The 60,948-nt window shown below is 32.6% G+C and overlaps 4 protein-coding genes across 4 annotated transcripts; all 4 read left to right on the top strand.

The window, feature by feature from the left end:
* The first annotated feature begins 4,229 nt into the window (after positions 1–4,229).
* On the top strand, positions 4,230–5,389 carry LOC108452534 (flavonol sulfotransferase-like). The gene has a single exon (XM_017750333.2). The coding sequence runs from the start codon at positions 4,344–4,346 to the stop codon at positions 5,322–5,324; it is 981 nt and encodes a 326-aa protein (XP_017605822.1). The 5' UTR covers positions 4,230–4,343; the 3' UTR covers positions 5,325–5,389.
* An 8,140-nt stretch (positions 5,390–13,529) lies between these two features.
* LOC108451074 (flavonol sulfotransferase-like) lies at positions 13,530–16,101 on the top strand. The gene is made up of 4 exons (XM_053027666.1): positions 13,530–13,682; positions 14,006–14,030; positions 15,248–15,565; positions 15,698–16,101. The coding sequence occupies exons 1-4, from the start codon at positions 13,530–13,532 to the stop codon at positions 16,099–16,101; spliced, it is 900 nt and encodes a 299-aa protein (XP_052883626.1).
* Positions 16,102–28,303: 12,202 nt separating this feature from the next.
* Positions 28,304–29,284, top strand: LOC108451073 (flavonol sulfotransferase-like). The gene has a single exon (XM_017748807.1). The coding sequence runs from the start codon at positions 28,304–28,306 to the stop codon at positions 29,282–29,284; it is 981 nt and encodes a 326-aa protein (XP_017604296.1).
* Positions 29,285–44,075: 14,791 nt separating this feature from the next.
* Positions 44,076–45,056, top strand: LOC108451072 (flavonol sulfotransferase-like). The gene has a single exon (XM_017748806.2). It carries the CDS (start codon positions 44,076–44,078, stop codon positions 45,054–45,056), a length of 981 nt encoding a protein of 326 aa, XP_017604295.2.
* The last annotated feature ends 15,892 nt before the right edge of the window (positions 45,057–60,948 follow it).

Here is a 60,948-nt window from a genome sequence, read left to right as displayed (position 1 = left end):
ATCGTTTAACTTAAACAAACGAATATGAATACACATAATTTTAAATAAACGAACATGAACAAACATTTTGAAATTCTTAACGAATATAAACTGAACACAAACAAGCTTAAAAATAAACAAACGAACATGAATAGAGGTTCGTTCATTCAAGCTCGATTCATTTACATCCCTAAGAACATACCTTTGTTCTAAGTAGATTTGATGGTCAATGTCGAAGATCGGAGAATAAAATAGTTTTATGAAAAAAATTGAACTGTAGAAGAGAAAGGGAAATAAGAGCTTTCAATTGGTGCAAGTGGTACAAATATAGAAGGCCATACAATAGTGTTTTTAACAACCCAATGACTTAAATAAAAACTTTCCAATAGTTCAATGCCCATTTTGTAACCTTTTGAAGTTAAGTGACCAAAATGTGAACTTACTAATAGTTTAGTGACCTTGAGTATAATTTACCCAATTTTTTTATACAATTCCATTTTTAGCTTTCATTTAAAATTTAGCGGATATCAATTACTTTAGTATAGTAAGAAAAACCTTAAGTTAATGTATTTTATTCATATAAGTCCTTAAACATTTTAAAATTTAATTAAAAGTAAAAATATTTTAATAAAATGACTTTAAATTTCACGAATCTACAAACCTAAATTCAAACGGCTTTTTTCTCTACGCTCTAACACTGATAGTCAAATCAACTTAAATCTAATATATATTCTTTTGCTCTTCGGTGGGTATGGATCTACTGTACTGATTGTCAAATAGTTATTTGAAGCTCGCTAACTGAACTTTAAAAAACTTAATAATTAAGTGACTTAAATAAATTTTTTGAATAGTTTAATAACTTAAATAAAAATTTTAAATAATTAAATGACAATTTTATAACTTTTAAAATTAAGTGATTAAAACGTAAACTTTTTAAAATAGATTAATAAGATTAGGTGGAGTTTACCAAAATTTAAAAAACATCTAATTTTTAAAAAGTTATTTATTTTCAAAAACTTAACCGAGAGCAGCCGATTTCCTAGTGAGACCTAACCGGTTGATAGGGGCAGACAAGGAAAAAAGTCAATCTGACACGTCTCGTGACTTGGGAGCACGTTAACCATAGTAGTGTTTTTCTTTTAGACCTAATTAGGTCCATTAAAATCTGACACGTTTTATATGTGATTGGACTCTTTTCTACCACCTTCCTTTTTCTTTTTCATATCGAAATCCCGTTTTTACCCCTTAATGTGCTATGCTTTTTTGTTTATTATTATTATTATTATTATTATTTATGTGGAAATAAATAAGGCCCACACTGTGGCTGTGTCTTGTAAGAGATTGGATGAGCTTACTACTTGACTAATAATTTTGTGCCACATTACCGTCATTACAGAAGAATTAACCATTTTATGGTAAACAAATTTTTGACCATTTTACCAATAAATGCTTATTTTTAACTTTATTTACGGAAATAGGTTAATTATGTCATTATTTATCGGAAAAGGCCGAAATATGCAAAACGCATTCACGTAGGAGATTTTTGGGTGAAATTTCAGCAAATCGCATCCTCGAGGGAGCAATTTTGCCATGTCAACACAAAACGCGTTGACGTGGACGCGCTTTGTTGATGTGGCAAAACCTCTCCCTCAGGGATGCAATTTGTTTCGTGTTTTTCTAGAAGGCTATTTGCATGTTTAGTCCCTAGGATTTTTTGGTTTAGGGTTTTGTTAAAATAATTTAGGTTTAGGGTTGTAGGGTTGTAGGGTTAGGGTTTTATTAAAATAATTTAATTTTAGGGTTATCGTGTATTCCTCTCGAACAACAATAGATGTTGAAGTCGCAAATGCTTTATTTGGTGATGAAAATTATGCATATAACTCAAGATAGGTGATCCACTAGCGAGTTGAGTCTGCACCATCGTCTCCAAGCTATAACCACCTTTGATATCAAATGGGTCATAAGTCATGGGATCAACCGAAGCATAAAATCCATACTTAATAGACGAAACTCTCATTAACGTCGTTCCGAAGGTTTTGCGCCTAATTCTTTTACGAAGTTTTGGTTAAAAACCAATCGCGCTGTGTTCTCCGATAATAAAACAATGCCGTTCTCAGTGTCACGGACCTTACCATCATAGTAAATAACCGCACTAATACGTTCACTCATCTTCAATTTCTATTCTGCTTAGCCTCTCTAATTTTTCTTGCTATAACTTATGCAACCTGAGAATGAAATTCGGCTCATTTATAGCCTAAGGCCAAACATGAACTACTGTAGAAAAAGAGCGTCCACGTGGAAGCTTTTTTCATCAATTTTGATGACAGTGCATCCTGCTTCAAGTGTTTTTGACACTATTTTTTCAGAACCGTCTTCTTAAAATTATTTTTTCAGAACTCATGTAAAAAGAGTGTCTCGCCGAGCTTTTTTCAAGAATTTCTTGACAAGCATCCTGCTTGAAGCATTTTTGACATTATCTTTTCAGAACCGTCTTCTCAAAATTAATTTTTCTGAAACTACTGTAAAAAAAAAACAAAATCCTTATTATCAATATAATTTTCCCTAAACCCTAAACATAAACACAGTTATCTTTTTAAAAAATAAACCTTAATTTAATTAATTTTCTTAAAACCCTTAAAACCTAATTTAATTATTTTTTTTAAAAACAAAAACTCTAAACCCAATTTTTTTTTAAATTCTTAAACCCTAAACCCTAAACCTAAATTCTTTTAACAAAATCCTAACCCTACAACCTTAAACCTAAATTATTTTCACAATTCCCTAAACCAAAAAACCCTAGGGACTAAACATGCAAATAGCCCCCTAGAAAAAACACGGAGCAAATCGCGTCCCTAAGGAAATGATTTTGCCACGTTAGCAAAACGAGTCCATGTCAGCGCATTTTGTGCTAACATGGCAAAATCGCTCCCTTAGGGACGCGATTTGCTTAAATTTCACCCAAAAAGCTCCTACGTAGACGCGTTTTGCATATTTCGACCCTTTTCGGCAAATAATGAAATAATTGGCCCATTTTTATAAATAAGGTTGGAAATGGACCTTTATTGGTAAAATTGTCCAAATTTTTCTATGGTTTTTTTATTAAAATAGTATAAAAAATTAATTACAAAAATGAGATAGATTATAGATTAATTATAAAAATGGTGCATTTTCTACAATAAAATATGGATAATATTCTCTTTAACAGTTCCATTTGTCTGCCAAGATTTTGCCTATTATAAAAAGGTGATTGTTATAAACTTATAACAACATGTAATTACAGAGAGATAATTGTTGTAAACCTACCATAGAATTCATGTCATGGACAGGTGCGAAATTAGGGGGCTAGCAAGGGCCCCGGCTTCTCCTAAAATGAAAAATTTTCAATTTAGTCTCTTTAAAATTTTAAATTAGTAAAAGTAAAATTACATTTTGGCCCACTAAAAATATAAAAATTTGATTTAATCCTTTAAAAATTATAAAGATATAGGTTATTAAAATGGTGAAATTGCATTTTACTATCGTAAAATTACAATTTAATTTCACCTCCTAAAAAATTTTCTAGTTTCACCTCGGTCATGAATTTCATTCAAATAAAGAATGAATTATATTTAAAAAAAATGAAAGTGAGAACCAAATCAACAAAATTAAAAGACATAGTAGATGCATTATTGCTTTTATGCATATTTTATTTTACAATATTTCACAGGATTAATTATTAAGTTCATAAATCTAATAAGTCTAAAAACAATATGAGTTTTCAAATTAAATTAATTAATTTATCATGAGTTATTAAAATCAAGATTGTCATATTTTACATGTGTTTGCAATTTTCGCCGATACTAGAGATGCTTGGGTCGGGCTCATATAAGGTATCTAGACTAATTTTTTAAGCTTACTTTTTTGTCCAAGCTCAGCTCAATTTTAGAAAAGTAAACTCAGACCTAACTCGCCTATATTTAATTTTTTAGATTAATTTTTATTTAAAAATATTTTTAAAAACTATAATACTCTAAATACACTACCATAAATATAATAAATCTTTTATTGTATTAAATATAATTTTAGAATTTTATATTTTGGGTTAGATTATTTTAGATTATTATTTAATATGTAAATAATATAATATTATTTTATAACATAATATTTTCTAAATCTTCTTCTCTTTCGGGGGGTGTGTGAGTGACCCAACTAATGACTATTTTATAACATAATTAATATAATATTATTTTATAACATAATACTTTGGGGGGTGTGTGAGTGACCCAACTAATGACTATTTTACAAGAAATCAATCTCTTTCTTCTTCCATATATGTGTGTGATTTTTGTTTCAGCCCAAATCATCTTTCTATTAGCCTGTTCCTCATGGAATCCCATATTGAGAAACAAAATGAAGATGCGCTTCAAAAATCTTTCAAAGAAATGATATCTACTCTCCCTAAAGGGAATTGTTGGGGTTGTTTTGAAGATCTATGTCAATATCAAGGTTTTTGGTTCTTCTCGACTTTTCTACAAGGAGCTTTGTCGGCTCAACAACAATTCCAGGCGCAACCCACTGATATCATCCTTTGTAGCTCTCCAAGAACAGGCACAGCCTGGTTAAAATCCCTCACTTTCGCCACTATTACAAGAACCTTATATGATGATTCCACCACCCCTTTGCTTTCCAAGATGCCTCATGATGTTGTGCCTTTCATGGAGTTCGATCATGCCCAGTTTTCCACTAATCGACATCTTGGAATTCCTCTTTTAGCCACTCATCTTCCTTATTCCTTATTACCCAGATCTATAATTGATTCCGGTTGTAAACTTATTTACATTTGCAGGGACCCCAAAGATACATTTGTTTCATTGTATCATTTCGCTGCTAGGTACTCCAAATCCCAAAATACTCAACCTATTCAACTTGATGAAGCGTTCGAGTTGTTTTATGAAGGTGTAAGTCCGTATGGGCCTTATTGGGATCATGTTTTGGGGTATTGGAAAGCAAGTTTGGAACATCCAGACAAGTTAATGTTCTTGAAATATGAAGAATTGGTTGAAGATACTGTTTTGTATATTAAGAAAATAGCAGAGTATATGGGTTATCCTTTCTCGTCAGAGGAACAACAACAATGGGTGTCTGAAAACATTGTGAAGATGTGCAGTTTCGAGAATTTAAGTGGCTTGGAAGTAAATAAAACCGGGAGACATCGTGAAGGGCAAGGAAATTTGGGGCTAGAAAATAACATTTATTTTCGGAAAGGGAAGCCTGGAGACTGGAAGAATTATTTGACCACTGAAATGGCTCAACGTTTAGACCACCGAACAATGCAAAAATTGAGTGGTTCAGGTTTAAGTCTGTAATTGAAGGTTGATAATCTAGGGTTTGTAATTATCCATTTTAATAATAATATTTTCAATTAAGGTTATCTTACTCGGGATTTGTAATTATCCCTTTTAGTAATATTAATGGGTATTAATCTATTATATTATTCATTGAATCTTTAGTTGATTGAATCTTTAGTTGGAGTTCGTTAGTAGAACTTTATCCGTTAAATGACCATTCCTTAAATCTTTAGTTGGAGGTCGTTGGTAAAATTTTATCAATTAAATAATTTAAATAAATAAATTTTTTTAAATAGTTTAATAATTTAAATACATTTTTTTAAATAATTTAATAATTATTTTTCAATTAGACCTAACCGGAGTTGGGTCTGGTAAGAGATAAAGATTTTCTCATAAAATGATTCTATAAAGACAAATAATGTGTCTTTTTAGGTGTATTGGTGTAATTTTGGTCAATTTTCTTTTAGCCCCTATATTATGTGTAAGTTGCATATTTAATCCCTGTAGTTTAACCTAGTTCATTTTAGTATGTGGTTTTTGAATTTTAAAATTTTAGTTTTAACTCAAATTATACCAGTTAAATTTATTATGTTAATTTCTATTCGCAGTCTCATATTATCTATAAGTTGTTGATTTAATCTTTGTTCTTCAATTACATTATTTTTGGTCTCTACATTTCTTGAATTTTGAAATTTCAGTTTAATAGTTGTTCGTGGCGGATCGTGAGATTAAGCTTTTTGGGGAGGCTACTTAAAAATTCCAAAAAAAAAATTAAGAGTTTAATAAGATTTTTCTTTAAAATGGGGTCTAATTAAATTTTTTTAGAAAAATATACAATGAGTTTAATGAGAAGTTCTAGAAATTTTAGGAGAGTGTAATTGAAATTTTTAAAAATAAAATAAAACGCATAATAAGATTTTTTAAAAAACTTAGGGGACCTAATTAAAATTTCAAAAAAAGTAGTTTAATAAGAATTAAAAAATTGGGTTCTAGTTAAATTTATTAAAAATTATGTGAGACTAATAAGATTTTACAGAAATTTTAAGAGAGTTTAATTAAAATCTTTAAAATAGATTAAAGGTATAGTGAGAATTTTCAAAATTCAAGGGACTTGATTAATTTTTTTAAAAAAAATTAGGGACTAATGAAATATTTCAAAATTTTGAGGGTGGGGCAAAGGCTCCCCACCATTACCATTCGTCACTAGTGGAGGTTACATTTATTAACTAAAATAAAATAACTCTGGCTCTATCTTAGAGCATGATATATTCTTTCCCTCTGCTGGTGTTTTTGTGTTTTGGCTTGACTGTGGGTGTGCTTTATGTCCTTTCATTTACCCATAAGCCGCCGAGAGTTTATTGCATATTTTTATGTATTTTTTGTGTGTTCCAGTTGGGGTGAGCAGTGACTTTCTTGCTTTGCTCTCCTTTTATAATTACTTTTTTAACTTGGAATTAAAGCTCTCCGTATTAGTAGATTTGTTCATGGATCGGGTTATCTAGTCCGGCCTGAAGGACCGCCTAAAATGTTAGAGGGTTTGGATAAAAATATAGCCCTGAAAAATAGGTTTGGACAAAAAATAAAGCTCGTTTAAAAAATAAGCCGAGTCTCGGGTAAAGTATTTTTGGCCCGGGCCCGGCCCAAATTCACTAAATGACAAAAAAATCTACTTTTTTTTTGTTTTTGAATGTTATTTTCTTATTGTTTTCTCTCTATTTTGCTACCATATTACTATTATGTTACTATTATTTTGTTGTTATTGTTTGAATATAGTATAAAACTTATTTTATTATTAATTTGTTATTATTTTAAAGGCATTTGTTAATTTTGTTATCATTTTAGAGGTATTTGCTTGTTAAGTTGCATCTATCTTAGTGCTATTTAAGTCTACATAATTTTTAAAATTTATTTTCAATTTTTGGAAAATATTTTTTTGATTTTTAGTATTTTGATGTATTATATATATTTAAAATTATATAAAATAATATAAAAAATTAATAAGGGCGGGTCGAGCTTGGGCAAAATTTTAAGCCCTTTTTTGGGCCAGGCTCAGCCTGAGCCCAATGAATGACCTAAATTTTTAGTTGAGTCCGACTCGGCCCGGCCCATGAGCACCTCTAGGTATTACTCTAAAAAAAAATTTAAATGAAATTTCTCAAATAATTCAATGACTATTTTTCGATCAGATCTTGTGGATTGGGTCTGGTAAGAGGTAGGATCAGCTTACTAATTGACCAATAATTTTGTGCCATATCACCATCATTACACAAAAATTAACAATTTTATCCTAAACAAATATTTCTCATTAAATGATTCTACAAACACAAATAACGTGTACTTTTAGGTGTATTGGTGTAATTTTGGTCAATTTTCTTTTAGCCTCTATATTATGTGTAAATTGCATATTTAATCCCTATAGTTTTACCTAGTTCATTTTTGTACGTGGTTTTTGAATTTTAAAATTTTAATTTTAGCTCAAATTATACCAGTTAAATACGTTGGACAAAATACGCTAGCGAACAAAATATATAAATATAAATAAACAAATATTTTTATATAAAATAAAATATAAATAGAATAATTTATATTTAAATTGTTAAATACGAAAACAGATAAAAATCGTAACAAAAAGTTAAAATTGAAAAGAAATGTTGAGGCCTGTTTAATATAGTTTCTTTAAGACAAATTCGGCCGCTCCTATGGTACTTGGAGAAACATTGTTCGAATGTCTCTCAGGATAGAACAACACAATGATCGAAACAGTAGCACCTCTGCAGCGATCAAAGAACAAACGTTGCCTTTTTCTATCACTGGAATGTTGGAAAATATGGAGAAGAAAAGAAGAATTAAGAGAAAATAATCTCGGTGTGAGAGAGTGGAAATTAAGCAAAAAATTTTGAAGAAGTCTTAGCCTCCTATAGGCATTCAAAGTGGATGAATTTTTTTGGGCTAGACATTTCGCGTCGCCCACATCATGCGGGTGCACCCCAACCTCAACGGGTTTGGACTTACACCCCCCTTACGCGTGAGGTAAGATTTTGAGCTTAGTCATTCAATCACTATTTAAGAGGGTTCTCATATATATACATATATCACATTTGGTATTTAATCAATGTAGGATTTAAGCTTTTCTTTCCATCAACAAATATTTCCAAGTAGCTTACTTTGAGCATCAATTTTTCATTCTTCACTCAACTATTTTGAGCATATAATATACCGTTGTAAATGTCTCATGGAGTAGAATATGAAATAATAATTTTATGATTCAACTCTCCACCTTTACCTATTGAGAATATGCCTCAAATTTCCTATAAATTACAATTTTTCTAAGAAAATTTGTTACGTTATTTTCTATTAGTAGCCTCATATTATCCATAAGTTGTTGATTTAATCTTCGTTCTTCAATTACATTATTTTTAGCTTCTATACTTCTTAAAATTTGAAATTTTAGTCTAATAGTTGTTGTGGCGAATCGTGAGATTAAGTTTTTTTTTTTTGGAGGCTACTTAAAATTTTCAAAAAAATTTAGAAGTTTAATAAGATTTTTTAAAATGGGGTCTAATTAATTATTTTTAAATATTGTGAGTTTAATGAGAATTTCTAGAAATTTTAAGAGAGTGTGATTGAGTACTTTTAATGCTTCTATTTTGTTGTTCAAATTTCCATGTTAAAATCCAGCTCATTTAAATTTTGACTTGACAACTTGAATAGGATTAAAATCATGGGCCTCATAACTTTTCTTTCTTTTATTTATTTATTTCTTTTTCTTTTACCGTTGAATGCTCTTATTTTTTTATTTTATTTTATTTTATTTTTTCTCTTCTACTCCTTAATTGAAACCCTAACTAATATACTCAATAGCTGTCGATTTCGGTGTTTATGGTGGTCTTTCGTGCCGATTTTGACACTAAAGAAGAGATTTTCTCTTTCTCATTGACTTCTACAGTTCAAATCTCCCGGTAGCCTGCTCCAAATCTTCTAAAATAATAGCCAAAACTTCGAACTACTCTTTCTTCGATCTCTATTTTGCACTGCCGACTCATCACCAGTCAGAGATATGTTGTTCCCCGTAGTTAAACACACCACCTCACTATTCAAATCATTGAATGAAGTCATGGAGCTTTGAACCCAAACAGAGTCATGGGCTTCCACCCCTAACACCCTTTTTTTTTTTTTTCATTTTAGACCACTTTTTTTAAATATATCAATGCCTCCTGACACACCGACGATACCATTAAAAAATATTTTTTTGTTCTCTAGTATACTAGTATTTTATTGGGTATTTTTAAAAAAATACATACCGATGCCACCTAACATAGTGGCGGTACAAAAAAAATTTATTATTTTTTTAAAAACTCATGATTGCTTGATTTTTTTTCAATAAACCGTCCATTTTCGTAAATAATTTTCTCTTGACCCAATTTTGTAACTACTTTTTTATATTATTTTTGTAAATAAACCGTTAATTGGACACTTAATTGTATTATTTTAGGCTTTTTTACCCCAATAATACAAAAAAATAATAATTTAATAACTTAAATGGTATGCCCACCAAATTATTTACCAAAATGGTATGGCTTGAATAGTAACCCCAGGTGGTGCTTGGGAAGGTGGCGACACCACCTAACTTTATCCCTAAAATCACGACGGCATCATTAGGCCATTATAAGGTTATAAAAAATAAATATTTTATTGATGGTGTCACCCTATATGGCGGCATCAATATGAAGAACAACTGGGTAAAATACGGGGAATATACGTGTTATAAAAAATTGTTTTTAATGGGTAGAGGGGGAAGTTGGGCAACACCATTGTTTGTACAAAAAATAGTAACTCGGGACTGAGAAGCATGAAAAATGCGAGTCAAAAGCGAAGGTTTCAGGCCTAAAAAGAATAAAAAGGGGTGACCCCGTGATTCCGTGATTGTCCGGTCATGTTCACCATTGTTTCTATTTGTTTCTCAAGTGAATGTCAGCCATGGATTTAACTTTCGAACTTTTCTGATTATAGTCTTTACAATAACATACATCATCCAAGCAAATTGGCTGTGGGAGCGAACTTCCATTGTTTCAAACATAAAATCGAGCCCAAGTGAGAAGACCCTGTCTGTGCTAACGGAGGCAAGTGGACTGTAAATTTCCAGGTTGTTGAAATTATTAAGGTATGTTTTAGTTTAAAATTCTAATCAATAATAGTTTACCATGATGATTTTAGAAAAATTAATCTTTTGGGGCTCCGATTTTGTATAGATTTAATTACTGGTTTTCCTTTTGTAAAAAATTTTGGATCATTTTACTTACTTTACATTTGCCATCTAGTTTACTGCCTTATGTTTTCTGTTATAAGCTGGCATCCAGTTTGCCATGTTTTCTTATTAAATTATTTTGGTCCTTCACAAATCAAAGACAATATAGCAGCCATACGCTAAGTAAATATAATGTTGAGTAAAATAGAACCAAATTCATAAATTGAAGTGGGATTTGGATTAAATTTTATTTTTTGATTAAAAAATTAGAAATTAATGATTATACGTTAGATTAAATAACAAACTTATCTTTTTGTAAAAATTTACCAAAGGAATCTAAATATAATGTTTTCACGTGTCCTGCCATCACCATTTCCGTTAATTACAGCATCAACTATTGCATAGGATTCTAAGGACCCAAATATAATAAATAATTAAATTACATAATTTTGAGAACACACAAAATGCCAATAATGTTACATAATTAAATTACAAACTTACATAATTTACATAATTTACATAACATACATAACTTAACAACTTACATAACTCACATAACTTATATAATTTACATAACTCACATAACATACATAACTTAACAACTTATATAACTCACATAACTTACATAATTTACATAACTCACATAACATACATAACTTAACAACTTACATAACTTACATAACTTACATAATTTACATAACTCACATAACATACATAACAACTTACATAACTCACATAACTTACATAACTTAACTAATACATGTAGTTTAATCTAATAATTTCCTTAAAAGCATATAGCTTAAAGTTCAAATTTCATAACTTACATAATCTACATAACTTACATAAAACATAAATATATATCATATCAAAACTTACATAATAAACAACTTACCTGTGTAATTTATTGTCAACTTTAGACTTCAACAACTACGAAATGGATAGGACTTGGATGAATCTGTCAAGGGCAAGCAACGGCTATCGAAATGGAGTACAAACTTTTCTAAATTTTGCATTTCAAAATGCAAGCCAAGAGTATATGTTTCTTTGCCCGTGTAAGAAGTGTGGCAATATCAATTGGAATTAAAAAAGATCAATTTGGTTTTACAATGGTGAATTTCTCTCGATTGATTCACACTGGAGAACAATTGATAGACGAGCCGTATATATTTTCTTCTCAAGTGAAACAAGTTTTTTACTTGAAAGATCCAACTGATGAGGGTTGGTACGCTGTACTCCGAAACACCTGTAGAGACTTGTTTGACATGGGCAATGAAAATAGAGATGACATCGTCAAAAGATCAGAAACTTTACCTTTTTCAGAACAAAACTTAAATGAAAATATCCCTAGTACTAGTACACAATTTCAATGGGTTCGTCAGGATGTGGAGGAAGATATTTACGAATTATGATGTAAGATTTTACGATTTTTTATTTATATGTAATATTATAATTTTAATCTTGGTCATGTCATATAATTTAACTATTTTATATGTACTATTATTGTTGTTATTTGTTACTAAAATTTCAACTATTTTATGTGTGTTGTAGGAAAAATGCGTTGAAGAAGATTAAGAGATTTAAGTATTGTCCAGAATAATTCAAATTCGGAAGAAGGAAATAGTGAACAGCAGACAGTTATTGGATCTTCGAATGTGCCGGAGACACTTGATGAGCCTGCAGAATTTCAAAGTAATCTTAAGTTTATTTTACATGAGTGTTGACTTTTATTATTGATTTATTTTTCAATTTTAAATAATAATAATATAGCATTTTTTAGCTGAAAATGGTGGGACGCGCAGAGGTCAAGGACGTACGCTACTTAAAGATTTATACGACTTAAATCCTGTAGAGCGTGTCAAAGTAAGTAGGAACAGTCATGGTCAGCCTGTTGGATCTGAAGCTCGACTTTTAGCAGGCTATTTGGGCATTGTAGCACGAAATACCAATATGTTCATAACATGCTTGATAGCAACAAAAATCAAGCTCTTGATAATATTAAGGTAACAAAACGTGAATGTATTTTATATTACTTTGGTTTAAGTTTCATTTATATTTACTTTCTAAACTTGTGTTTTTTTAGGAGAGATTTGCTTTAGAGGTCTCGGATGACTATATCAAGTAGGCATTGCGTAAAAAATGGAGAGACCATAAAAGCACTTTGAAAAAAGAATATTTTAAGAAAGACATAAGCCTCGAAGATAAATTACGAAATGTCCCGCCGGGAATGCTGAGGTACCAATGGGAAGATGCAATTAGATTCTGGAATTCAAAGAAAGGAGAGGTATTACTACTTCCAAACTCTTAAAAATTTTTCAGTTTATAGTATTTACTATATACGTAATAATAATTTCATTGTGTAGGACCATGAGCGAGTTGGAACAAGCAGCAGGCAAAAACAAAAATTCACGCACACGGCTGGGTCGAGAAGTTTTGCTTGTGTAGTTGAGGCCGAGGTATTATGAATTTATTAATTCTGTCAAATATTAATGACTTTCTACTATTAAATAATATTTTTACTACTATATTGTAGGAAGTCTCATCTGGTCAAAAAGTTGGACGCCTTCAGCTTTTTGACATTACGCATAGGAAGAAAGATGGATCTCCAATGACATCCGAAGCTGGAGAAATTATGGTATATTTACTTAATAAAATTTGATTAAATATAAATATTTATAATGTTTAATTATAATGGTTTAATTCATCATTAGTAGTTTTAAATAATGTTAAGTTATGTTATGTTGCATTCCTTTTTATTATATATTTCGTTTCTAACTCTTTGATTAATTTATTAGAATAAACAAAAGGAGAAGAAGGTGGAGTATGAAGCGATTGCTTTGACCGATAGTTTTGTTAATCTTGAGGACATAGATAACATAATTATTACTGAAGTTTTGGGTCTTGAAAGGTATGGTCGGGTTCGATTTCGAGGATCTGGTGTTACCCTGACCCAATATTTTGGATCCAGCTCCCAGCAATACATGCTTTCTGGGAGTCAAGCTCAAGCTAAAGTTCAGAGGTTAAGAGACCAGATAGCTCAGATGCAAGCGAGCACAGTTGAACAAATTGCTGAGGTTCAAAGAAAATATGAAGAACTCCAACAACAACTTATAGCGGATCAAAGAAGAAGGAAGGCAACAAGACAATGAGGAGGCAGAGGCGGAAGATGGCGGCAGAGCAGAAAGCGAAAATACGATGAGCTCCAACTACGACTTCAAAGATATGATAAAGATGTTCCAACAGTCGCAAAAGCTGCCATCTTAGACATTTGTTTTCTCGTTGTAAGAATATTTTTAACATTGTCACATTTAACATTATTGTAAGAATATTTTGAGTTATACTTCATTTATTAATTTACATCATATATATTTCGTTGAATTTGAAGTATCATTTAAATTTAATGTTTTTGGTTAGATTTTTATGCTACATTTGCTGTTTTTGGTTGGATTTAATGCAGGAAGAGTTAGATATTGGTGAAAAAGGTCACCTGCAAATTTGTAAAAATTAGCGGAATTTGTAGAAAAAGCACCGCTAAAGGTCATCACTTTTAGCGGCGTTTGTGGATAAAGCGCCGCTAAAAGTTTTATGGATAAAGCACCGCTAAAAGTCGTGATCTTTAGCGGCGTTTTCAGAAAAAGCGCCGCTAAAAGTCATGATGTTTAACGGCATTTTTCTGGCCGCAAATTTTAGTGGCGTAGTCTTTAGCGGCTTTTTGCGGCGCTTAAAAACGCTGCTAAAGGCCTAAAAAAATGACGCTAAAAGTTTGTTTTGCTGTAGTGTGTCCCTATTTTTTTATTCCCCTTAACCCACTATATATAACATGGTAAGCTATCGAGTTTATAAAACAGACATTTTAAATCACTTGTTTATTTTTTATTGAAAAAAACTTAGTCTATTTCTGAAAAACTTAAGAGTTAAAAGAAAACCATTTAAATTCGCAAACTTATGTACATAAGTTTACCTTGTTAGAAAAACGATTTGAAAAATGCAATGAAAAATAAATTTAGGGAAAAACCAAAGCTTTAAAAGTTTTCCAAAACAAAAGTTTGGTTGTGATATCTAAAGTAATAAATACTTAATCAAAATTGTACCTCTTCGATTTGTTTAGGATGAGCGCTTCGACCAAGTAATCTTCTCTGCTATCCTCAAGCTCATGTCTGTCGAGTGTGGGCTCGCTTCAAACAAAAAGAAATTCCCAAAAATTACCAGTGTGGTAATTTTGTAATTTCTCTAAACTTTTAGGTAAAGTTGTAAATCAGAAAAATATCTCTAGAAATTTTATGGAATAATCTCCTCGGAGAATTTTCTCTCCAAAACTTTCTCTTGAATTCAAGTGTGTCAAATTGTAACACCCCAAAAAATTTGAGTGTCTGGTTGTTGGATTCTATCGTAATTAAATTTTTATCTCTATGACTATGTGCTCAATTAATATGTTTGAGGTCAATAGTTCAAGTCATGTTTTAGAAGTTTTGCTATTTTAATTTAAACTAATCTCTATTCCTGAGCTATTGACTTAAATTTAATTTTGTGCGAATTTATGTTAAGAATGAGTTTGTTTGTTCAATGATTAAACTTTTGTTTATCCTTTGGTCTGGTGTTTGAGTCTCGGTATAAGTGTTTGGTCTGGTGTTTGAGCTGATATCTACTCTCCCTAAAAGGAATTGTTGGGGTTTTCCTATAGATCTATATCAATATCAAGGTTTTTGGTTCGGCCCGGCTTTTCTACAAGGAGCATTGTCAGCTCAACAACAATTCCAGGCGCAACCCACTGATATCATCCTTTGTAGCTCTCAGAGAACAGGCACAGCCTTGTTAAAATCCCTCACTTTCGCCACTATTACAAGAACCTCATACGATGATTCCACCACCACTTTGCTTTCCATGGGGCATCATTATGTTGTGCCTTTCATGGAGTTTGATCATGCCCAGTTTTCCACTAATCGACATCTTGGAATTCCTCTTTTAGCCACTCATCTTCCTTATTCTTTCTTACCCAAATCTATAATTGATTCTGGTTGTAAACTTATTTACATTTGCAGGGACCCCAAAGATACATTTGTTTCATTGTATCATTTCATTGCAGGGCACTGAAAATCCCAAAAAACTCAACCCATTCAACTTGATGAAGCATTCGAATTGTTTTATGAAGGTGTAAGTCCGTATGGGCCTGACCATATTTTGGGGTACTGGAAAGCAAGTTTGGAACATCCAGACAAGTTAATGTTCTTGAAATATGAAGAATTGGTTGAAGATACTGTTTTGTATCTTAAGAAAACAGCAGAGTTTATGTGTTATCCTTTCTCGTCAGAGGAACAACAACAAGGGGTGCCTGAAAACATTGTAAAGATGTGCAGTTTCGAGAATTTAAGCGGCTTGGGAGTAAATAAAACCGGGAAACATCGTGATGGGCAAGGAAAATTGGGGATGGAAAATAACATTTTCTTCCGGAAAGGGAAGCTTGGAGACTGGAAGAATTATTTGACCACTGAAATGGCTCAACATTTAGACCAACGAACAATGCAAAAGTTGAGCGGTTCAGGTTTAAGTCTGTAATTGAAGGTCGATAATCTATTCATCATCCATTGTTCACTTAAACATCATGAGAGTTCGTAATTATCTCTTTTAATAATATTACTTTCAAATAAAGTTATTTTGGCCGGGATTTGTAATTATCCCGTTTAATAATATTGATGGGAATTAATTCATTGTACTATTCCTTTAATTTTTAGTTGAAGCTCGTTGGTTGAACTTTAACAGTTTTTGAATAATTTAATGATTTAAATGAAAATTTTTGAATAATTTAATGACTATTTTTTGGTCAGATCTAACATGTTGATAATAAATAGGGGCCCACTTGTGGGTTGGGTCTGGTAAGAGATAGGATAAACTTACTAATTGACCAATAATTTTGTGCCATGTCACCATCATTACACAAAAATTAACAATTTTATCCTAAACAAATATTTCTCATAAAATGATTCTACAAACACAAATAATGTGTCTTTTTAGGTGTATTGGTGTAATTTTGGTCAATTTTATTTTAGCCCCTATATTATGTGTAAATTGCATATTTAATCCCTAAAGTTTAACCTAGTTCATTTTTGTATGTGCTTTTTGAATTTTGAAATTTTAATCTTAACTCAAATTATATCAGTTAAATTTATTAGTAGTCTCATATTATCCATAAGTTGTTGATTTAATCTTTGTTCTTCAGTTACATTATTTTTAGTCTCTATACTTCTTGAATTTTGAAATTTCAATTTAGTAGCTGTTAGTGACGGATCGTGGGGTCTTCAAAAATCATGTGAGACTAATGAGATTTTACGGAACTTTTCTGAGAATTTAATTGAAATCTTGAAAAAAAAAAGAGAAGAGAGAGACAATTTTTCAAAAATTTAGGAGACTTAATTAATTCTTTTTTAAAAAGATGGTGATTAATGAAAATTTTCAAAAATTTGAGAGTGGGGCAATGGCCAAGGCTCCCCTCGACCACTATTACTATTCACCGTTGGTGGCCGTTACATCTATTAACTAAAACAAAATAGTTTTCTTTGTTAATATTATTTGAAATTAGCAAAATAATGTGACATTGCACATGGAATTATATGTCTACGATATAAGCTTTGAAAATAACATGATTTAACGACTACCATTTGTGTCAAAATTGAAATTTTAAAATTCAAATATATAAAATTAAAATAATCAAATTAAAGTACATAAATTAAATCCACAACTTACTCATGATACAAAAATTAATAGCCAAAATTTAACTTTTTCGATTGATATCTTGAATTATAATAACACATTAAATATTTGTAAGAAGCTATAGTAATTTAATTTGCAATGATATGATAAAACTTGATTAGCTATATACAAAATTTCATAAATAAATATGCATTATAAAATGTTAAAAATAATGTAAGAAAAACGTTTTATTTACTTAAATATTATAATTTTTTATATTTATTAGAATGTTTTTTCCATAAATTATTTTTCACAATACTGAATATTTCAATACTCGTATAGTCAATTTAAAGTTGTGTCAAATCACCACCGCTAAAGGTACAATCAAAGTGTAACAACCTAATTTTTAGTGGTGTCGAACGGTGATTCGAGATCACTAAATCGACAAATGAGTAGAAAATATTATTAATTTAGAGAGTATAAGTTAAATGTGAAGTTAGGAAAAATTTTGAAATAGTGAAATGTACTAAAATATATATATATATATATATATATATATTAAAATAATTAAAATTGAAAACGAGGTATCGAGACCTCGGGAATTTTAAATCGAGCCATAAATATTTTTATAAATATTTATGGAGTGTTAATAAGTTAGTATTAAAGTTTCGTTAAGAAATTTTAAAGTACTGATAGCTAATTGAACAAAAAGGACTAAATTGTATCAAATGCAAAATTGTGGGAATAATTAAATAGCTTAAATGATAAAAGAAAGAGGGTTTAAAAGGCAAATAGACCCAAGGTCTATTTGGGCTGGACGGCAAGAGCATGAAATCACCAAGAAAATAAGGGGAATTAAGGGAAAAATTGGAAAATTTCAAAATTTACTTAATAAAGCTAGGACTAAAGTGGAATTATCTAGATTTCTCTTTATTTTTCTGCATTCTCATCAGCAAAAACACCATGGAAGAGTTCCCTTAAGCTGGTTTTTCATATTTTTACTGCAAGTAAGTTCAATTCTTGATTATTTCTTGAAATTTTGTGTTTTTGTGACTATTACAACTAGGTCCATTTGTTTAATTCATTAGTTCTTGATTCTATGAAAGAAATTGAAAGTTTCTATGAATATGTGCTGGAAGTATATGATGATTTGACATATAATTAGAGCTTTAAATTGTTTATATGCTGATTTTATTGAAAGAATTGAATAGAAAGTGAATGTTTGGGACCTAAATTGTAAAAGAGTTTGAAGCTAGAATTTTATGTGGAAATTCTGAATTTCAATAGTTATGAAATAACTTATAATGTCTATGAAAAGTATTAATTGAGAAAATTAGTTTAATTGAGGAGTTAATTAAGTAAGGACTGAATTGTATGAACTGTGAAATTTGGGGCAAAATGAAAATTAACATTTTGCACTAAAACAGTTTTGGACAGCAGCAATAGTCTAACTTTGAAAAATCTCTAAAAATTTTAGAATTCTAATTAGAGGATGAATAAAATATGAAATTAAAGCTTATTGAGTCTAGTTTCTTATAGAGAAATGGTGTAAGCAATAGAATTGTAAATCATGAGATATAATAAGTTTTGTTAGACAATGTCAGAATGATTTCGGGTTCCCCTGTTTTGACTTTGGAAAATCATCAAAAATTGGAGAAAAATAATTAAGGGATTAAATTTATATGTTTAAAATCCTTAAAGAGTCTATTTTCAATAGAAATAAGCAGAAACATCATCTGAATCTCGTACAATGAGATAATTAATTCTTAGTGAAGAAGGGTCAGAACTGTTAGACAGCAGAACAGGGGCAATTTTAAAGAATAAACTGTACTTATTGGAAAAACCAAAAATTATGAAAATTTTATGTGATAAGATAAGTAAGTCTAGTTTCAGGGAAAATTAGCGGATCTTAATTTCGAGTTCTGTAGCTTAAGATATAAATCATTTAGTAACTATGATGCAAATGGACAGTTTTGAATATACACAAGTAAATAGTGAAATTATTAATAATGTTACTTGTTGCATGTTATATAAATTAAGGATGTGGAATGGAGAGGAGGAGGAGGAAAATATGTATGAATATTCAGCTAGCATGGCTAATTTGTATGTTTTAGGCTCATGGACTAAATTGAATAAAAGTAAAATTTTATGGACAATTTTGTAAAAAAATGTTAGAAATGACCAATTTGCATGAAATGGATTATTTTATTATTTAAATTATAAAATTGAATGAAACTATTAATTTAGATCAAGATCGAGTGAAAACATGTTTTAGGGATTAAATTAAAAAGTGTTGAAATTATGGAAAATTTTGTTATTTTATAGAATTTATGAATTCGAAGTTTTATCAAATCACCACATATTTAAGAATACAATATTGTAATATACAATTAATAGTACCTTTCAAGAGTTTGAATTTTGATTAGAAAATTTATTTATCAATTGTCTTATTAATAAGTGGATGTCGGCTCCCATGATTATTTTAATAAATGATAACTTAGAAGAGGTCAAAGCCATGGAAGATGGGCATTTGGCTGATTCGAACTCCGCCTTGGTTGGAAGGATTCAACATATTTTATAAAATTAAGGGCAATGGTTGTTAAGGTATTCCTCTAGGAGGGATAATCAAGGTGTTGATTGCCTTGCCAAATTGCCCCTAGGGCACTTAGTAGTTTTATCTTCAGATAGATCGAGTGGCTCCTTTACCCTTAGAAGCTTGATGTAGGGTATTAATGTAATTAATGGGTTTTTATTAAACCAATTTTTTTTAAAAAAATACAAATATACATTGATAAAAATATTACATTTAAAGCCCCATATCCAACACTATGTAGATAGAAAAAGTCATAAAAAGTGGGTAAATATAATAATAATAAATTTTAAAATATTAACTTACTAATAGTTTAGTGACATTGAGTATAATTTACCCAATTTTATGATTTTGTATATGATTTTAATTAAATTATTACTATTGGAGCTCAATATCCGATTGTAATTTTTAACTAAAATATGATTGAATACATTAAAACACCATCATTACACAAGAATTAACAATTTTATGGTAAACAATTTTTCTCATAAAACGGTGGTTTTTTTATTAAAATAGTATAAAAATTAATTACAAAAATAAGATAGATTGTAGATTAATTATAAAAATGGTGCATTTTCTACAATAAAATATAGATAACATTCTTCATAACAGTTCCATTTGTCTATCAAAATTTTATCTATTATAAAAAGGTGATTGTTATGCCAAAACCCTTCCACTTTTCGGGTCGAACCAGATGGCCCGACCCCTGGACATGTCTACATATTTATCCTGGCTAGCAACATTTGTTTTTCTCTCTCCCCAAGATTTTTCCCTTTCCCTGGCATATATTTCTTTCCTTTCCCAAAAGTTTTTCCCTTTCCCCAACTCCCCAACCCATGAACGATTAGTCATTTGGTGTCGCTCATCTCTCTCCCTTTACCCCACCTACCATGATACAACTCCCCATAAATTTATTTTGAATTAAATGATCGTATATGATCTTTTTTTACTGAGTTTTTGCATAACTCGAATATTGGTGCCGCCTCTCTCACACCCTCCACCCTTAAAATATATATATTTTACCCCATATTATTTTATAATGATGTTTTAATGATTAAGTCACAAAAAAAAAATGGTTCCACATTTTCCATGCTCTCCACTCTTAACTCTATTGCAAACAAATCATTTTGGTAAATAATTGTATTGGCATACTATTATGGTATTTAATTATTTATTTTATATTACCTAGGTAAAAAGCCACAATGTTATTTAACTACATGAACAATATAATAGTTTTAACTTTTAACTTTAAAAAGATAAACATTTATCAAAACGACGTAATAACTCAAATTGTGTATTTCATATTTGAGTTAAATTGAAAATTTTGATTTTTTATTCCAGTTGAGCTGAATAACTCAAATAACTCGAATTATTTAAACCAAAATTTAAATTTTTTATCGAATCAAATTTTACTCATCCTTATATTATAATATAAAAAAAAAACTCTTATATTCGCAAGGGCTTCAAATGAAGTTGGGTAGTACTATTTGGAGCATAATACCAATTGTCGAAACCATTTTTTAGAAACGGAGTCGACTTTGGTTTTGAAAACGAAAATCGAAAATTGGGAGTCGCCACCAATCTTTTTTACTTAGGTGTGATCGGATCACCTAGAAATTTGGTCATTTTAATAAAATATTTTGATTTACTAAAACAACGATTTTGGTCTACGAAATTTGAGAAAACGGGTTCAGGATTCGGTTACGTACGAGGAAGGATTAGCACCCTCGTAACGCCCAAAATTGGTACCTAATTGATTAGTTAATGTCTTAATGTCGAAATTTAAAAACTCGAAAAGAATTAAAAATACGATCCTCTCTTTTTAATGTTGATTTTTTTACGAAGAATTTGCTTGCATAAATCGAAACGGATGTTAAAGACCTTCTTGTCCCGAAGTAATAAAATGTCACATCCAGTAAGCTAGGACACAATATTTTAAAACCTCGAGAATAAGCTTGTCTTTTGATTTTCAAAATTCATGCGTTTTAATTTCAGAAGATTATTCGGTCATTTGGGTCAAGCGAAGAAAATCGAAACCCAGCATGTTAGGGCACGATCTCTAGAATCTCCAAACACGGAATATTGCCTTACTTTGAAAATTTCTCTTTTTAAATAATTATCAAACGTAAGTTTAAAATGACATGGGCTTATTTGAAATATAATACAAAGACAACCGATTATAATTAAACATGGTGCGTGAGATAATAATAATGCAATAATATAAAACAACTATACGAGTTAAGTATATGATAAACAAGTGAATGTTATGATAATACTAATGGACTATAATAGTCATAGTAGCATTAACAAACAAATTACTATAACGATACATATATATGGATAAATAAGGATGAAATAAACAAATAATAGAGAGAGCAGTAATGACAAAGTAACAAATAAATAAATATAAGAGCAAGGGTTTAAAAATATTAATAGTAAAAAACCAGATTAAAAAAAAAAACAAAATTTAAGGCGCAATTTGTAACAAAACATATGTGCAAAATAATGACGATGATAATAATTGTAGAGGCCCAATTTAGCCTGGGGGCCCATAAACCAGAAACCAAAATCAAAAAATAAAAATAATAATAGGAGCACTCCATAGCCCAATATGCTACAAGCCCAACTAGCGCAAAACTATTAAAAACCCTAGGGGCCCAATAGGCCCACTACCTAAACTAGTTTCAGCAAAACTGAAATCCTAACCCCTATGTGCGCCGCTCCTCACGTGGTGTCAGCGCGTTCTGCGCCTGAATAGATGCCCCGTCCCATCGCTTTCGCTGTCACCTGCAAACAAGCAAAGAAGAGTACAAAAAGGAAGCAAAGAACAGTAACAAAAAGAAAAAAGAGAACAATAGCAGGGAATATATATTCAGCTATATAGCCAGAGACAAAGAAATGTAATTTTTTACAGAAAAAATATTGGAGCAATCGAATACAAAAAAGAAGAATCAATGTGGTCTTTCATCCTTTTTCATTCCCTTCGCAAGCTTATTTTCGAATATAGCACACATATATACATACATATATTCAAAAGAAAAAAATGATTTTCGTACCTTCTGTGAGTCAGGGAAGTCGAAACCGAAGGGTTCCCTTGGCTCTTTCCAATTTTCTAGAGGTATTTTTGTAGATCTAGGGCGAGGGGAGCAAAAAGGGTTAAAAAAGGGTCAATTTTATACTTTTGGATGCCGTATACGGTGATCGCCAGCGACGGACGGACGGTGGCCCGATCGCCAAAAACGCCCAGTCCAGAGCACCAAAACCCTCCCCCTTTCCTTTTTTTTTTTTAAAAAATAGCTAAAATGAATTTAAAAAAATGTGACTTATATAGGATGGAAAAACGCACCGTTTTGCCCAGCCTCTTTAAAACACTGAAACAACGTCGTTCCATGGCCATGACCCGAGACCTGACCCAAGACAGCCTAGGATCTGCATGTTTTTGGACCAAAGGTCTATTTGCGGCCTTGGTCCTTCCGCTTTTGAGGTTGTTTTAATGTGGTTCTTTCCTTTTTTTCAATTTCACCACATTTTATTTGCTTTATTTCAATTTAACCCTCGAACCTTTTCACAAGTCAACACCTGAAACAGTGTCATTTTGGGACACGGGAATATTTCTCAATTAGTCCCTCCCTTTTGCACTGGCATTTGATTTGGCCTTATTCATTTTTTTATTCTTTTAATTCTTCCCTGGAATTTGCACACTTTTTCGAATTGGTCCACGTTAAAACGGTTCGTTTCGAGGTTTTGTTTATTTGCGTTTTTAATCCCTATTAGTTTACGCGCATTGCATTATAGTCCTTAATGATGTTTTGTAGTTTTATTTGCTTGTAAATTATCCTTCACTTTATTTTCATTTCAATCGGGTCCTTTTTAAGTTATTTATTTATTTATTTATTCATTTTAATTAATTCTTTATAAATTCATTATTTGTTTTAATATATATTGTGGAATCATTATTATGATTTATTCTTGAACATATATTTATATTTATATTTACTTTTAAATCTATTTATATATATAATGTATTTCTTTTAGAAATCTTATTTCACTGCATATATATATATAAATATATATATATATATATATTATTTTTAAATATTCTCATCCATTATTATTTTATATATGTATTATTTATATTAAGTTCTTCACTTTATATATATTAATGGTTGATGAATAAGCCTCGCTTTTGAATTACGTTATGTAATCATTGATCTTATACTATATAAATTGTTATTCATATATATTCTTTTGTAGATTTTTATACGATTGTATTTATATAATTTATGTTAAAATTTTTAATATGTACAAAATTTGTTTTAAAACTTTCATATGAGCATACATTTTAATTTTTATGTGCATAATTTATATTATATTTTGATGGATAAATCTTGGTTTTAAATTGTTTTGTGTAGCGCTAATTTTAAATTTCTTTGTATAATACTTGTTTTGAAGTTCATTCATATGTTAAACTTTATATTTTATATTTTATGTATTATTTATTTTTATTTTTATTTATTTTACGATCTATTGCAAATTTTTGCATGTATTATTTGTTTATATACATATAATTTAATTACTTTTAAATTGTTTGTTTTACCTTGTCGATTTCAAGTTTATTTGTTTTAACATTGCTTATTACCTTTTAAAAGTTTTTCTTAAAATAGATTTTATTTAATCATTATTTAGAAACGTTAAATAGTGTATGTGGTAAGATTATTATCATTAGGCGTGTTTTGATTTTCATGTCTGTATTTCTCAATAATTTGTATAATATGTTATTCATGTATGTTTTCCATATTTGTTACTTTATTTTGCATTTCCATGTATTGTATTATGATTGAGGTTGCCAACTTATTTGCCTGAAATTATTCATTTCATTTTCTTTGCTTCAAACGAATCGAATAAATATATTTCAAGTCTGTTTTCATAATCGCTTTTTTTTTAAAAAAAATTCGCAAAGCGAGGTAATATTTCGTGTTTGGTAATTCGAGAAATCGTGCCCTAACGTGTTGGGTTTTGATTTTCTGTTTGACCGAATAACTAAATATTCTCTCGAGATTTCGTCTATGATTTCTTAAATTAAAAATAAGGCAATATTTTGAATCTAGAAAATTCGAGAAAATCGTACCCTAACTTACTAGGTTTCGATTTTTCTCGTTTAACCTGAATAACCAAATATCATTTTAAAATTTAAATACATGATTTTTGAAATTTAAAAGACAAGCTTATTCTCGATAATTTAAAATGTAGTGTCCTAACGCGCTGGATGTGACATTTTATCACCTCGGCACAAGAAGGTCTTTAGCATCCGCTTTGATTTATCCGAGCATTTTTGTAAAATTAACATTCATAAAAAAGGATCGTATTTTAAAATTTATTTTGAAATCTTTTCAACTTTCGACATTAAGACGTTAATTAATCGATTAGGTACCAATTTTGGGCGTGACGAGAGTGCTAACCCTTCCTCGCACGTAACCGACTCCCGAACTCGTTTTCTCAACCTTCGTAGACCAAAATAATTTATTTTAATAAATCAAAAATGTTTTATTAAAACGACCAAATTTCTAGGTGATTCGATCACACCTAAATAAAAAGGATTGGTGGCGACTCCCATGTTCATTTTTTCATTTTCAAAACCAAAGTCGATCCTCGTTTTTTCAAAAAAATGGTTTCGACAATAATAATAATAAACATATAATAATAGGAATGACAATAATAATATTATAAGTGAAAACCTAAATAGTTTGATTTATAAAAGTATACAAAGAATGGGTAACAAATAAACAAATGATTACATAATAATAATAATAATAATAATAATAATAATAATAATAATAATAATAATAATAATAATAATAAAATCAACCCCTTTTTAACCCTTTTGCTCCCCTCGCCCTAGATCTAGACTTAAAAAAAAAAGCAAAAAACACCTTCAGAAAATCAGAAATAGCAAAGGAACTCTTCGGTTCCGACTTCTCCGACTCACAAAAGGTACCAAAAATTGTATTTCTTTTGAATGTATATGTATATGTATGTGTGCTATATTCAAAAATAAATTTGCAAAGGAAATGAAAAACCGAACGAAAGACCACCTTTTTTTTTTCTTTTGAATCTGTTTTTGTTGTTTTTTTATTAATCCTCAATCTCTGCTTCTACAACCTATTTTTGTTGGCTTTATAGCCGATTTTACAATCTTTCTTGCTACTGTTCATGCTACTCTATTCTGCTATGCTATTGTTTCCTTTTCTTTTGTTTCTTTGCTGCCATCTTTTTACTTTTCTATCCTTTTTTTCGCAGTTTTTTCCTTTTTTTTTTGTTTGCGTGTTGATTTAGCCTTGGCAAGTGTCAGAGGAGCACCAGAGGCGTATGAGGCCGGTGATGGCAGCGGAGGCGCATACGGGGAGGGCTGAAGTGACCTGGTGCGGCGCCTAGGGTTTTCCCCTCCCTTCTTTTGCTGAAAAATATTTAGTGGGCTAGGGTTGATTTGGGTAGTGGGCTGCTGTGGTATTAATTTTTTTTGAGCTATGGACTGTTAAAACTTTAGGCCTATTGTAAAAACTTGGACTGATAAATTTCATTAAAAGCCCGGGTAAAATTGGGCTATTACACCAATAAAGGCCCATTTCCAAAATTATTTATGGAAATAGGTTGCTTCTAAAAATAATTATAGGTATAGATTGAAAATCCAAAAATACACTGACAAGGACACGTTTTTCCTCGTGTCAAGCAAAAGCACGCTGTCGTGGATGCAATTTTTTGAAAATTTATGAGAACAAGTCAATATAAAGACCCAAAGTGGCAACACTGTTTTTTTGTGCCACCAATTAATGTAGAAATAAAACTTACAAAACATATCTTTACGTAGACCCAAAGTCTTATTTCCCTTGTTTTCTTAAGCAATGTGGAATGTAAGATATGTGTTTATATAGATTCATGAATAAGATTGCAACTTGTTCTTACATAATGTGGAATTCCTTCCTCTTTTAACTAACAACTTAATGCTACACTATATTTTATATCTTTTTACAAAACAAATTCTATTTTTTTATTTTGTTAAAATTTTCTCATATTATAAAATCACCTTTTGAGGTTTTTAATCCTGTTGCATTTTAGGATTGTTAGCATATACAAAATGACCATAATAAAAAAGAAAAGGAATACCAATTGCACATATGAAACTTGTACATGCAATAATCTTCTATTCAATTTTAAATGTTTGAAGTTAATATTCATGCAATTCTATTTTTAAAATAATTTTCTATTATTTCAATTTAGAAGTTATACATAAAATATGATAACTATTTTCATATTTTTATATCTAGATTAAATTACATTAGTAGTTACTTAACTATGATTTTTTACTATTGAATTATAAAACTTACAAAATGATCACTCAAATTATTAGTACTACTTTTTGGTCACTCAATTATCTTGGATTTTGAGGTATGTAGCAAAAAAAAAAAAAGAAGAAGAAGAATAAGACAAATTTGAATAATTTAATGACAATTTTGTAACTTTTTATAAACAAATTATTCAAAAATATAATTAAATTACTATTTTATAACTATTTTATAAATAACTATTTTAAATATTTTTTATTATTTTACTATACTCATTAATTTTTAATCCTAAAAGTTTTTAAAAAGAGATATCAATTTTTAAAATTACAAAAAAATATATATATACAATCTAAGTACCAAACAATTAAAATGCAACAAAATTAAAGATCTCAAAAGATAATTTTATAATATAAGAAATGTTAAGAAAATATAAAAATAAAAATTATTTTCTAAAAATATAAAATATAGTGTAGCCTTTAATATTATATTGTTAGTTAAAACAAGATAGAATCTCACATTGCTTAGGAATAAGTCGCAAACCTATTCATGGGTGTATATCAAAATTTGTTTTGTAAGTTTTATTTTTCACATTAATTAGTGACACCAAAAAATTTAAAAAAACAATGTTTTTATTTTCGGTTTTTATAAAAACTTATTCTCGTAATTTTTTTAAAAAACTTAGTCTATCTTGATAATACTTTAAAAAATAATCTTTATTGAGAATTTAATTTGAAACGTATTCATCAGCGTGTTTTTGAATTTTTGATTCATACCTATAATTATTTTTTGGAGTGGTCTATTTCCGTAAATAATTTTGAAAAGTGAGGCATCGGGTGTGCACTTGAATGGATGGGTCGACCAGCTCTGCCCTGTCTTCAAGTCTTTACGAATGCGTGTTAAGTAGGGAGAATCAATGGAGAATGCGACAGAGTGCAAACTGCGCAGTTTCATTTTTGTTGATTGGGGAAACAGAGATAATGATGTTTTTCTTTTTCTTTATATTTTCATTTTAGTATTTCTTTATATATTAAAAAATATCATTCCATCCACTGCCTCCTTATAAAAGAAAAAGAACAGTGGCAGCCTATTTACAAAGCCATCGTTGTAGAATATAGTATTTTCACTCGTTAGCCTGTCCCTTATGGAATCCCATATTGAGAAACAAGATGGAGATGTGCTTCAAAAATCTTTCAAAGAGATGATATCTACTCTCCCTAAAGGGAATAGTTGGGGTTTTCCTGGAGATATATATCAATATCAAGGTTTTTGGTTCTCCCCGCCATTTCTACAAGGAGCATTGTTGGCTCAACAACAGTTCCAGGCTCAACCCACTGATATCATCCTTTGTAGCTCTCCAAGAACAGGCGCAGCCTGGTTAAAATCCCTCACTTTCTCCACTATTACAAGAACCACATACGATGATTCCACCACCCCTTTGCTTTCCAAGATGCCTCATGATGTTGTGCCTTACATGGAGTTCGATCATGTCCAGTTTTCCACTAACCGACATCTTGGAATTCCTCTTTTAGCCACTCATCTTCCTTATTCTTTCTTGCCCAGATCTATAATTGATTCTGGTTGTAAACTTATTTACATTTGCAGGGACCCCAAAGATACATTTGTTTCATTGTATCATATCGTTGCTAGGTACAACAAATCCCAAAATACTCAACCCATTCAACTTGATGAAGTGCTCGAGTTGTTTCAAGAAGGCGTCAGTCAGCTTGGGCCTTATTGGGACCATGTTTTAGGGTACTGGAAAGCAAGTTTGGAACGTCCAGACAAGTTAATGTTCTTGAAATACGAAGATTTGGCTGAAGATACTGTTTTGTATCTTAAGAAAATAGCGGAGTTTATGGGTTATCCTTTCTCATCAGAGGAACAACAACAAAATGTGCCTGAAAACATTGTGAAGATGTGCAGTTTCGACAATTTAAGTGGCTTGGAAGTAAATAAAACCGGGAGACATCGTGAAGGGTACGAAAATTTGAGGATAGAAAATAACATTTTCTTTCGGAAAGGGAAGCCTGGAGACTGGAAGAATTATTTGACCACTGAAATGGCTCAACGTTTAGACCAACGAACAATGCAAAAATGGAGCAGTTCAGGTTTAAGTCTGTAATTGAAGGTCGATAATCTATTTATCATCCATTGTTCACTTAAACCAGATCATAGTTTCGTAATTATATCTTTCAATAATATTATCTTCAAATAAGGTCATCTTGGTCGGGATTTGTAATTATCCCATTTAATAATATTGATGGGTATTGATCTATTGTACTATTCCTTGAACCTTTAGTTGGAGCTCATTGGTAGAATTTTATCAGTTAAATAACTTAAATAAATAAAATTTTTAAATAATTTAATGATTTAAATGAAAATTTTAAATAATTCAATGAATATTTTTCAAAAATTAAAAAAAGGCATAATAGGATTTTTTTAAAAAAATTAGGGAACTAATTAAAATTAAAAAAAAACTAGTTTAGTAAGAATTTTTAAAAAAATTAGGGTCTAGTTAATATTTTTAAAAATTATGATTTTACTAAACTTTTAAGAGAGTTTAATTGAAATGTTTTAAAAATAAAAGACAAGAATTTCTAAAAATTTAGGAGATTTAATTAATTCTTTTAAAAGAGTTAGTGGTTAATGAAAATTTTCAAAAATTCGAGAGTAGGGCAATGTCCCAAGGCTCCCCTCAACCACTATTAACATTCGCTATTGGTGGCAGTTACATCTATTAACTAGGACAAAATAATTTTTTTTGTTAATATTATTTAAAATTAGTAAATTAATGTGACATTGCACATGGAATTATATGTCTACGCAGAAGCTTTGGAAATAACAAGATTTAACTTAACGATTTAACAATTACTATTTTGGTCAAAATTAAAATTTCAAAATTCAAATATATAAAATTAAAATAATCAAATTAGAACACATAAATTAAATCCATAACTTACTTATGATACAAAAATTAATAGCTAAAATTAATTTTTTTCAATTGATATCTTGAATATCTATTTATAATAACACATTAAATATTTTTAAGAAGCTATAGTAATTTAATTTACAATGTTCTATTAAGACTTGATTAGCTATATACAAAATTTCATAAATAAATATGCATTATAAAATGTTAAAAATAATGTAAAAAAAACGTTTTTATCTACATAAATATTGTAAATTTTTATATTTATTATAACGCCTTTTTTTCCAAAAATTATTTTTTACAATACAAATATTTCAATACTCGTATATTCAATTCAAAGTTTTGTCAAATCACCACTGCTTAAAAGTACAGTCAATAATATCTCGAGGTATTGAATTTTTTACTAGAAAATTTATTTCTCCATTGTCTTATTAATAAGTGGAATTGTGAAAGTATGTGAGGTTTTTTACTTAAATAATATAAAAAATAATTATTTACTAATATGGAATAATTTAATCATTATTTACAAAATGAGGCAAAAGCAACGGTTGACAATCGGTGTTACTTGAGCAATCGACAATACCACGCTCACCTGGCAACAATCATTAGGTCATTGGTTAGATTTTTTAAAAGTTAATTTTTTTCGTGCTGCCTGAGCAATTGGCGGTATTGGTATGTATTAGCCAAAAAAATACAAGTAATTTTGTACGAACGAAAAAAATATAACTTTTTAATAGTGTCACTGACGTGTCAGACGTCACCAGTATAAATTAATATTTAATTATATTTTTTAAATTAATTGAAACAAATGAAAAAAAGCTTGAAAATTGAAAATTAGGTAGAACCTGTGACTGTGACTGACCGGTCACCTCGGTGCAAGTCGTTAGGCCGATGTCCCCATGCTTCCCCAACCCCTACATAAACAGTAAAAAAAAAGTTCCCACCCACAGAAAAAGGGGTTAAGATAAAAAATTGAGTGTTTGTTTGGAGGTTTGAGGAAAAAAAAACTAAAGATTATTAAGTTATGTTAATTACTTTTTGTAATATTAATATTATATTTTTTATTTAATTAAATATTGAGTGTTTTGTAATTTTTATTAAGATTATTTTTTTCCAAAACTTATTTTTCAGAAGACAATTATATTTCAATACTCGTATATTGAATTCAAAGTTTTATCAAATCACCACATATTTAAGAGCACAATATTGTAAACTATAATTAATAGTACCTTTCAAGAGTTTGAATTTTGATTAGAAAATTTATTTATCAGTTGTCTTATTAATAAGTAGATGTCAACTCCCATAATTATTTTAATAAATGACAGCTTAGCGGTGGTCAAAGTCATGGAAGATGGGCATTTGGCTAATTCAAACTTCGCCTTGGTTAGAAGGATTCAAAATATTTTACAGAATGAAGGGCAATGGCTGTTAAGGTGTGCCTCTAGGAAAGATAATCAAGTTGTTGATTGCCTTGCCAAATTGTCTTCTGACAAGAAGGAATGTGTGTAGGTCTTCGCTAAGGTCCCTAGGGCTCTTAGTAGTTTTATCTTCAGATAGAGTGAGTGGCTCCTTTACCCCTAGTAGCTTGATGTAGGGTATTAATGTAATTAATGAATTTTTATTAAACCAATATTTTCGAAATAAAAATATAAGTATACATAGACAAAAATATTACATTTAAAGCCCTAGATTCAACACTATGTAGATACAAAAAAGTCATAAAAAGTGGGTAAAAATAAAAAAAATGATTTTTTTAATAAAACCCACTTATGCATTAAAATTAAAGAAGACATGTTACACCCTTCCATACATGTAGCCCATCTATTGGCCACCTAAATGGCTACTGGGATTTTTCGAAATAGTTGGAAATTAAAAAACACTCGAAATAAAAACCACAAAAGGAAACCAACAATCAAAACATGAAAATAAAACCCCCTAGATCCCAAATTTCTTCTCCAAAACCTTCAACCCTCATGAGCACCAGTAGATTGCAAGGAACCCAGGCCAAAACAATATATTCCGATGCTAGTAGCTTGAAAATCCTCTCAATCGACCTTGATTTCATCAGACATCCTCCTCTTATGCTCTGGACTTAGCCATCAATCTCGGTCAATTCTTCTACTCCCCCTCCTGTCCACACAACAACAGTCCTTTCTACCTCCCTAAAAACCTCCTTTATCCAATACATTACCCGATCGTGCTTCCTACCCTCCATTGACATCACATGTGTCGCCTCATTCATTTCTCTAGGTACGAATCTGAACTCTACAATCCTGAATCTACTACTTCTCCCTTTAATTTCTGAAATGATAGCACTGATTCTTGATTTGTCCACCTCTCTCGATTCCAGTGTCCGAATGATGGTCAAAACATCCCCCTCAATGCACATATCTTGAAACCCTAACTCTTCCACAAAGGGGACCGCTTTCAAACATGCTCTTGCCTTCGCCATGGTTAGGTCCACAACATTCTCCTACGGGTAAGTGCACGAGACCATAACCAAACCCTCCTTATTTCGTGTTATAATACCCGAATGTGAGATAAACCATAATATATACATATTTTTACCCCATATTGGCATATTTATGGAGGATTTTTCCTTGGTTTCATTGAATTTGATGCTCCTAATCCTTTAAATTCATGTTTTATACTTAGGTGACCGTAGGAAGGCGAAAAGAGCAAGAAACGGGCCAAAAACGGACTAAATGGGCCTAAATCAGTGTTTCATACTGCCTAGGCACTTCCACACGGGTAAACCACACGCTCGTGTGTCATGGCCGTGTCGACTAGAAACCAACTCAGAATTACACACGGCTTGAGCACCTTCACACGGGCGTGGCACACGGTTGTGTCCCTATTAAACCTAAGACTAATTCTATTCAGAAAAGGCTAATTTTGGGCTATTTTGGGCATTCCAAAGTCTATTTAAACACCCTAGAAGAGGATTAAAGGAGACACGCAGAGTAGAAGGCAGGAAATACCTAAGGACAGCCATCGGAAGCAGGATCTACTTCAAGACTGAAGATCTCCATTCAATTTCCTTAAAACTTCTTTGGGTTTCTTTATGTTTTTTTGTTTTTCCAATTTTGAGATGTTTTCCATTATTATGAACTAAACTCCCTAAATACCTAAGGGAGATGAAACCTAAGACGAATCTTATTACTATTTGAATTATATGATAAATACTTGTTCTTATTCTTAATTGTGAGTTTTAAATCCTTGTTTTAATATTCCAGGATATTAATTCAAGTTTTGATGTGCTTATTCAGTGGAGCAAAAATCCCTATTTAAGAGTAGATCTCTATAATTAAGCGGAGTTGCATGCAATCCTAGAGATAGAATGACATAAATCTGCTGGATTAGAGTCAAATCTAATAAGGGAATTCATAGATCGAGTTAATGCGACAATAGGGGTTTTAATTAGAAAGAGATTTCAATTAATCAAGCTAGAGTCAGTTGTTTTTAGTCTCAAGAGAGATATTAACATAAATCAAGGATTTCTACGGATTAAGTGAAGTGAATAAATCGTCTAATTCAGAAGTAATATGTGAAGTCTAGGTGAATTCTTCCTTGGGTATTGTCTTCTTCATCGGTTTTCCAAAAGTATTTTACAGCTTTAATCTATGTCGTAATTTTAGTTAATTAAATAATTAGTCTTAGTTTCAAACCTCCCTTAATTATTAGGCTAGATAATAAAAAGATAGTAATTACTAGTACTCTTAGTCCTTGTAGATACGATATTTCCAGTCTCACCATAGCTATACTACTATTCAATAAGTGTGCTTGCCTTAGTCAAATTTTTAGTTAGTTTAGCGACCATCAATGTGATAATCTCAACTGTTGGTGAAAAGAATCATCAAAATTAAATTTGATAATCCCCCCTCTAGTGGCTCCCAACTAGTAGACCTTGATATATGCACAGGACAAGAAAGATCATTTAACTACTCTATTTCTAGCATGTATAAACCCGATAACATCTTGGATTCGATCCCTAACCCCATCATGGTAAAGGTAAAGTTTGTTACAGTTATGGCAGATAGCCCAAAAAGAAATAGCAAGAAATCTACATACCATTATACTGCATTTCATTACCTCCCCCTTTAACCATTGTTTCCAATTTTGTTGCATGCTTACTGCCGAAAGCTTCACCCCAATTCCCTCCGTCACTTACTTTGAGAAGGCACGATCACTAATGTAGAGGCCCAAATTTGCCCTGGGCCCAACAAGCCCAAATTAGACAAAAAAAAACAAAAAAAACAAAAAAACCAATCAAAATTACAGCCCAAAAATTAAAACCTATACCAGACCCAAAACCCAATTTACAAACCCTAACAACCCAAGCCCACAACATAAACAAATTTTTCATAAAGCAAACCCTAGCCTCTGACCTAGCTGCGCAGCCACTCCTCCCATGTTAGCCCTCGTCCCATCGCCCGTACCACCAACTCCTCTGCCACCCCTACAAGGAAGAAAACACGCAACAACAGAGAGCAGTGGCTAAACGATAGCAAAATAGTGACCTATAACATGAAAATCGGCTTTAAAAAGCCGAATAATGAATGTAAAAGGGGGGATTTTGGGAATAAAAAATCAGGAGATTGTGAATGTAAAATCAGTGTTTTCAAACACATATTTGAATACAAAAAAAAAGAGCAAGCATTGAAGGAAAACATACATGTTTTCTCTATTTTTTTTTTAAAAACAGTAAATATATATTTATATATAAATATAGCAAAAAAAAAATAAATAAATTTACCTTTATTCGAGTGATCTGAATAATTAAAATAACTCAAATAATTTAATTCAAAATTTAAATTTTTATCAAATTTTTAATTAATTCAATTTTACTCATCCCTATATTATAATATAAAAAAGAAACTCTTATATTAGCAAGGGCTTCAAATGAAGTTGGGCAATACTATCTGGGGCATAGTACCAATAAAGGTCGATTTCAAATTATTTATGGAAATGAGTTGCTTTTAAAAATAATTATAGGTATGGATTGAAAAGCCAAAATGAGCTAACGAGACACGTTTTCCTCATGTCAAGCAAAAGCACACTGACATGGATATATTTTTTAAAAAAATCGACCATAATAAAATGTTATACATAAAATAATTTTCCATTATTTAAATTTAGAAGTTATACATAAAATATAATAATTATTTTTCATATTTTTATATCTAGATTAAATTACATTAGTACTCACTTAACTATGATTTTTTACTATTGAATTATAAAACTTACAAAATGATCACTCAACTATTAGTATTTTTTTGGTCACCCAATTATCTTGAATTTTGAGGTATGTGGCCAAAAAAAAGAAGAAGAAGAAAAATTGAATAATTGAATGACAATTTTGTAACTTTTCATAAACAGATGATTCAAAACACATAATTAAATGACTATTTTATAACATTTTATAATTAAGTGATAAAAACAATTTTCAATATTTTACTATACTCGTTAGTTTTTTAATCCTAAAAAATTTTAAAAGAAAAGATATCAATTTTTAAAATTATAAAAAAAATACTATCTCGAGTACTAAACAATTCTAAAATGCAACAATATTAAACATCTCAAAAGATAATTTTTAATATGAGAAAATATTAACAAAATATAAAAAATAGAAATTATTAACAATTTTTAAAATATATATATATGAAGGTGAGAGAAAATAGCAAAGTGTATGTTTTAATTTTATTTTAATATATAATTACTATATAACTCTATTGATATTTTACTTTTATTTATTTGATATATTAAGTATTTGATTAAATTGATGTCATAAGTTAATTGGGATTTTTTACAAAATAATATAAAAATAATTAATTAGGAAAATAGGTTAGAGAAAAATTATTTACGAAAGTGTATTATTTTGAAGAATCATTGTCAGTATCACTTAACACACCGACGACACCACCCCATTTTCCCAATTCATCAAACAATTATAAGTTTTTTTTTAATTGTTCTGCCATAATGTTAGGCATTATCGGTAGGTATGTTTTGAAAAATACCTAAGAAAATACAAGTACACCAAGGAATAAATTTTTTTTTAATGAGTGTCGCTGATAGCCTAACCTCACCACTTTAATTGTTTTTTAAAAAATTACGTCTTGGTTTGAGTACTTTTAATGCTTTTATTTTGTTATTCAAATTTCCATGTTAAAATCCAGCTTATTTAAATTTTGACAGGCAACTTTAATAGGATTAAATTTGTGGGCATCATAACTTTCTTTTCTTTTATTTTTTTCTTTCTTTTTCTTTTCATGTTGAATGCTTCTATTTTTTATTTTATTTTATTGTTTTTATTTTTCTCCTAAATTGAAAACCCTAGTTGACATACACGATAGCCACCGATTTTGGTGTTTATTGTGGTTGTTTGTGCCAATTTCAACACCAAAGAAGAGATGTTCTCCTTTTCATTGACTTCTACCGTGTAGATCTCCCAGTAGTCGACTTTAAATCTTCTAAAATAATGACCAAAGCTTCAAACTACTCTTTCTTCAATCTCCATTTTGCACTTTTGAATCTTCACTAGTCGGAGATATATTGTTCCCCATAGTTAAAAACACCACCTCACTATTCAGATCATCGAATGAAGTCACAAAGCTTTGAACCCAAACAGAGTCACGGGCTTCCACCACTAACACCTTATTTTTTTGTTTTCGTTTTTCATTTCAGACCACTTGTTTTAAATATATTGATGCCGCTTGACACATCGATGACACCATTAAAAAATATTTTTTCATTCTCTAGTATACTTGCATTTTCTCATGTATTTTTTCAAAAATACATACCGATGCCACTTGACACAATGACAGTACCAAAAAAATTATTTTTTAAAAAGCTCATGATTGTTTGATGTGTTTTTTAAATAAAAAGCCCATTTTCGTAAATAATTTTCCCTTAACCCATTTTCGTAACTACTTTTTTATATTATTTTTGTAAATAAAACGTTAATTGGACACTTAATTGTATTATTTTAGAATTTTTACCCCAATAATACAAAAAAATAATTTAATAACTTAAATGGTATGCCCACCAAATTATTTACCAAAATGGTATGGTTTGAATAGTAACCTCAGGTGGTGCTTGAGAAGGTGGCGACACCACCGAACTTTATCCCTAAAATCATGACACCATCATTTGGCCATTATAAGGTTATAAAAAACAAATATTTTATTGGTGGTGTAACACCCCTTACCCGTATCCGACGCCGGGACAGGGTACAAGGCATTACCGGGATTAAACACGCTTGAACATCTTAAATCGGGCCATAAAGTTTCATTCAAATTTAAAAAGTTTTCATTCATATTCATAGCGTCCCTATCATGGGCCTACAAGACCTTAAACATACTTTAGAAGTGGTTCGGGACTGAACCGAAAACTTTCAAGTACTTAGAAAATTTTTACTTAAATTAACACCCCCGTGTGGGCAGGCCGTGTGGTCGCACACGCCTATGTCCCTAGCCCGCGTGGAATTTGTTCTCATTTAGAACCTACAGGAGTTTTCACATGGCTAGGCACACACCCGTGTCTGATGGTTGCAAAACTAACTATAAATTCGACTAAGGCAAGCGCAACTATCGAACAGTAGTATAATTGTGGTGAGATCGAAAATATCGTATCCACGAGGACTAAAAGTACTAGTATTAACCTTCTTTTTATTATCTAGCCTAAGAATAAGAGTGTTCGTTTTTAAACTAAAACTAATTAATTAAACTAAAAATGCACAGAAGGTAAATTGGGGGAAATACTTTTGGGAAAAACTGATTGATTTAGACAATACCCAAGGAAGAATCTACCTAGACTCCACTTGTTATTTAACTCTGAACTAGACGATTTATTCACTTGACTTGATCCGTAGAAATCCCTAATTTATATTATTATCTCTCTCGAGACTAACAACGTCTAACCCTAGGTTAATTAATTGAAATCTCTTTCTAATTAAAACCCCTAGTATTGCATTAACTCGATCTATGGATTCCCTTATTAGGTTTGACCTTAATCCGGCAGATTTATGTCACCCTATGTCTAGGGGTGCAATCAACTCCACTTAATCATGCTAGATCTACTCTTAGACAGGGACTTTTGCTCCTCTGAATAAGCACATCAATACTTGAATCAATATCCTGGAATATTAAAGCAAGAATTAAGAACACATAATTAAGAACAAGTCAAATATTTATCATATAATTCAGAAAATAATAACAAGATCCATCTTAGGTTTCATCCCCCTTAGGTATTTAGGGGATTTGGTTCATATGTGTAAAAGAAAACATCTCCAAAGAATAATAATAACAAAACATAAAGAAAACCCAAAAATTCCTGAAGGAAATTGAATGGAGATTTTCAGTCTTGAAGGAGAATCCGGCTTCTAAGATGGATCAATCGGCTTTCTTCTAGTAATTCCTTACTTCCCACTTTGTGTGTCCTTTTTAATCCTCTTCTAAGGTGTTTATATAGGCTTTCGAATGCTTCCAAACCCTCAAAAGTGCCCTTTTTCGAATAGAACTAGACTTGGGCTCGACAGGGACACGACCGTGTGCCACGCCCGTGTGGTGTGTTGCTTAGGCCGTGTTAGAGTCTGTTAAATAGACACGGGCGTGTGGTCTACCCATGTACGGAAGTCCAGGCCGTGTTGATTTCCCACGTTGACCCATTTTCTCCGTTTTTGGCCTGTTTCTCGCTCCTTTTACTCTCCTATGCTCACCTAAGTATAAGACATGAAATTAAAGGATTAGGAGCATCAAATTCCACAAATCTAATGATAATTCATCCAAAAGTGTGCTAAGCATGGGATAAAAATATGTATAAATTATGACTTATCAGTGTCTATGGCCCGTATCCCTCACACGGCCATGACGCGCCCATCTCCTCCACCAGTGTAAATCTCTATTTATGACGTCATCACCCAAGATGGGGCACACTAGCTCGTGTGACATACTTAATTTTTCACAAATTGGATGCAGGGGACACACGGCCTGACTACACGCCCATAGGGCAGACCGTGTGTCACACATAGCCTAGACACACGCCTGTGTGTCTACTCGTATGGACAAATATAAGGCTATTTACCAAGCTTTTTGCCACCCTGGAACATAATCAAACATAAAACAATTCCACCAACTTATAACAAGGCATAAACACACATTCAAACTACCACGACAAGACATCTATATGCAAATTCATCCCACATTCATTATGTATACATATCATACCATTTTCCACTTAAACATGCAAGCTTGCACATGATTGATTTCATCATATTGATCAAATATAACTTAACCAATATTGGCCCATTTCCAATGGCCATATACAAAATGAATTTAGTACCATTACTAGCCAACACATTGGCTAACCACTATGTCATTTAACAAAATGACCAAGTTCCTATAGATGGCATACTCAAAATGATCAAACTGTATTATACCAAAAGAATGGCTTGATAGTGTGAATCGAGCTCCGACGTCCTTCGATTTCCGAGCTAGCTTGGCGAAACTACAAGGAAAAGAAAAGAAAGGGGGTAAGCATAAATGCTTAGTAAGCTTGCATGCAATAAATATTAACAGAAAACTAGGAATAACATTCACATAATTGGCAAGCACTCATAGTCATGGCTTACTCATGCTCTTCCTTACTGATAACACATATTTTATCTGGCTCATTTGTCGTGAATTTCTCATTAGTACCTGTATCACTCATCACATAACTTTAATCTTTCTCGTCATTAAATATTAACTGTAATTCTTTTCCTCGTTGGATTACTTAGAATACCGAAGGATACTCATAATGTCAATCACATAATAAGATGCCAATACTATATCCTGGATACGGTCTTACATAGGATCAAATGCCGATGCCATATCCCAGAGATGGTCTTATACGGGATCTTCTCTCGATGTCAATGCCATATCCCAGATATGGTCTTATACGAGATCGTACGTTGATACCGACACCATGTCCCAAACATGGTCTTACACGAGATCGTATATCAATGCCGACGCCATGTCTCAGACATGGTCTTATACGGGATCGCTATTCGATACCGATGTCGATGCCGATTCCATATCCTAGATATGGTCTTACACGGGATCTCAACTCTATGCCGATAACATATCCCAGATATGGTATTATACGGGACCTTCTCAGTCTCATGTCATGACAATGGTATCCTTCGTATTCCTAAACTTAACCGAGAATCCGATTCAACATAATTTCATCGTTTCTTTATCAATATCTCATTAACAAATTTTATGGAAATAACATAGATTTCATGTCAAAACAAAACATTAAATGCATGATAACATAGTATTAACTTATTACACACAAACTTACCTCGGATCCAAAATACAGGTGAATATTCAATTTAGTCCACCATCTTGTTCTTTCCCCGGTTTCGGTCTGGACTTCGTGTTTCTTGATCTATAATGACAAATTTCACTTATTTAATCATCACATTGACCAAAACAATCCATAGTTCATACTTTGGAAAAATTATAATTTTACCCCTAGACTTTCATATATTTGCAAAATGGTCCCTAGGCTCGTATGATGAAATGTACTCGATTTCTTGGTTACTCAAGCCTAGCCAAACCTTATATGCACTCATAACATCCTAGATTTCTCATCAAATCAGATTTTTACCACTACTTTTACAACTTTTACATTTTGGTCCTTTTCATGAATTTCCCAGAAAAGTCACATAGAGAAATATATTTATCATTCATCAAACTTCCATATTCTTCCATTAAACATCAAAATAAATGCATGTCTTGCATGGATATATTTTTGAACATGAACCCTAGCTTAAAATATGGATATAAATAACTAGTTCGGTTGATAACGATTTCATAAATACGAAGAACATTAAAAACAGGGCTAGATTGCACTTACTTGTGAGCTTGGGAATGAACAAAAGCCTAGCTATGGAGACTTAGGGATTTTTGGCACACTTGGAGAAGAAGATGAACACATTTTTGCTTCTTTTTCCCTTTTTATTTCATTAATTAACCAAATGACCAAAATGCCCTTATGGCATTTCTTTGAAATTTTCTCCTTCCTTGGGCATTTTTGTCCATCATGCCATAAAATGGTCTAATTGCTACATAAGGACCTCCAATCATTTTTCTAATGCTATTTCATCCTTAAAACTTCTAAAAACTCATATTTTGCAATTTTTGCAATCGACTCCTAAAGGACAAATTAATCACCCTTTCACAAAATTTCTTTATGAAATTTCCACACAATCATGAAATCACATCATAGACCTTAAATAAATCATAAAACATATATTTTTATATCGGATCTATGGTCTCGCAACCACTATTCTGACTAGGCCCTAATTCGGGCTGTTACAGGTGGTGTCACCCTCTATGGCGATATCAGTATGAAGAATAGCTGGGTAAAATACAGGGAAAGTCAAGTGACACCATTGATTACAAAAAATAGTAAATCGGGACTGAGAAGCATGAAAAATGGGAGTCAAAAGGGAAGATTTCAAGCCTAAGAAAGAAGAAAAATGGGTGACCCCGTGATTCCGTGATTGTTCGATCATGTTCGCCATAGGCAGTCAAACCGGTGTCACCTGACTCAAATTTTTGTATTATGTCCCTATTTTTGTATTCCTCTCAACCCACTATATATATAACATGGTAAGCTATCGGGTTTATAAAACAGACATTTTAAAAAAAAACTTGTTTATTTTTAATTGAAAAAAACTTAGTCTATTTCTGAAAAACATAATAGTTAAAAGAAAACCATTTAAAGTCGCAACCTTATGTACATAAGTTTACCTTGTTGGAAAAGCGGTTTGAAAATTGCAGTTGAAAATAAATTTAGGGAAAAGTTTTAAAAGTTTTCCAAAACAAAATAAATTTGGTTTTTTAACTATCGGCTGTTTGTGTCAAAATTTAGGGGTGGTGTCGTCTATGCATCACCCTCCACCACCCCAAGCATCTCGTTTTTGTAATTAATCAAGGTGGTGTACCATTTTATATATTTTTATATTTCTTTATATTATATATGTAAAAAAAACTTTGCCTATCTCTCTCCCTCCACCTCACCTGCGACATTACAACTGCCCATAAATTTATTTTGTATTAAATGACCGTATAAGTTTTCTTATCAGGTTTTTTATAACATGAATACTGTTGTAGCCTCTCTCACATCCTCCACCTTTAAAGTATATATATTTTACCCCACATTTTCCATACTCTCTATCCCAACACTGTTGCAAACATACCATTTTGGTAAATAAGTGTATTGGCATGCGATTATGGTATTTAATTATTTATTTTATATTATTCAGGTAAAAAAGCCACAATATTATTTAATTACATGAACAACGATTTTGATTTTTAACTTTAGAAATCATAAACATTTATTAAAATGATGTAATAACTCGAATTGTGTATTTCATATTTAAGTTAAACTGAAAATTTTGATTTTTTATTCGGGCTGATCCGAATAATTCAAATAACTCAAATTATTTAATTCAAAATTTAAATTTTTATCAAATTTTTTAATCAATTCGAATTTTACTCATCCCTATATTAGAATATAAAAAATAAACTCTTATATTAGCAAGGGCTTCAAATGAAGTTGGGCAATACTATCTGGGGCATAGCACCAATAAAGATTGATTTATGAAATTATTTATGGAAATGGGTTGCTTTTAAAAATAATTACAGGTATGGATTGAAAATCCAAAAATGAGCTGACGAGGACACGTTTTTCCTCGTGTCAAGCAAAAGCACACTGACATGGATTTTTTTTAAAAAAATCGACCATAATAAAAAAAAAGAATTACAAATTGCACGTATGAAACTTGTACATGCAATAATCTTCTATTCAATTTTAAATGTTTGAAGTTAATATTAATGCAATTCTATTTTTAAAATAATTTTTCATTATTTCAATTTAGAAGTTATACATAAAATATAATAATTATTTTTCATATTTTTATATCTAGATTAAATTACATTTTAGTTACTTAACTATGATTTTTTACTATTGAATTATAAAACTTACAAAATGACCACTCAACTATTAATTTTTTTTTGGTCACCCAATTATCTTGAATTTTAAGGTATGTAGAAAAAAAAAAAAGAAGACAAATTTAAATAATTGTATAAGAATTTTGTAAATAAATGATTCAAAAAATATAATTAAATGACTATTTTATAACATTTTATAATTAAGTGATAATTTTTTAAAAATATTTTACTATACTCATTAATTTTTAATCCTAAAAAATTTAAAAAATATATCAATTCGATGCCCTACTATCTAAGTGGAAAGTGACGCGGCTGTGCACTAGAATGGATGGGTCGAGCAGGTCTGTAAGTCCTTACAAATTGCACACTGTCCAATTTAAATAATTGAGATAATGAAGTTTTTCATTTTCATTTTCATTTTCTTTATATTTTCATTTTAGTATTTCTTTATATATTAAAAGATATCATTCAATCAATTTATCAAAGTAAAAAAAATTACATTATGACACGAAAAATATACCTGGTGTTGGCCTGGCAAACACCAACAAAAAAAAATTGTTTTTACATATGTGGTGTTGGCCATTACATGGCTAACACCCAAATTTTTTTCAAGTACTGGTATTTTTGTATACTAATATAATACGATTTTAAAAGAAAATATTTTGGTACCGGCCATTGGGTTCTTAAAATCTCATTTTATTGTTCATTTCAAGTTATTTTGATAATTATTTTTAAACTTGATTCATTTTTTAAATATTAAAATTTTTAAATTATATTGATAAAATTGCCTTGATTGGGGAAATAATTGACATAATGATTTTTTTCATTTTTTTTCTTTATATTTTCATTTTAGTATTTCTTTATATATTAAAAAAAAATCATTCCATCCCACTGCCTCCTTATAAAAGAAAAAGAAGAGTGGCAGCCAACTTACAAAGCCATCCTTGTATAATATAGTATTTGAACTCATTAGCCTGTCCCTCATGGAATCCCATATTGAGAAACAAAATGAAGATGCGCTTCAAAAATCTTTCAAAGAGATGATATCTACTCTCCCTCAAGGAAATTGTTGGGGTTATTCTGATGATCTATGTCAATATCAAGGTTTTTGGTTCTACCCGACTTTTCTACAAGGAGCTTTGTCGGCTCAACAACAATTCCAGGCTCAACCCACTGATATCATCCTTTGTAGCTCTCCAAGAACAGGTGCAGCCTGGTTAAAATCCCTCACTTTCGCCACTATTACAAGAACTTCATACAATGATTCCACCACCCCTTTACTTTCCAAGATGCCTCATGATGTTGTGCCTTTCATGGAGTTCGATCATGCCCAGTTTTCCACTAATCGACATCTTGGAATTCCTCTTTTAGCCACTCATCTTCCTTATTCCTTATTACCCAGATCTATAATTGATTCTGGTTGTAAACTTATTTACGTTTGCAGGGACCCCAAAGATACATTTGTTTCATTGTATCATTTCATTGCAAGGTACAGCAAATCCCAAAATACTCAACCCATTCAACTTGATGAAGCGTTCGAATTGTTTCATGAAGGTGTAAGTTGGTATGGGCCTTATTGGGACCATGTTCTGGGGTACTGGAAAGCAAGCTTGGAACATCCAGACAAGTTACTATTCTTGAAATATGAAGAACTGAATGAAGATACTGTTTTGTATCTTAAGAAAATAGCAGAATTTATGGGTTATCCTTTCTCGTCAGAGGACCAACAACAAGGGGTGCCTGAAAACATTGTACAGCTGTGCAGTTTCGAGAATTTAAATGGCTTGGAAGTAAATAAAACTGGGAAACATCGTGATGGGCAAGGAAATTTGGAGACGGAAAATAACATTTTCTTCCGGAAAGGGAAGGTTGGAGACTGGAAGAATTATTTGACCACTGAAATGGCTCGACGTTTAGACCAACGAACACTGCAAAAGTTGAGCGGTTCAGGTTTAAGTTTCTAACTGAAGGTCCACAATCTATTTATCAGAGATCAGAGTTGGTAATTATACCTTTTAATAATATTATCTTCCAATAAGGTCATTTTGATTGGGATTTGTAATTATTCCATTTAGTAATATTGATGGGTATTGATTTATTGTACTATTCCTCCAATCTTTAGTTGGAGCTCGTTAGTAGAATCTTATAAGTTAAATGATTATTTCTTAAATCTTTAATTGGAGCTCGTTAGTAGAACTTTATCAATTAAATGAATTAAATAAATAATTTTTTTAAAATAATTTAATAATTTAAATGAAAAATTTTAAATAATTCAATCACTATTTTTCGGTCGAACCAAACTTGTTGATAATAAATAGGGACCCACTTGTGGGTTGTGTCTCGTAAGAGATAAGATGAACTTACTAATTGACCAATAATTTATGCCATGTCATCATCATTACACAAAAATTAACAATTTTATCCTAAACAAATATTTCTCATAAAATGATTCTACAAACACAAAAAATGTGCCTTTTTAGGTGTATTGGTGTAATTTTGGTCAATTTTATTTTAGCCCCCATATTATGTGTAAATTGCATATTTAATCCTTACAGTTTAACTTAGTTCATTTTTGTATGCGTTTTTTGAATTTTGAAATTTTAGTCTTAGCTCAAATTATACCAGTTAAATTTATTAGTAGTCTCATATTATTCATAAGTTGTTGATTTTCTTCAATTACATTATTTTTAGTCTCTATACTTCTTGAATTTTGAAATTTCAGTTTAGTAGCTGTTAGTTGCGGATCATGGGATTAATTTTTTTTTGGGAGGCTACTTAAAATTTTCAAAATAATAGGAGTTTAATAAGGTTTTTAAAATGGGATCTAATTAATTTTTTTTTAAATATTGTGAGTTTAATGAGAAATTCTAGAAATTTTAAGAGAGCGTAGTTTAAATTTAAAAAAAAAGGCATAATGGGATTTTTTAAAAATTTAGTGGAACTAATTAAAATTTTCAAAAATTAGTTTAATATGAATTTTTTAAAAAAATTTAGGGTCTAGTTAGTATTTTTAAAATTATGATTTTACGTAACTTTTAAAAGAGATTAATTGAAATCTTTAAAAAAAATAAATAAAATTTTTCAAAAATTTGAGAGGGGGCAATGGCCCAAGGCTCCCCTTAACCATCATTATCAATTGCCGTTGGAGGCCGTTACATCTATTAACTAAAATAAAATAGTTTTTTGTTAGCTTTGAAAATAACAAGATTTAACTTAACGATTTAACAATTATCATTTGGGTCAAAATTGAAATTTCAAAATTCAAACATATAAAATTAAAAATAATCAAATTAAAATACATAAATTAATTCCACAACTTATTCAAAACACAAAAACTAATAGCTAATTTTTTTTTCGATTGATATCTTGAATATCTATTTATAATAACACATTAAATATTTTTAAGAAGCTATAGTAATTTAATTTACAAGTGATCTGTTAAGACTTGATTAGATATATACAAAATTTCATAAATAAATATGCATTATAAAATTTTAAAAATAATGTAAAAAAACCTTTTTATTTACTTAAATGCTGTAATTTTTATATTTATTATAACGTTTTTTTCTAAAATTATTTTTCACAATACAAATATTTCAATATTCGTATATTCAATTCCAAAATTATGAATTTTTGACTAAAAAATTATTTATCCGTTGTCTAATTAAGAGAAAGGATTGTATGAAATAGTGACGCCACGTCATCTGTACCCATTTCCAATAGGTTTATGCCACATCAGCATTATCATCCTAAATTTCAGCATTCCCATATTGAAAAAAATCAAATCTAAATTAAAATGCTGAAATTTAGGATGATAATGCTGATGTGGCATAAAATTATTGGAAATGGGTATAGATGACATGGCGTCACTGTTTCATACAATCATTTTCTGTCTAATTAATAAGTGGTATTGTGGAAGTATGTGAGGATTTGATAAACATGTTAATTTGCATATTTCTTGTGTTTAATTTGACTTATTTCTGAATTAATCCCTGCTTAATTGGTGTTTTTATGATTTAATCTTGTCAGGGATGCAATAGGTCAAAAACGAGCAAAAAGGGACCAAATTGAAAGATAAATCATTGAGTTGGGGCCAAATCATAAAGATGGGAAGGCCAAGGACTTAACATCAAAGTTTGACTTTGTAAAAATCTAAAAATAGAAGATATTATTTTATTTTATTTAGTTTTATTATTTATTTTTATTTATTTTTATTTATTTTTATTATTTTAGGATTAAGCTATTTTTAGTAAACCCTATCTATATAAATAGGGGCTTTTAGTTCTTAGAAAATCCTCCCTTGTCTTTGTATTCCTACTTCTATTTGAAATAGAAATACTCTCCTTTTTCCTTTTCAAATTGGAGTTTAGCATTCTTTCAATTTTCATTTGGTTTTTGTTTCTTTTCTCAAATTGGGTAAATTGCCTTCCAAGTACTTTTCCTTTCCAATTTCCATCACCTTTCACATAAATCCATCATCATCATTTTCAAGCATGAATAAATTCATGCTCCACTAAATTCTATATTAGCTTTAGGCCGGTGTTCTTTCTGGTCAAGAATTGTGAGATTCGTACTCGTGTCTAAAATCCTTCCAATCGGTATTCACCTTTTTTCCTAAGTATCGGGATAGACCAATCATCCCTTAAAGTTGAATTCGATTTCAAGTCAAAGTGCACGTTGGGTTGGAGTCGTGTTGCTTACAGTTGGAGATTCGAGCCGGCCGTGCTGTATTCGAATTTCTGAGAACAAATCGAGGAAGAGGTGATCGGGTTTAAACGACCCACGCGGTAGAGGCTGTTGATTCGAGTTGGGTTCTTCAGAACGCAAGGCTTCGCAATTGTAACACCCCGAATTTGGGCCTAGAAGTATTGGGCCTTGAGTGTGGGTTTGTAAGGAGGTTTTATATAGGTATTTAATTGTGCAATGAAAGGACACAATTAAATGTTTGCTTTAGTGGTTAATGGCCTTGAGAAGTGTTGGAGAAATCTTGGGTTCAAACTTGGGCTTTAGTAAAAATTTTGGTATTAAGTGAAAAAAAAAAACCTGGATGCTTGGATGAGGGTTTTTAAATTATTGTGTTAAATAAATGACACAAGGAAGCTTGTAGTCTAGTGGTTGTGGCGTCATTCAGTTGTATGGGAGCTGGGTTCAAGCCTTGGCTCTTGCAATTTATTTTGGTTTTTAAAGGGAACTGGACTTTGGCCTTTAGACCTTATAATTAATTGGGGATAAAATATAACACAAAAAGCCTTGTGGCTTAGTGGCAAGTAGCGTGTGGAGCATTCAAGGGAGGCATAGGTTCGAATCCCATGGCAAGCAAAAGAGCATTTATTTTGCTAACAGGGGCGGCAAGAGTTGGTGTTGAATTTAAACTCTAATGTTGGAGGATCCCACATCGAAGCTAATATAAGAGTGGTTGTGAAGTGGCTTTAAATAGAGGAACCATGAGGAGAGTAAATGTACCTTTCTTGGTGATCCCTTTCATTGTATGGCGTGCTCGTTTGGGTTGGGTGTCGGCTAAGGGTGCTCGGAGTGTGGATTAACTCAGTCTCCTATCGTGTGTATTTCTTACTACTCTAGTCAGGGATGGCTACTTGGCCGCGATGGGCGAAAAGGGTCATGTGGGCCTAATGGGCCTCTGAGCCCAATTGGATAAGTTATTTGATTGTGTAGTAAATATTGGGCTAGGCTAGGTGAATCTCATATTTGTGGCTAGATTTAGGCTAAATGGGCCTAGATGACAAAATCGGCTAAGTAGGGCCCATTAGGGGTTTTAGGCCCAATAACTCGGTTTCGTTAAAAGTGGGCTAGAAACGCGATTTACACAAATGAATAGTTAGTAACTGATGATGAACATGGAACAATCCCTAATTTTTGGTAAAATTACGATATTACCCTTATAATATGAAAATGACCATTTTGCCCCTAGGTAAAAATGACCATTATACCCCTAGGGTTTATATATGAACTTAATGCATGGGATTTTGATAAACATGATATGTATGATATGCACATGACATGTATGATATGCACATGATATGTATGATATGCACATGAGATGTTCATAAATGCATTGGGTTGGGTTTTTATATGGATGGAGGAAGTGCAAAAGGGCTTATGCCCCAGTTATTAAAGGGCTTATGCCCCAGTTATTAAAGGGCTTACGCCCCAGTTATCAAAAGGGCTTATGCCCTAGTTATTAAAGGGCTTATGCCCCAGTGATCAAAAGGGCTTACGCCCCAGTTATTAAAGGGCTTTTGCCCTAGTTATTAAAAGAGGCAAGGCCTCCAGTTATTTGATAAAGCACTATCTTTGCCAAAGGAGAGTTATGGCGGGGTGGGTCGAGTTAATCCCACATGGTGTGCTGGTTGGTACGGTGGAGAGTACGGATGGTGGGTTGAGTAGTCTCCCAAATGGGTTTGCATACATTCATTGGTATTTCATGTGATATTGAAATGGGCTTGCATTCTTTCATTGACATTATATGTGATATTGAAATGGGCCTATGGGCCATACCGCTTTCTGATAAAGGCTTCGCCCAAGAATATGAAATATGAAAAGGCTTGCCCAGTGTTATGAATTGTGAAATATGAAAAGGGCTATGGTCCAAGACATGTTTGAGATTGGTTTTGGGCTTAGACCCAACAGTCGCTATTGTTTTGGACTCAAGGGGGCTTGTTGCACATCGAGTTTCCAAACTCACCCCTTTCCTTAACCTTGCAGTGAGCCTTAATATGGGGACTTGGGCGGAGGGATTCAGTGGCCACGGTGATCGCTTTTGGACCTTTAAATAGCGTTGGTTTTCATTTAATTTCCTTTAATTATTATTTATTTTGGGTTGTAATAAGGCCATTTTAACTTTTCTTTTATTTCTTCTCGAGATTATTTTATTCTTAATAACTTTAAAATTGGTTGATAATTATTCAATTGGGCTAGACTTAGGGCGTGTTTTCAAAACAATAATTGTTTTTAAAATATCTCAACGCCACGATTAATTGATTTATCAAAGACGTTCACTTAAACAAATTTAAACTCGATATAACAAAGTGTGGCTATGGTTGTGGGCATGTCTAGGATTGGATCCAATCAAAGAGCTTGGTACTTAAGCAGCCTTCATGGCTCACCTCCTCTATCTCGGATACCTACCTGGTGCCTAGCTTACATACACTTTGTTAACTCAACAAAATATATGGTTTTTAAAACACTAAAACGGAACGTGGGTTTTCAACTCCAATGTGGCATGTCAGATTCGGCCATAACGTCTGGGCCGGGTTTGGGGTGTTACAGCAATCTTGAATCGGGAACACGTGTATCTCGGTTAAATAATCGGTAAGGGTTGGTTTGCAGGTCGTACCGGAACCAGCTACTAGAGGAAGAATTGGTGGTTAGGACATTCTTAACTACTATAACCAGCTTATCGATCGGAGGAGAAGACTAATTTTCGAGGATCGATTCTCGGCACGGAATTGACCGAGTCTAAGGCTAAGACTCATTACATTTGACTGCAAATCCCAATTTAATTTTTGATTTATTTAATCATTTATCTTAGCAGTTTTAATTATTTAATTTCTAATCAATTTCAAAATCCCCCACTTTACTTATTTATTTGCTTCTTTTTCAGCTGGTACGTTTTAAGTCGTGGGCACGACTCTGGCCACGACCCTTGACACGACATCCTATTCATAAGCCAGACTCGAAAGTTGATTATCGCATCTAATCCCTGTGGACTCGACCCTACTATCACTCTACTACTAAAAAAAACTATTTTGTAGGAATTATTTTTGGTGGATTCGACGCCCATCAAAATTTGGCGCCGTTGCCTGGGATTGAAGATATTTTCTAACTTTTGTTTGTCTACCTTATGACCAGATCAGAACCGGGAAATCTAGAGTTTGAGCTAGAAATTGAGAAATTGGCCCGACAACTACGAAGAGAAGCCATACGACGTGGTAAACGGCCAAATCCCGGATTTGAAGCTATATCTTACACCGAAAATTTTTTTGACAAACCAGACGAGATGGCTGAACAGACGATACGTCAACTCGCAGCTGCACCAGATGAACAACAGCCCTTATGTATAACTTATCTAGCAGGAGGGACGTCGTTCGAGTTAAAGTCGGGTTTGATCCACCTACTGCCCACTTTTCGTGGACTACAAAACGAAAATCCGCACACCCACCTTAAGGAGTTCCATATGGTGTGCACAAGCATGAAACCTCAGGGAGTAACAGAAGACTAAATCAAACTTCGTGCTTTTCCATTTTCATTAGCCGACTCTGCTAGAGAGTGGCTATTTTATTTACCTCCGGAATCTGTCAACACATGGTCTGACATGTCTCGTTTGTTTCTTGACAGGTTCTTCCCTACAGCCCCAGCAGCCAAACTAAGGAGGGACATCGTAGGAATTCGTCAGAAAGACACTGAGTCGCTCTACGATTACTAGGAGCGATATAAAAAGTTGTGTGCAAGCTGCCCGCAACATGGACTAACTGAACAGTCACTATTGCAGTATTTTTATGAGGGTTTACTCCTGATGGAAATGAAAATGATAGATGCTGCAAGTGGGGGGCACTTGTTAACGTGACGCATCAGAGAGCGAGAGAGTTGATTTCAACCATGACTGTCAACTCTCAACAATTTCGACCGGTTACAGAACCCACGAGACGGGTTCAAGGATTAAGTTCTTTGTCTCTGGAAGATAAGATTGATAAGCTGACTAATGTTGTTCAAACTTTGCTTTCAGATAAAACAGGCCCAGCACGGTTATGCAAAATTTGCGCTAAGCCAGACCACCCGACAGACTCATGTCTGATTTTACAGTAGGATTCAGCGGAACAAGCGAATGCTGTCGGGAACTTTCCAGAACCGCCCCAAAGATGGTATGACCCCTACTCAAACTCGTATAATGTGGGGTCGAAGTTCACTCAAATCTTAGTTATGGAATGAATCCACGGTTCAATCAACCGTTTCAACAGAGGCCACCGCAGAAGCAACAGATGCCCCCCCCAAAGTCATCCTTGGAAGCCATAGTGGAAAGGTTAACCAATAGTACTGAGAAATTCCAACAAAAACTGACATGCATTTGCAGGAGTTGGATAAGCAAGTGAGCAAACTCGCGCTCACGGTTAGCCATTTGGAGTCCCAAGGCAAGCTGCCATCCTAAACTGAGCCAAATCCACGACATAATGCAAGCGCTATGACGCTAAGGAGTGGGAAGGTTTTGGAGCCCGTACCTGACCCAAGTCGCGGCCACGACACTAGTCACGCCCATGATGCAAGTCAAGACAAGGAGAAACTTGACACAGAGGCTTCAGTAGAGTCGGCACCACAAAAGTCATTCACAGTACCACCTCCGTTTCCCGGATGACTTGTCCAATGTAAGAAGGAGCGAGACGAGAAGGAAATCCTCGACAATTTTTGAAAGGTAGAAATCAACATACCTCTCTTCGACGCGATCAAGCAGATCCCACGATACGCCAAATTCTTGAAAGAATTATGTACAAGTAAAAGGAAACTTTTGGGAAATGAAAATGTAAGCGTCGAAGAGAATGTCTCCACCATTCTGCAACGGAAAATACCACCCAAATATAAGAACCAAGGTATGTTTTTCATATCTTGTAAAATAGGTAGTGTCAATATTAAAAAAGCAATGTGTGACTTAGGCGCATTAATTAATGTTATGCCTTTGTCAATTTATAAACTACTTAACGCGGGTCCTTTAAAGGAAACATGTGTGATAATCCAGCTTGCAGATAGATCTGTGGTACATCCGGAGGAAGTATTAGAGGACGTTCTTGTCAAGGTAAGCGAACTAATATTTCCTGCGGACTTCTATATTATCGACATGGAGGATGACAATTCGGCAAATTCATCCGACATACTCCTCGGGAGACCATTTTTAAGTACGGTTCAAACAAAGATTAATGTACGAAGTGGAATACTCATTATGGAGTTCGATGGAGAGGTGGTGAAATTTAATGTCTATGAGGCCATGAACCATCCCAGCGTGATTTTTAACGTTTCTAACATTGATATAATTGATCATTTAACTGAATTATGCTTAGAATATCATGATGAGGATGAATTACGAACCGTTCTACGCAGAAGTCTGGACTTAGACGTCATTAAGGAACTAGAAGAATGGATAAACTTTGAAGATTCGATTCACGAAATAGTGGCTCATATGGAGGCGCAACAACAATGGAGAAACCCAGGTAAATTTCTTGAATTAACTCCTTCACAGACTAAGCTCGTACCATCTGCTTTGCAGGCTCTGGAGTTGGAACTCAAACCTCTCTCAAGCTACTTGAAGTATGCTTTTCTCGATAAAGGAAATACACTACCGGTGATAATCTCGAGTAAACTCTCGAAGGTAGAAGAAGAAAATTTGGTACGAGTCCTTAGGGAAAATTTGGTACGAGTCCTTAGGGACTATAAAGAAGTAATTGGGTGGACAATAGCCGACATCAAGGGATTGAGTCCATCAACTTGCATGCACAAAATTCAGGTTGTCGATAATGCTGTTCCCAAAAGAGAGGCTCAAAGGCGTCTTAACCCACCTATGATGGAAGTAGTGAGAAAAGAGGTCTAAAAGCTACTTGACGCCGGGATGATCTATCCCATTTTCGACAGCAATTGGGTTAGCCCAGTCCACGTAGTCCCAAAAAAGACCGGAGTGACCGTAATTGAGAATTCAGCAGGTGAGATGGTTCCCACTCGGGTCCAAAACGGGTGGAGAGTCTGGATCGATTACAGGAAGTTGAATTCTTTAACTCGAAAAGATCACTTTCCACTTCCTTTTATTGACCAGATGTTAGAACGATTAGCTAGAAAGTCTCACTATTGTTGTCTTGATGGTTACTCAGGTTTTTTTCAGATTCTAATGGCACCGGAAGATCAGGAGAAGACGACGTTTATGTGCCCATTTGGCACGTTCGCTTATAGACGAATGTCGTTCGAACTCTGTAACGCACTAGCCACTTTTCAAAGGTGCATGGTAAGCATATTTTTGGACTACGTTGAGAAAATAATCGAGGAATTTATGGACGACTTCACTGTATATGGTGAGTCCTTCGAGGTATGTTTGACTAATCTTGCAAAAATTCTGAAAAGATGCTTAGAATTTAATCTTGTTCTAAATTATGAGAAATGCCATTTTATGGTAGACAAGGGATTAGATCTAGGTCATTATTTCTGCTGAGGGAATTTCTGTCGATAAAGCAAAAATCGACATCATTAACTCACTACCATACCCTACAAATGTGAGGGAAATTCGATCTTTCCTTAGTCATACAGGTTTCTACAGACGGTTCATTAGGGATTTTTCGAAGATTGCGTAACCTCTCTGTCACCTATTACAGAAAGACAAGGAGTTCCAGTTTGACCAATCGTGCAGAGAAGCATTTGACATGCTCAAACATAAGCTCATTTCGGCACCAATTGTTCAACCACCAAATTAGAGTTATCCTTTCGAGATAATGTGTGATGCTAGTGACCATTGCGTAGGAGCAGTCCTTGAACAAAGGATCAAGAAGGAACCACACGTCATCTCCTATGCCTCTAAAACTTTGGACATTGCCCAAATCAATTATTGAACCACTGAAAAGAAGTTTCTAGCTATAGTCTTTGCCTTAGAAAAATTTCGTTCATATTTGTTAGGAATTAAGATTATAGTTTTTTCTGATCATGCAGCCCTTAAATATCTAATCGGGAAGAACGAAGCAAAATCGAGACTTATAAGGTGGATATTACTTCTACAAGAATTCGATCTCGAAATAAAATATAAAAAGGGAAGTGAAAATTTGGTGGCTGACCATCTGAGTCGAATTCCTCCATCAAAGGACGTAACACCACTTAAAGATGATTTTCCCGATGAAAACTTGCTTGCTGCTCAGACGATTTTTCCTTGGTATGCAGACATGGTGAATTATCTTACCACAGGTATGGTCTCTCCTAACCTTTCGCGATCTGAAAAAGACAGGATAAAACATGAGTCTCGATACTATATTTGGGACGACCCTTATCTTTGGAAGTACTGTTCCGACCAGGTAATTCGTCGATGCATTCCTAAAACTGAGGTAACATCAATTCTATCATTTTGTCATTCTTATGCATGTGGTGGACATTTTGGCCCTAAACGAACCGCACATAAAGTCCTTGAATGTGGACTATATTGGCCAAATATTTTTCGTAACGCATATCTGTTTTGTAAAACATGCGAAAAATGTCAAAGGGTAGGGAACTTGAGCCAAAAAATGAAATGCCTCTAAACCCTGTACATGTCTGTGAAATTTTCGATATATGGGGCATTGATTTTATGGGCCCTTTTGTCTCATCGTTCGGTAATGTTTATATTATACTTGCTGTTGACTATGTGTCAAAATGGGTAGAAGCAAAAGCTACTCGTCGTGCTGATGCCAAAACAGTAGTTGATTTTCTAAAAAGTTGTATTTTTTCTAGGTTTGGAACACCGGGAGCTTTGATCAGTGATTGAGGGACGCATTTTTACAATAAAGTAATTGATACGCTCTTGAAAAAGTACGGAGTAGTGCATCGAGTCGCTACAGCTTATCACCCACAATCGAACGGTCAGACGGAGGTGTTGAATCGAGAAATCAAGTTGATTTTGGAGAAGACTGTTAAGCCAGATAGGAAAGACTAGAGTTTACGACTTAACGATGCATTGTGGGCATACCGAACAGCTTATAAAGGACCTATAGGTATGTCTCCTTATCGACTAATTTTCGGTAAACTATGCCATCTCCCTGTTGAGCTAGAACATAAGGCGTTTTGGGCGGTCAAACTATGCAACATGGAATTGGAAGCTGCAGGTAAGCATCGTAAATTAAATATCCAGGAACTTGAAGAAATTCGACGAGAAGCGTATGAGAGTGCCCAAATTTACAAAGATAAGGTCAAAGCGTACCATGACCAAAAGATAAACCGCAAACAATTTATGGTAGGTCAGAAAGTATTACTTTATGACCCTACATTGAGAATCTTTGTAGGTAAGCTTCGGACTAAGTGGTTAGGACCTTTTATTGTTACTCACGTATTTCCATACGGTGCAGTCGAAATCAAAAGCGAGGAATCCAGAAAAATTTTCTAAGTCAACGGGCAATTCTTAAAGCATTTTTACGAAAACTTTCAAGTCCACTTGGTTGAGGAATTAGTCCTCGAAGAGCCGGCTAAATAAATTTCCAGGTCGTCGAGCTAACGACGTTAAAAAAAAGCACTTTTTAGGAGGCAACCCAAATTTATTTTCATTTATTCTCTTTATTTAATTTTTAGTTTAAGTAAATTAGAGTGTAAATAAATGAATTAACTTCTATTTAACTTAGTCAATTTTATGTTTTCAAGAACACTATGGAGGTCATGAATTTTCAAAAAGATGAGTACTGATAGAGGCGTGGGCACGACTTGCTAATTTGGTGATAGTAAAAAAAAAAAACCAACATCCACTAAAATTCCAACCCAAACCCATTTACCCACATACCAAAATACCCAAAACCTAAAAACCAAATTACCCACCAAAACTCAAACCCAACACCTATCCATAAAACTCCTAACCAACCCAATTAACTTACCATACCCAATACCCACATAAACCCAAACAAAAAAATCATACCCAATACCCACACAAAACCCAACCCATAAACATTTCCAAACCGCCGCTGTTGAACCCCCATCACTGACCGCCACCGTCGCACTCCCCATCGCCAGCTTAACACCGTCGTACCTTCGCCACTTCACCTCGTGCCGCTCCACCGTCGACCTCGCGCCCACGCCCCACCTCCACTTTCTTTTTTTTTTCTTTTTCCCTTCCTCTTGCCACCACTCGAACCACCGTCGAACAATAACCTCCCACCTGCGACGCGCTATTGTCGCCGAACGGGGCCTTCCACTGTGCGCCACCGTTCCACTCCCCCCAACCCTCTTTTTTCCTTTCTTTTTCTTTTTTGAAACACCAAAACCCCCACCCACCACACTAAACGACGCCAACATCAACATCAACACCCCCACCTCCACCCTTCCAAAATTAGTCCGAAATTACCCCACCAACATTCACCGCAGCCGTATACCGCCGTCGTCAGCCACTGCCGGGTCCACTATCGTCGTACCACCAGAACTGACTACTCGAGACACTCGCACTGATACCATGGTTCGAACTCAAAACCAAGCGGCAGACAATATCTCGGTTTCACTCAATCGAAATTGGCACCGATTCTCCGCGCCTCTTGTCGTCAATATCGACGATGATGAATCTCCTCCACCGCCTCCTATACGAAGAGCCCCACCAACGAGAGCACGATGCCAACAACGTTTGGATCTTGTCAAACCAGAACTTTTAGACAGCAGCTCCGATAGTCCCGAGAGATCGACCCTTGACCCTCCATCTAATTTACCTTTACTGACATATCCTGCAGGTACCTCGAACAAGACTCAAACATCTCGCGACCACATCGAAGCTCCTTCGACCACAAATGAACGTGTCGGTCAACGCCAAACACGATCGACCACAACTCGAATTCGTCGACAACAGACACGTGAACCAACGACACCGCCGAACAGCAATACTGATGCTGCTGAAACTTTAAGTCCACCCCCCTCACCCGACGCATATGTTCGACCAGCACGAAACAATCAGCGTAATAGACGAGGTCATGGCAACACAATTCCAACCGAATAACGATTACGAGGATTTTTAAATTTTTCAACCCCAGAACATCGCACACGTTATGACGAAATTCGACAACGTTCAATCCCGGTCTGTAAGCAAATGGATTCCACCACTTTTGATTGTTAGATATTCATGATGCTGTAATTAATTATTTTGATGCTATTGGTTGGAGCTCATTTGCAAATATGTCTTGTCATACATTTTATGAGTTAATCTATGAGTTTTACACCATATTTAGCTTCAATGTTAATGCATTACAGACAGTTGAAACACAAAGCATTGTCTACTTTCGTTTACTTGGAAAGGACTTTCGAATGTTGATATCCGATTTTAATGTTGCCATGGGTTTCGTTGACCCTGATAATATTCAATCCGATTCCTATCATATTGCTCTGTTAGACATTCCAAGTGACTTTAATGCTCAAGATGCCTATCATGTTTTAACCAATTCTATTCAACTTTATAATCCGAAAACCACAAAGGACTTATTGGTGCATGAACCTGCTTTAAAATATATTCACCGATTTTTGGCATTTAGTTTTTCGGGACGAAACGATTCATCCACTGTTTTAACGAGAAATGAATTATTTTTCTTGTGGTGTATGCATTCCGGTTTCAAAGTTAATTTAGGATATTGGTTTGCAAAGAAGTTTCATGCTGTTTTGCGTTGTAATCGTCCTCTAATACTTGGGTCGTATATCACGAACTTAACCTCTACACTTTTTTCTGAAATTGATTTCTCGTCCTTGACATGTGCATATCATATGGACAGCCTAGGTAAATATTGTTTGGATTCTATGGGTTTGCTTGCCGGCACCCCTACTGCGTGTTATTTTGTTCCTCCAGGTACACGGACTGCTCGTGGGAATATGGTTTTTCACCAACGCCCACATTTCGCTACTCGAGAACAAGAGGAACAACCTCCAACCGTAGAGGACCGTTTAAGCCGAATCGAAGCTTGTCTTGGAACAATGGAAACCCAAGTCTCCATAATCCTTGACTTCCTACAAAATCGTTACTCCCAACATCAACAACGTCCTTAACATATATGGGGAGTATCCTTTACTTTTCCTTTTTTATTTAATTTGGACTGCCGAATTTTCTTTCATATAATATATGCTTGAGGACAAGCATTGATTAAGTAGGGGGGATGGATGGTAAATATGCATGATTTTTGTTGCATGTCTCTCTTTTGCATATATTCAATCTTATGTTAAATTCATTCGATAGTTTATTTAAACATTGAGCCTTTAATCTCATACTTAGTTAATTTGGACAAATTGGGAAAATTTTGAATTATAATGTTCAAGTATATAGATTAATCGATATTTGTGTTTTAAAGTTGTTATATGTAGCTAGATTTTTCGTATAAATTGATTGTTTGGAAAATATAATTGCTTGCGCATGAATAAATAAGTAAATAAATAAAGGTTCAAGTTATGAGTGAAGTTTCGAAAATATGACCGAATTGAGTAACCGGGGTAAGGTGCTTGGGTTGTCATCTTATCTCGCGTAAAAAGGTTCAAGTGACGAGTCGATAACTTATAAATATTCCGCTAACTGAGCTTTCAAATATATATATATATATATAAATAAATAAATTTAAGACGGTTTGAACTGAGTAACCGGGATAGGGTGCTTGGGTTGTCATCCTAGTTCGAGTAAAAAGGTTTGTCCACGTCAATAATTTTATTTCTCTAATGCTTAGTTAATTAAATAATGCCTTGCAATTTATTGGATTCAAACTCAATTTAGTAAAATTATTTAGTTCACATATTTCAATTTTATGACACTTGATGTTCGAACTTTATATCTTGAGCATTTATTTATTTTTGCCTAAGTTGCTTACATTGATTATGTATGAGAAAAATAGGCTCGATTTTTAATAAATTGTAGAACAAATTTAATGTTTGAAAGAACAAACATGCTTGAAGGCAAGCATGAGCTAAGTAGGGGGGATTTGATAAACATGTTAATTTGCATATTTCTTGTGTTTAATTTGACTTATTTCTGAATTAATCCCTGCTTAATTGGTGTTTTTATGATTTAATCTTGTCAGGGATGCAATAGGTCAAAAACGAGCAAAAAGAGACCAAATTGAAAGATAAATCATTGAGTTGGGACCAAATCATAAAGATGGGAAGGCCAAGGACTTAACATAAAAGTTTGACTTTGTAAAAATCTAAAAATAGAAGATATTATTTTATTTTATTTAGTTTTATTATTTATTTTTATTTATTTTTATTATTTTAGGATTAAGCTATTTTTAGTAAACCCTATCTATATAAATAGGGGCTTTTAGTTCTTAGAAAATCATCCCTTGTCTTTGTATTCCTACTTCTATTTGGAATAGAAATACTCTCCTTTTCCCTTTTCAAATTGGAGTTAGCATTCTGTCAATTTTCATTTGGTTTTTATTTCTTTTCTCAAATTGGGTAAATTGCCTTCCAAGTGCTTTTCCTTTCCAATTTCCATCACCTTTCACATAAATCCATCATCATCACTTTCAAGCATGAATAAATTCATGCTCCATTAAATTCCATATTAGCTTTAGGCCGGTGTTCTTTCCGGTCAAGAATTGTGAGATTCGTTCTTGCGTCTAAAATCCTTCCAATCGGTATTCACCTTTTTCCTAAGTATCAAGATAGACCAATCATCCCTTAAAGTTGAATTCGATTTCAAGTCAAAGTGCACGTTAGGTTGGAGTCATGTTTGCTTACAGTTGGAGATTCGAGTCGGCCGTGCTGTATTCGAATTTCTGAGAACAAATCGAGGAAGAGGTGATCGGGTTTAAACGACCCACGCGGTAGAGGCCGTTGATTCGAGTTGGGTTCTTCAAAATGCAAGGCTATCGCAATCTTGAATCGGGAACACGTGTATCTCGGTTAGATAATCAGTAAGGGTTGGTTTGCAGGTCGTACCGGAACCAACTACTAGAGGAAGAATTGGTGGTTAGGACGTTCTTAACTACTATAACCAGCTTATCGATCGGAGGAGAAGACTAATTTTCGAGGATCGATTCTCGGCACGAAATTGGCCGAGTCTAAGGCTAAGGCTCATTACATTTGACTGCAAATCCCAATTTAATTTTTGATTTATATCATTTATCTTAGCAGTTTTAATTATTTAATTTCTAATCAATTTCAAAATCCCCCACTTTATTTATTTATTTGCTT

This window comes from Gossypium arboreum, chromosome 5, assembly GCF_025698485.1.
Source record: "Gossypium arboreum isolate Shixiya-1 chromosome 5, ASM2569848v2, whole genome shotgun sequence".
NCBI classification, from domain to species: domain Eukaryota; kingdom Viridiplantae; phylum Streptophyta; class Magnoliopsida; order Malvales; family Malvaceae; genus Gossypium; species Gossypium arboreum.
Note: the sequence above shows the minus strand (reverse complement) of the source record. Positions and strands in the feature narration are given on the sequence as shown.

Bases quoted from the DNA above. Each gene is read 5' to 3' on its own strand.
- LOC108451072 (XM_017748806.2), top strand. From the start codon at position 44,076: ATGGAATCCCATATTGAGAAACAAAATGAAGATGCGCTTCAAAAATCT.
- LOC108451073 (XM_017748807.1), top strand. From the start codon at position 28,304: ATGGAATCCCATATTGAGAAACAAGATGGAGATGTGCTTCAAAAATCT.
- LOC108451074 (XM_053027666.1), top strand. From the start codon at position 13,530: ATGCTTTCTGGGAGTCAAGCTCAAGCTAAAGTTCAGAGGTTAAGAGAC. The intron at 13,683-14,005 runs GCAACAAGACAA...GATTTAATGCAG, and splicing joins CGGATCAAAGAAGAAGGAAG to GAAGAGTTAGATATTGGTGA. The intron at 14,031-15,247 runs GTCACCTGCAAA...ATCAATATCAAG, and splicing joins GTTAGATATTGGTGAAAAAG to GTTTTTGGTTCGGCCCGGCT.
- LOC108452534 (XM_017750333.2), top strand. From the start codon at position 4,344: ATGGAATCCCATATTGAGAAACAAAATGAAGATGCGCTTCAAAAATCT.